This window comes from Quercus lobata, chromosome 12 (genome assembly GCF_001633185.2).
Source record: "Quercus lobata isolate SW786 chromosome 12, ValleyOak3.0 Primary Assembly, whole genome shotgun sequence".
Lineage (NCBI taxonomy): Eukaryota > Viridiplantae > Streptophyta > Magnoliopsida > Fagales > Fagaceae > Quercus > Quercus lobata.
In genome coordinates, this window is record NC_044915.1 from 6,092,231 (window position 1) to 6,154,180 (window position 61,950).

At 33.3% G+C, this 61,950-nt stretch overlaps 2 protein-coding genes across 2 annotated transcripts; both read right to left on the reverse strand.

Annotated features, from left to right (window-relative positions):
- Window positions 1-11,511: 11,511 nt before the first annotated feature.
- LOC115970055 (eyes absent homolog) lies at window positions 11,512-36,652 on the reverse strand. Its single transcript, XM_031089722.1, has 6 exons — window positions 36,497-36,652; window positions 35,741-35,978; window positions 35,399-35,566; window positions 32,146-32,239; window positions 13,924-14,115; window positions 11,512-12,157 (listed from the first exon to the last, which is right to left on the reverse strand). Exons 2-6 carry the CDS (start codon window positions 35,972-35,974, stop codon window positions 11,898-11,900), a joined length of 948 nt encoding a protein of 315 aa, XP_030945582.1. The 5' UTR covers window positions 35,975-35,978; window positions 36,497-36,652; the 3' UTR covers window positions 11,512-11,897.
- A 16,979-nt stretch (window positions 36,653-53,631) lies between these two features.
- LOC115970765 (plant intracellular Ras-group-related LRR protein 5-like) lies at window positions 53,632-56,143 on the reverse strand. The gene is made up of 3 exons (XM_031090368.1): window positions 55,524-56,143; window positions 54,085-55,001; window positions 53,632-53,985 (listed from the first exon to the last, which is right to left on the reverse strand). Exons 1-3 carry the CDS (start codon window positions 56,065-56,067, stop codon window positions 53,848-53,850), a joined length of 1,599 nt encoding a protein of 532 aa, XP_030946228.1. The 5' UTR covers window positions 56,068-56,143; the 3' UTR covers window positions 53,632-53,847.
- Between the last annotated feature and the right edge of the window lie 5,807 nt (window positions 56,144-61,950).

Sequence of the window (61,950 nt, forward strand, 5' to 3'; positions counted from 1 at the left end):
CAACTTTTTCTGAAACTCTGGGCCCCCCACCCTCTCTCTACTTTGCTATTGGTGGTAATCTAATAGTTGCACGTGATTGATGCAACGCAACCAGCCTTACACTCCTCTTTCTCCAGGGAATTGGATATCTCACAATTAGCCACGTTGAAGAACAGATGAATCGGGACCGTCTGTCAAATTTCACTTTCACTCTGCTTGGCATACTTTTGGATAGAGCTGAAACTGAATTTTCAGCTGCTTATTACGTTTTTAGTGGGTCTTGTACACTGTTTACGGACCTACAAGTACTTTATTCATTAAAAAAAACTTTCAATTTTCAATTTTCAGTAATAAGTCGTATCTAAACAAACCACTCTAAAATATGAATTGAAAGCCCATTGACTCTAGTCTTTAGCTGGTGTTGCTGTGTGTGCTTGGCATTATTGCAAGACACACTCCCATGGTTTGATTGACTATGTTTGTTGGTTCCTTACCCTAATATTTAGTTAGTATCCAATCGGATGTACATGAGAATACAAATCTCGCCAAAAAAAAACCAAAAAATTTAAGAAACTAATTTTGTTAATGACATCAAAGCTCTATCCCAGTTTCAATTTTCAGTAATAAACGATATTCAAACAGGCCACACTAAATATGGATTGAAAGCCCATTGACTCTTTAGTCTTTAGCTGGTGTTGCTATGTGTGCTTGGCATTATTGCAAGACACACTGCCATGGTTTGATTGACTATGTTTGCTGGTTCCTTATCCTAATATTTAGTTAGTATCCAATCGGATGTACATGAGAATACAAATCTCGCCTAAAAAAAAAAAAAAAATTAAGAAATTAATTTTGTTAATGATATCAAAGCTCAACCCCAGTTAAGATCTAAGTTTGTAACATAAGTCTAGTCCAAATTTATTATATCTAATTGCACTTAGATTGTAGTTGAAGTAATCATAATCTTACGGATAATTCAAGTACTATATCATTAGTTTAGTTTTTGTTAATTAGCTTTTTATCATCGGACCAAGATATTAATTAATTTTTGGTGTAGGTGAGGATTGAATCTCAGATTTCTTATACAATTATTAAAAATTGTACGAGTTGAACTAACTAAAATCCATGTTAGTCAAAGACTTTAACTTGCTAAAAATACCCTTCAAATGGTTTCTTGTAGTACGCAAAGCTTAATAATAAATACATAACTAACGAGGACTTTTGCTATAAATAAATAAGTATCAAAGACTATTTTTTTTGTCTCTCTCACCCCTAAGCCGAACATTTTTTTCTAACATAGTAATATAGTTGAGTTTTATCTTCTTTTTTTAAGTCGGTATCAAAGTCAAATATTTTTTATCTTCATTAATCCATATCTTTAGTTACTAGATCCAAGTTCTTTCTCTTACCGCCATTGCCAGCCACTCTATAGGGCTCATCATGATCTATCACTTATCATGGACAATGTCTAGATCTAGTAATTTTTTGAAAGACAATCTGGTGATTTCAACTACATTCAATAGGCACATGTATCTTTCTTTTATACCTGATTCCCAGTTTTCCTTCTTATCAAATGTTCTCAACCATATAATTAACCGAGTATTATCACTTAACAGGTATCCTCATCTATTGGCTTTCTCTCTGGTTATGCGTCTTTATCATCTTCAGGCCATGTTACTAAGACCACGCCTTTGATCAACGGCATTTTGGCTTTCTTTATGGTCATGCATCTCTATCGTTTTTAATTAGAGTTTTTCAAACCATCCTTTGATCAATAGAATACGCATATATGATCTGCATTGTGCGCATATTTGAGTCTCAATCATTGCATACATTTGGCCTTTGTTCCACATTAAACACCCTAGTCTAGCTACTCCGCAACCAATCCAGTTACATTTTCCGACAAGGTTTTACCGTCTTTCCAAACTTGAGTTGTCTTTAGGCATCCATCTTGAGTTTGAGTGAGATGCCAAAGATATCAAGGCACAATCCTAATGGATACTCAAGTTTGTTATATGATCACTCTAGTCCAAGTTCATTACATCTAATCCTACCCAATGGCAGAGCTAGAAAATTTTCTAAATGGGGGTCATGTTAAATGTATCATTGTATTCTTAACTTTCTCAATATAAATGCGTAGGACTTTATTTTTGAAAAAAAAAAACTTTTACTAAAGAGATTTACTTATAATTTTTTATAAACCTATGCTTTAAATGCTCCTAAAATTAATGACTTATATATGACAAAAAGTCAACATTGAAAGGAAAATAAATGAGACAACAATAAATTAAAGAGCATTAATACTTTTTTTAAAAAAAATGAAGAGGGACACTACCTAAAATTTACTCAATATTTTGAATTTTTAACATTAAAATGAAGGAGGGGGCATTTTTGAAAAATCTAGGGGGTCTTGGCGCCCCCCCTCCCATCCTCCACCCTGATCCTACCTAAAGTGCAAACAAAGTAATCTTAATCCTCCTTGTGGTTTAAGTATGGTAATCATAGTTTGTTTTTATTAAATTGTTTGCTAGAATTAATCTTATTAAAAAGTACATTCAATGGGTTCATTGTAATATACAGAACTTAATAATAAAGATGAAGCCTCTTCAATATATATATCAAGGTCTTTTTGCCGTGAATGTAAACCTCTTAGACCAAATCACGTCAATTCTGCTTTTGGCTTTTATTTCATTCTTTTCCGTCTCTCACTCACGATCCCAACAACTTTTCTAACAAAATATTTTTATTTTATTTTATTTTTTCTAATAAATATAACATAATTGAAGTCAAATCGTAAGCATAGAAAAATGATCTTTTTCATTGGCTTTGAATAGAGAGAGTTCGTTCTATGATTAATAGAATTTGAACAAAGTTTAGCTATAAAATTGATTATAACATAAGGCTATAACCTTACTCAATAAAATAAATATTATTAAATACTTTAAAAATCTAACCGTTAAATTGCATGTTCTTTACACTCTTAATACACATACCAAATTTTATGTTAATCGGATATTATTTACTATATGATCTATAAACTTATATTTTATGCATAATTTTTGCGTTTTTAGACCCCTTAAAACACAAGTTGTTTAACCTAATTAATTAATCAAGTGAATACTTAGATTTATTATTTAGATCTAGATTAAAACAATAAAGTCATATCATGTAAAATGGCAAAAAAAAAAAAACACAATGATATGATCACCCAAGAAAACCAAACCGGTAAAAAATCTGGAAATGATTTAACCTAACTATCCTTAAGGTAAAAAAGCAAATCCACTATAAAGAATCAAAGTTTACAATAAGATTTAGACTACTAACATCCTATTGCTACCACATGTAGAATTTACTGACACGACCACATGCAAGCTCCGAATCTGTGGACTCCTTCTCTATTAAGCCTTTGCAACACAAGCACCCACACTTGTGATAAAAAACACAAACTCTCCTGTTTGTGACTCCAAGACCACCCTTGAAGGTTTAGATCATCAACCCCTTTGATGACTAGTGAAGGCAGCAATTTACACAATACCGGATCTTGAGATTCTTCAAAAAATAACACCAGTAGAAGATATGAGAAAGCTTTCAAGGTACAAAACCCTAGATACAAAGGAGACACACTCTTCTCTCTCTGAAAAGCCTTATAAAAACGTGTTTTGGGTTTCCTTTTTATACTAGGAGAAATATATTTGAAACTCTAATCCTTTTTGGACTTGAACTGTTGTTGGGCTGAACTTAAAATTCTGCAGACCCGTATTTCGATCGATCGAGCCTGTTTCTCGATCAGTCGAACCAGGAAAATTCTAAAATCTCCTTTCTACAACTTACTTATTCTTGAATCTTGACTTGAATTACCTTGAGTATTGTCTAATAATACCTATAAACTCTAAGATCTATATAGACAAGTTTGTGCTCACAGTTTGTCAATTGTTTTAAATTTTTAGAACCTAAAAAAACTTGCAATTTCAAAAATTTATTGAAGACATAGCTATTAGTCTTTAATTTTCTAGAAATTTTGCAAGCATAAAGGATATAAGAAGAAGATGTAAACCAATTTTGTAGCTAAATTTTGTCCATAGAATTTTGAATGATGTGGCATTATATACACCCTTAAATTTATAAAATTAAACTCAAGACAAATATTGAGAATTAAATATTAGATATGATATATTCCATATTGAATATGCTTGAATAGATGCGAAAGAGGAAAGCATAAAATAGGAATACAAGAACACTAGGTTACGTAGTTCAACCTTACGGCCTATGTCTACGAAGGAAACCCTTAATGACTACATCTTTATGATATAAGAGTATAGTACAAAACATATATTATAATGAACCATAACATGGGTATATATAGTAGACTAAACCCTAGACTAATAGATTTCTAGTATAAATAAAAGACTTGGCTTGCACATAAAGTAAATCAGACTTGGGCCTACACTAATGGGCAAATATATCTTTAACACCCCCTCTCAAACTCAAGATGGAAATTTGATGAAACCTTGAGATTTGATAAGGTTAAGAAGATCCCTTAAATGAAACTTGGCTTTGTGATGGTGGTTTGAGGAATGTAATGGTCTTGTAGTGTTAATGCAACCTTCTAACGATGGCATGACTATACTGGAGAGTTTTGACAGCAGTAGTGGGAAGCCAAAGAAGATGAACGCAACGAAGAAATACTGAGAAAAACAAAGATTTCTCTTAAACACACCATAAAAACATAAAACCATGGCCCTAGTAAGGTGGCTCTGATACTAAGTTAAATATTAACTATGATATATTCCAAGTTGAATATGCTTGAATAAATGCGAAAAAGGAAAGAATAAAATAGAAACACAAGAACACTAGGTTACATAGTTCAACCTTACGGCCTATGTCCAAGGAGAAAACCCTTAAAGACTACAATTTTATTATATAAGAGTGTAGTACAAAACCTGTGTTACAATAAACTATAGCATAGGTATATATAGTAGACTAAACCCTAAACTAATAGACTTCTAGTACAAGTAAGAGACTTGACATGCACATAAGGGTGCGTTTGTTTTGGGGGAAAATGATTTCAGAAAATCATTTTCCCCCAAGCCCACATGTTTGGCAGCGACGGTAAATGTTATTTTCCGGAAAATAACTTCCTGTTGACTGAAATTTTCCCCTTTAACCCGGAAATGATTTTACACTCCTATTTTCACTTCAAATAATTTCCGAGGTCATGCAAAACACACAGAGAGCGAGAGAGAAAAGGCAAAACACATCACAGAGAGAGCGAGAGCTAAAGAGCCCAGATCGGAGAGAGAGAGAGAGAGAGAGAGAAAGAGAGAGAGAGAGAAAAGAGAGCCCAGATCGAAGAGCACCGATCGTCGATCGCGCCGCTCGTCGGACGATCACACCGCGCCGACGAGCGATCGATGAGATCGCGCGGTGCGATTGTCCGACGAGTGGCGCGATCGACGATCGAGATCGACGAGCACGCTCGTCGGACGATCACACCGCTTGTCAATCGACGAGCGGTGCGCGTCCGACGAGCGCGCTCGTCGATCAACGAGCGGCGCGATCGCGATCGTCAATCGCGCCGCTCGTCGGACGATCGTACCGATCTCGCCTCCGCTCGATGTCGCTTCACCGCGCGATCTCATCTTCTCCTCCGCCGCGCAATCTCAATTTGACCGGATTTGATGAATTTTTTTGCTGGGTTTTGTTTCTTTTGTGGATGAGTGTGGAATTGATTCATTTTCTTTTACTGGGTTTTGTTTCTTTTGCCGGATTTGATGCATTTTCTGTAAAAATGTTTGAATGAACCAAACACCGGAATTAATTTTCCGTAAAACGAATTTTGTGATGGCCAAACACATGAAAACGTTTTCCTTTCCGGAAAATAGTATTTCCGGAAAATGGAATATTTTCCGGAAATACTTTTACGCGAACCAAACACAGCCTAAAATAGAATCAAGTTTGGACCTACATTAATGGGCTAATATATCTTTGACATCGAAAATTCTAATCTATAGTAAGTTATATTAAGACCTCGAATAGAGTGTATCTTTTCACAAAATACCCACCAAAACAAATATATATATATATATATATTATTAGTAGTATATGCATTTATGTAGTGCAGCAATAACAACCTCCAGCCTCTTATCACGTTGAGCATAGAACATCAACACTCATGTTTTTGCTTAGATTACAATAACTCTAAGGTTATAATACTTGTAAAATATTTCACACAACTGTCTGACAAGTTGTTAACAGTAAATAATAAAATGTTGTCAATACTAACTGATTAAAAAAAAAAAAAAAAAAGTCTATTTAACTGCTACGAAAAATGTGAAAATCGTCATACCAATAACTTTTTTTTTTTTTTTTTGAAACTGTCATACCAATAACATTATTCCTTAGACCAACCATGTGCCAAATACGAGTTCACTAATGAGTGCTTTTCCAGGTATACAGGCTTAGACTATACACGAATTTTTTAGTTGCTTTCATGAATAGTCAGACTACATCTTCATTTCAGTCATCTTGATCTCACAATAATCTACAGTAAAAGTGGCATCTACTGGGATTTTCTGGTCTGGTAGTACGCTCATCATTTAGGATTGTCAGGTACGACATGCCATGCAAATTTCGGACAGGATTGACATGTTCTGCAGAAGTGTATTATAAATGTTAAAACAGCATATGCTCTATTTAAATTTGCGGTTCAACTTTTATCTTGCGTATTAACATGCGCGAAAATAAATAGTTATTTTATAATTATGAAATAATGTATAATTTATTATCCGAAAGTTAGAAAGGCAAAATCAAAAATTTTTAAAGCAAATTTCAAATGCATACTATGTCACACGTTTAACATAAAAGTTATATTTTTCTCTAAATTATACCACATTTTATATTTTGCTCTCAAAACTATTTTTTTTTTTTTTGCAATTGACTCTTCAAAATTATAATTTTGTAACACTTAACTTCTGTCTTTTATTTTGGAGTTAAGTCTAACGAAATTTAGTATTGACAAGACTGACTATCAAAGTATGCAATTGACTCTTCAAAATTATAATTTTGTAACACTTAACTTCTATCTTTTATTTTGGAGTTAAGTCTAACGAAATTTAGTATTGAAAGACTGACTTATCCCTACCTCCAAAACAAAAGGTAGAGGGTAAATTTATCTTTTAATGCTACATTTCGTTAGACTTAATTGAGAACATATAGGGAAGAGTAAAGTATTACATGAGTTTTAGTTTAGAGAGTTGATAGCACATTCTTGTAGTCTAGAGAAGGTAATTGTAAAACATGATATAATTTATGGTTAAAAAGTGTAATTTTTCTTTCTTTTTTTATAATAAAAATAAAAGTTGTCAAAAATTATATATTTTTTTTTATGAACTCTATACTAATAAACTACCACAAATAAGTCATTCACAAACTCACTCTTAATATATTTTACAATTTTTTTCCCTAAATATTACTTTTTGGTTTTTAAAAAATTAAGATGAAGTTAGTGAGTACAAAGAAAGCTTGAGCGCTATAGTATTGATGCACGGATTCTAAATGCTCATTTCTTTGATATTGCAAAGAGTTCAACAGTTTATGTAAATGCAACTTTAGAAAAACTATCATTTATCGCAAAAGCTTACACAGTTTAAAAGTATTAATAAACTTAACTATTTAATCATCATTTTAACACACCTAATAAGACAGGAAAAAACAATATTAATCAGAAAATAGCACAAGGGTACAAAAGTCACAAAACAACTAAATGGCAATATTCGTAAACAAAAAAGGAAGAAAAAATAAAACCAAAAACATTTATGAGGCTAAAAGGACAGGACAAAATAAAAAGGGGGAAAGGAAAGTTGAGATAAAGAGCAAATGAGAGAGAAAGAGAAGCAAGCAAGTAGTATTAATAGTAGGGTTGTGTTAACGAGCATCACAAGGTTTATGTCTTTTTTTTTTTTTTTTCAATTTTATAAGTATTTTTATGTCTTTTTCTTTCATTTATCTCATTTTTTATTATATAAGACCCACATTAGAGAAACTTTAACAAGCATCACACGTACTTTAGTATTCCATTCCACAAACGTGAAGTTAAGCCATAGCCAAACCAAATACTACTTTTTGGATTGAAGCCTTGAAATCCCTTTACCACTTATAAGCTTTAGATCATTCCCATCCGGAAATTCTATTCTATTCTATTTACCATCTCAAAAAATTACTTTATCAATTATACCATACCATTTTACAATACATCCAAGACCCCGCATTTTATTTTTTTTCATACAACATATTAAAATAATATAAATTACACAATAAAATAAAATAAATCTCTCTCTCTTCTCTCTTCATCTATGTTCTCTGTCTCTCTGTTTTTTCCTCTTTCTCATCCACCCACCACCAACCCAAACCCAGAACAACCACCCACCAATACACGCCTGCAACTTGAAAAAAGCCTTGATTTTTTTTTTTTTTTTCTCTTCAATGCCAATTTAGGCATGCTCACAAAGAAAGAAAGAGCAGAGATAAAATTCAGCCACCATCCATATCAAACCCATACCCAATTTAGCCATACCCACCTCTTCCTTTAGGCATCGGTCACAACAGGAAAAAAAATATATATATATATATATATATATTCCAGAACCCAGAAGAACCCAACGAAACCCATAACCACGAACCCAATGACTGTACAGAACACCACCTTGGTGAACTCTACAGTAACAGTAACAGTAACCCATCAAATCAAATATTAGGAATCAGAAAAGTTCAATATTTAAAGATCCAACATCAGATCTAAAAAAAGAAGAGGTGAGTTTTGAATATGATTAGTGATTAGATAGAGATACCTTTGCAATCGGGTTTGTGGCAGCATTTGACGAGGCAGAGGCTGTCCTTGGCAAATTCTCTGAGTGGATCGAACACTGAGTCTATGGCCTCCATCTCTCCCTTCTTTTTCTCTTTTGATATCACAATCACAAACCAATTTTATTAATTTTGAGGATTTATTAGGAATTCTCTTTTTCGCCTTCTCTTTGCTCTAGACAGGAGTGCTAGTGGACACGGGAGTGCCACGCTCAATAGAGCAGAAGAAGGAGAGCCACGGCAACGAGGACCACGTTTCCATGATCCAGGACTACAGATCCAAGATCGAATCAGAGCTCTCCAACATCTACGATGAAATCCTCAAGCTCCTTGACACCAGACTCATCCCCTCCACAGCCACCGGCGACTCCAAGGTCTTCTACCTCCAGCACTAGCACAAAGAGAGAGAGTGAGAGACAAGAGAAGTCATAGAGAGAGAGGGAGACAAAATACTAAGAATCTGAGATGAGGAAAGAGAGAGTTGAGAAAGAAAGAGTAAAATGGATTAAAATATTATTATTTTGTCTTGGCATAGTGCTACAGTACCACCATACATTTACGATGGTAATGTAGCACTATGTCAAAAAAAATTACACTTTTCCATGTTTAGCCTTCCGACTGTTGAGAGTTATTGGGCCTAAATACTAAATTTTGGTTACATTTGGCATATCGCTGGCCCATTGTGAATGCTCACAAGGTCCATTTGATAAACAAGGCGAAGGGAGAGAGGGACCTCCACATTGTACTTTTCTTGGCTTTTCTCCGCATCTCTAACTTGATCCCAACTGGATATTCCGCCCATTATGTTCTAGAAATGTCCTCCAGTCATTCTCACTATGTATGCATATATTTAAAAAATTTGTCCTCCAATAATTCAGTTGTACTTGTCCCCTTTTTTTTCTATCTTAATTTAAAAACCAAGAAAAAGGTAAAATAGTTCCTAATTTCATGCCATGCTATAGCATAATTCTGCAAAGAATCAAAGTTTAAAAAATGAAAAGAAAAATCCATGTCATGAATTTATTTATTTTTAATATAATTCAGTAGTTATAATAGGAGGAAAATATTTGAACCTTTAATGTTTATTTTGAAAACCTACAAAAGTAACAGAACTCTTTGATTCATTTATAAATAAATAAATAAATAAAATATATATATATATATTGGCATACAAGATTATCTTTAGGCCTACAAACACGGTCGTATGGGCAGGCTGTTCATGATCCAAAATATTCTCTTGCCACTGAATGAAAAAAAAAATCTGAGATCAATCTTTTTAGTGTCATGATTCTGCAGATAGTAAGTAATAGAGAAAAAGTGTGTTTATATGAAAAAGAAAAATAATCAAACACAATTTACCATATGAAATAATTGTGAATTATGCGTGCTAAAAGGTGTTGTAGAATTACTTTTTTATTTATTTTTAAACATGACAAGTTGGGTGAGTTTTGACTGTACCTCTAACTGCAAGAAGTCAGCCCGGATCTATGAAAAGATTTTTACTCGTGCTAGTTGGCCAGCATTTAGCTTTGTTTTAGTCTGGACCATATCTGATTTTGACCTCACTTCTATTGTGAAATTTTAATTTTAACTCTTTGTTAACTCATTTTTAATGTATATTTGTAAATAGATTTTTTTTTTTATATGGTAAATAAAGATACTAGGATTTGTGTATTATTCAACTTTTATTTTTGAGTATTTTCTTTGTTATTTGTATTGAAGGAAATAAGAAAAAAAAAAATTGTTTTTAAGAAATACTTTTAAGTATTTTGGGGGGTCAGGTTACATGAAAATATATGGGTCATTTCTGGTTGAGAGAACCCATCAAAACCAAGTAAAGGTCCGACGAATAAAAATCTATTTTTGTTCAACCCCTTTAAAATCTGTACCCAAATCCAACCCTTTGTTTGGTATAGCCAAAACATTTCAGACCTATTTGTAACAACATAATTCACTAGTTGAAGATAGTTAAAGACATGCCTTCAAGTTTTCAACATCATCCACTTGGGGAGTATTATCTAAAGTAATCTACTTGATTTGCCAGTATGCCAGATTTGAGATTTCATCCTAATATATAAGATAAGGCATGCACTTTAGCTGCCGAAAAGTTGGACTTGAACCATTTTAGGTCTTTTCACTCCACTAAATTGAGTTTCCTAATGACAAACTTGAATTAAAAAGTACCACATGATTTGGTAGGAAAAATACTTTCATGGCAACAGATAAATATCAATAAAGAATTCTATCCACATTTACATCCCCTATCACATCAGATGTTTACAGCCCAGTCTATGGGCTGCCCCATAGATATAAAATTTCAGCTATACATTCTCAACCACATTCCAATCAGCAAGGAGAGGAGGATTGGTGGGATTCTACTAAATATGTTGACAAAGAGAGAAGAGACTTGGAGCTATCAAAGTCTGAGTCATTAGGATTGGTCCACAAGACATTGCCACTTCTATAGAGGCCACAAAGCCAGGCATCTAAAATATTTCCAGGGATTCAAAAGTGGACCATGCATAGCATTTGCTATTCTAATACTAAGAAGCATGATCAATTTCATTAATTTTGATCTGCATGTTCTGGAGAAATAACATGTAGGTCTGTTATGCTTCAAATATATGCATAAAACGTGTACTACTTCAGGAAAAAGCTCATGGTAAGCATAAAAGAAAGTCATCACTTTCCTTTGTTTTTTCTCACATAAAATATACGTGTACAAGAAAGATAAGAGCACTTGCAGTTAATGCAAAATAAAAGGATTAGAAATTTAACAAAAATTATTTGATGTTACATATACAAAAATAATGGAATCTACCAAAAAAAAAAAAAAAAAAAAAAAAAAAAAAAAAAATCTTGTCGGATGACATAGATATCTTCAGGGAAAACACTTGGTTTATGTGGACCATGATTAATGTAGTAACGGTCATCAAAATTGGTTGACTCATACTTTTGTTTAAAAACATCGACATCCACCAATGTTTCTTTGTTTCTATGTACAGATAAAAATTCCAGGGAAGCAAAAAATATAAAGTGCAGATGGTGAGAGAGACTTAATCTTTGTCATTTTCAGCACCTGGACTACCATATACAACAGAGAAATAATAACCTACTGTTCTCAATGTGAGGCCTGGAAACCTGTGAGAGCTGCCTGGTCGCAGATCAATCTTAACAAATGGCCATCTCATGGTTTTTGCAGCTTCACATTCTTCCCATCCATCCCCAATTACACAAAAACGAACATTTGAACTGCTGAAACGCTCCTTGATCCATTGAAAACATTGGATTTTCCCTTCTTCCCATGAGCTGTAAACTGAAGGAATTACAGAACTATCACTAACCATTACAACTTAAGCTTATATAAAAGCTAGAGATCCATATATTTTAAAGGTCATACCCAATGCACAAAACTCCCACTTTTGCAGGGCTTGAGAGAGGTTATGGTAGGTAGCCTTACCAAAGATCCATATTAAAAAAAATAAAAGGGGAAAATTATAAATGCATAATCAAGTTCCTTTTGCTTTTTTTTTTTTTTTTTGGGGGTGGGGAGCAGGATAAGTGCATAATCAAGTTTTATAAATTGCGATATTAACATAGGCCAAGAGAAACAACTGGAAATAATGCATCAACTGGCAGGAAACAACTGAACCATGTAAACACTTCAAATGGCAGGAAACATGAGTTCATGCTCTTGCAACTCATGTTTCAGCAGGTTTCTAGAAAAATCCCACTACCAAAAAAGGTCTTCTGCATTAGACAACACTAATGTTTATGATTAAGTCAAAGGTCATTTTCTAATGCCATCCACACCAAGGAAATGGTCTAAACCTGCAAACCACATATTATGCTCTTGGATAAGTAGAAATATTGTCATGCTTTTGTGTTTGGCTGACAAACTTCCTAGAAATGCATAATGAAAGCTGGCCAAGAAGAGAGGTCCGGCCATGGATAGGCGTAACCTTTGGCATGAGATTTATCGACTAAGCCTGGCTATTTGCACCCATTGGCTTAGAGTGGCGGTACGCTTACCTACTGGGTTGTCTTAGCATAAATAAGTATTGATTTAATTCCATACGGGAATTAGAACGACTCTCATAGAAAAATGGAGTATATATATGAGTTAGGTTCGAGTCACGCCTGGTGTACCTCTTCCTAATATTACACCACTTAGTAAATTTGTATTAAATAAGTTCTTTATAAATCCGCCATTAGATTACATTATCACCTTATACCCTCCATACTTAAAAATATCAAGATGATTAAAGACTAATAGCTATCTCATCTATAAAATGTTTATATTTTAAATTTTCAGTAGTTTAAAATTATATCAATGAATAGGATAGTAAACAATATCCAAGTGACATGAAATTCGCAATACGCATCAAGAACAAATATAGCATGTAATCTATTAATGGGATTTCCAAAATATTAATCCAATTTAAAGTTATAAAGTGGTGTAACATTACCAAAACGTTACACCAAGTACAACTTGATTCTAAACATGTGTGTGTGAGGAAACAAATAGGCCAAAACTTGGTGCATTGGCAAGTGCCCTCTACCCAAGCAATATGTCACAGATTCAAGTCCATCCCAAGAATTAGCCTCACCAAAATTGAGAGTAAGGCTACCTACCAACCACCTCTCTCAAATCCAACAAAAGTTAGAACCTTGTACACTAGGTACGACCTTTTTATGTAACAAAAACAGGAATAAACTAGAATTCATCAACAACATGAGCTCACTCAAACTGTAAAATTGATTGTCAATATCACCACCTTTGTTATTTTGACAAGAAATGACCTCAAAAATGATCTGGAAACACTATGCCATCTATCAAGGAAACTTCAACTGAAGCTTTTTTTTTTTTTTGGATAAATTGTAAATTCAACTGAAGCTTACACTTTAAACAGGCAACAGAGCATAACATTGTACAGGAAGAGGCAATACAATGATAAGCCATTTAAGCAAAAACAGATAATGGCAGTTCAGATACCTATGAGTCAGAAAACAAAGCTTAAGTCGAACAATGGTATTATAAATATTTAAGTTAAACATGAAATGAAGAAAAGAATGGTTTACCATTTTCATGTGTTATCAGATTGTCAAGTCGAAAGAGCAAACATTTCACAAGGCTGGGTATCAGTGATCCAGAAGTCACCAGAACATTAACATGCTGATACGATGAATCAGAAGAGTCAACCATCCCCTCAGCAGAGGCAGTTGAAGTTGTGTCTGTCTTCCCACTTGAACACTGCTCCAAGAAAGCTCGTGCTACATCAATATGAGGATGAGCAACATAAGTAAAACCAATCATGCAATAGTAGCTAGACTTGTGAGAGAAGCACAAATACAATATATTTCAGACACCACAACAAGACAAGTTATTACTTAGGATTATCAGGCAGGATAGAACACAAAATCAAAAATCAATCAACACAAAGGCAAAGGGAAGCCAAGTAATGTACTCATTCCAATGAATAATGACCATTTGCATAACTGCAGGGATGAAATGTCTTGCCAAAGTACAAGATTGAGATGCATGCTTCTTTTTTTGTAATCTTTGGTCTGCCTTATGCTTTTTTAACATGAGGTAGCTTTTTGAATATACATCTTTCTTACTTATCAAAAAAGAAAAAAGATTGAGATGCATGCCTGTTTTGATTGTCAAGCAGATTGGCATGATATGATGGTATAAACAACACTAAAAGAATACAAGCTCCATCTTCCTTGCCCTCAATCCCAATATTAGGGAACTTCTTCCCATGGACCTGTTAGTTTAATTAGCAAACACTGCAAGGTTACTGCCAAAAGTGCTCTCAGGCTCATAAATTAATGGTTCTTGAAACCACTATTTCCCCTTTTTTTATAAGTTAAAAGGAGACGAGTTGAAACCACTATTTCCCATCATAGACACTTTTAACAAGAACATTGTTAGGATTTTAGTGTTGGCATATTCTGTGCCAATTTCGATGTATTTTCATTCAAATTAAACTTCTATGTAATTGTACATTTGTGGGCAATATTGTATCTGAGATGAGAGGCCAAATGCTGGAAATGGAGTTTCTGCATCAACAATCTTGGTCAAGCAATTCCTTCTCACGTAAGGTGAGTTTTCTTCTCTTCATGGGAGTCTCATTCTCACGCTTTTGGTGAGACGGTGTATTGTGATTTGCTCTTTCTTTACTAGTTTTAGTTGTATTATACTTTTATTAGTCTTTACGTGCTTCAATTATGGATTCAAATTTTGTTCAACAACTACAAAACATTAAGTTAACAGAGGATGAAGGGGTGGTTATTAGGGTTGGAACAGTGCATAGGGACAGAATGTTGGAAGAATGCTCTCTAAGTCTGTTGGGAAAATTTCTCACAAACAAGTCCTATAATCAACGTGCTGCCAAGGCTCTACTACATTCTGTGTGGAAGATGGGTTCTGATGTTCGTATTGTCGACGTTGGTGATGGTGTATTTCAATTTAAATTTTCCATGGAGAGTCAGTTGAAGTGGGTGTTTGCAAATGGTCCATGGAGTTTTGAGGATCATCCATTGGTTTTGTGTAGATGGGAGCGGGGTATTACTGCTTCTTCTGTTCGTTTCATTTCAATACCAATGTGGGTCTAGGTTTGGGGCCTTCCTTTTGATCTATTATCTGAGGAAGTTGGCAGAGATATTGGGAGTGGACTGGGTAAGGTTGTGGAGGTCAATTTGCATGCCTTTTCATCAGATCAAGCACGCTTTCTACGTGTAAAGGTTGAATTGCCGTTGGAGAAACCGCTACGTAGGGGTGGTGTTGTTGCAAGTCCTGAAGGAGATAAAGTCTATATTGGCTTTAAATATGAACGTTTAGTGGGGCTCTGTTTCAAGTGTGGTCGAATTGGTCATGAAACACGTGATTGTTCTTTTCACGTTGAACAGCACCATGAACTTCCTTATGGCAAATGGTTAAAGGCTGGTTTTCGTAAAACCAATGTTTCTGCAAACTCTGATTGTAGTTTTGTGAGAAGGGAGGTTGATTCGCACCGAGGTGGTTTACTGATGCCCACTGTTAGGGAGACTACAAACTTGGAAGTTGATAATGGCAGAATAGTTTTAGGGCAGATGCACCGTGAAGTAGTCAATGAAGGTTCGGTTGGTGGGCTGTCTAAGGGTGGTGCGGTGGTTGAGACGGTTGCGAAGGATGGAAAAGTTACCAATGTTGCTGGGAAACTTCATCCGGATTTTGAGGCGACAATTGCTTACTTGGATCAAGCTATCCAATCAGAACTGGTTATTTTGAATCCAAACTCAATCCGTGTGGAGCAGCTGATGGATGATAGCGCCTTTCTCTTGGGGTTGGTTGATGTACAAGTTATGGATGAAGACTTAACTACATGCAAGCGTGTTTCATTAGGAAAGCATGTTGTGGGGACTGAGGTCTCGTGTCTGTTGGACAATAGCAAAGGAGATAGGGCTGAATGCAGTGACCCGGTTAAAAGCAGGCCCAAGTGGAGTGAAATTAAAATGAAAAAAGGTTTGGCCACTTTACAAGGCCCACCCGTTCTCAATTCAGGTTGTGCTACAATTACAAAGCCCACTTCAAAGGCTACTGTTTCTTGTGTTGCTGAAGAGAAAGGCAAAGGAAATATCCATCAGTTGGATGGGCTCAAGAAAGGTTGTGTTGCTGAAGAGAAAGGCAAAGGCAATTGTTCTATATCGGATGGGCTCAAGAAAGGTACATGGAAGAGAGCTTATAATAAGTCACGGCCTGGTGTGTTTTTACCTCTTAGAAATGCACTAGGTCCAAAGAGGAGCAAGGAGCTTTTAAGTGATTCAGAGAAGACAGAATGTGCTAAAAAGAAAAGTAAGGTCAATAACAATGAAAGTTTACAGTTTCTTTCTGGGGAGGAACAGATTATATCGGCGGAGGTTGCTATGCAACCCCGCCGGGCATTATGAATCTATTAAGTTGGAACTGCCGAGGGCTTGGGAACCGTCAGACAGTTTGTGCCTTAGTCAAGGTAATCAATAAACAAGATCCCAATATTGTCTTTTTAATGGAGACAAAATCTGGTTTGGATAGGATGTTAAAGGTCCGTGATTGGTGTAAATATAAAAATGGTCCTATTGTTCCTAGTAGGGGAAGTAGTGGTGGTTTAGCTTTATTTTGGAAAAAAGAGATTAGGCTTGATATTCAGACTTATTCTCATTCACATATTGATGCATGGATTGATGGGGAGGATGGTATTGGTTGGTAGCATCTTACAAGTTTTTATGGTGAACCTGATACTTCTAGGAGATGGGAGTCATGGCAAAAACTCAAGCATTTACATGGAACATCCTCTTTACCGTGGTTAGCAATTGGGGATTTTAATGAAATTACTAGCATGGCTGAAAAGGAGGGGGGAAGTACTAGAACAAGGCAGCAAATGAAATATTTTGTTGATACTATTAACTGTTGTGGTCTTAAGGAAGTGCCTTTTACGGGGCCATTGTTTACTTGGTTGTATTTAAAAGAGGATGGGACTCAAATTAGAGAGAGGTTGGATAAAGCTTTGGCTACGGTGGAGTGGTTTCATTTATTTCCTATGGCTAAGCTTACCCATCTTTCATCATCGGCTTCAGATCACTCCCCTCTTGTTCTTCACTTGGTTGCAAAGCCAAGAAAAAAGAGGATGGGTCGGGTTTTCCGTTTTGAATCAATGCAATTAAAAGATCCAAGGTGTGGGGCTATTGTGGAGGAAGCTTGGGATGATGGCTTGGTTGGAGGGTTGGGTGATGTTCTTGATAGATGCTTGGAGAGTTGTTGTGCTAGACTTGAGGTGTGGAATGGTGTAGAATTTGGTAATGTGGGGAAAACAGTGGCTGAATTACAAAAAAGCTAGAATGGTTAGAGCTGCAACCTTCAACTCCGGATATAATTAGATATTTAAGGAACACTAGAATTGAGTTGAATTGTTGGATGGATAAGGAGGATGATATGTGGAGGCAAAGATCAAGAATTAGCTGGATGCAATCTGGTGATAGAAATACCAGGTTTTTTCATGAGAAAGCTTCAGCAAGATATAAAAAGAATCTCATAAAGGGTTTAATGGATGAGAATAGTAATTGGTTGGAGGGTGATGAGCATGTGGAGAGGATGATGTTGCAATACTATTAGAGGCTTTTTACTAATAGTTGTCCTTCGGAGTTTGAAGAAATTCTAGATGCAGTTCAACATAAAGTCACCCCCAGGATGAATCAAGCTCTTGTAAGGGAGTTTTCAGAAGTTGAAGTGAAAAATGCCCTTAAGCAAATGTATCCTCTGAAGTCCCCTGAACCGGATGGCATGCCTCCACTGTTTTATCAGCATTTTTGGCCCAAGATTGGTGGTGTGGTTACTTCTTCAGTTTTGGCTTTTCTCAACTCAGGTATCATTCCACCAAACTTCAATCATACTCATATTGTCCTTGTTCCTAAATGTAAAGAGCCAAAAACTATGACAGATTATAGATCCATTAGTCTTTGTAATGTGGTTTATAAAATTGCATCAAAAGCCATTACTAATATGTTGAAAAAAGTTCTTCCTTCTATTATTAGTGATACCCAAAGTACATTTGTGCATGGTAGGTTAATCACTGATAATGTTCTTGTAGCATATGAGATTATGCATCATATTAGTCAGAAGAAGAGTGGAAGAGTGGGTGATTTGGCTCTAAAGTTTTATATGAGTAAGGCATATGATAGGATAGAGTGGATATGGTTGGAAAAAATCATGCATAAGCTAGGTTTTGATGATAAATGGTGTGCTTTGGTTATGAAGTGTGTCACTACTGTTACTTATTCTGTGAAGATTAGTGGAAAGATTAAAGGGCATATTATTCCAAGTAGGGGAATTAGGAAGGGTGATCCATTATCTCTTTATCTATTCTTGTTATGTGCAGAAGGTCTTTCTACTCTTATTAAGAAAGAGGTGGAGAATGGAAGGTTGGGGGGGAGTTGCAGTTTGCCGTAGGGGTCCCAAAATATCACATCTTTTCTTTGCCGATGATAGTTTGATATTTTGTGGAGCTTCCATAGAGGAATGTGAAGCCCTTCAGAGGGTGTTGAGGGTTTATGAGGGTGCTTCGGGACAGAAGTTAAATCGTGATAAAACTTCTCTGTTTTTTAGTGCCAATACTTCTATTGATATTCAAGAAGCCATTAAAGAGAGGTTTGGGGCCCAGGTAATTAAGTACCATGAAAAATATCTTGGTTTGCCATCATTGGTGGGTAGGAATAAGAAGAACACTTTTAACTCTAATAAAGACAAATTAAGAAAAAAGCTTGCTAGTTGGAAAGAGAAGTTATTGTCTAAGGCAGGGAAAGAAGTATTGATAAAAGCTGTGGCTCAAGCAATTCTGACGTATACTATGAGTGTGTTCAAATTGCCTGACTCTCTTTGTGAGGATTTGACTAGTATGATTCGGAATTTTTGGTGGGGCCAAAGAAATGAAGAGAGGAGAATAGCTTGGGTGAGTTGGGAGAAATTATGTACTCTGAAGAGCTGTGGTGAGATGGGCTTTAAAAAACTCAAGGAGTTCAACATGGCCTTATTGGCGAACCAAGGATGGAGACTTCAACAAGGTCATGACTTACTGGTGTACAAGGTTTTGAAGGCTAAATACCTTCCCACATCTGATTTCTCACAGGTTGTTTTGGGTAATAGTCCTTCTTTTACTTGGCGAAGTATTATGTCTGCTCAATCTCTTGTTAATTATGGGTTACGGTGGAGACTTGGTAATGGTGAGAGTATCCGGATTTGGGGTGATAAATGGCTGCCTAAGCCTTCAACTTTTATGGTCTCATCTCCTAGGTTGTTCATGCCACAAGATATGAAGGTTGGTGAGTTGATAGATAAGGAAGAAGCTTCATGGAAGATCGGAGTTGTTGATGCCTTGTTCTTGCCGCATGAAGCAGAGGCCATAAAAGCCATCCCTATAAGTTCTAATCTGCCTGAGGACAAACAGATTTGGGCTTGGAGTTCTAATGGAGCTTTTTCTGTCAAAAACGCCTACTGGGTTGTGTCACAAATGTCTCTAAATGATTCCATGGGTTCATCCTCTGATGGCAGCCAAGAACGGAGCTTTTGGAAACAGATATGGAAGTTCAATGTGCCTCATAAAATAAGGCACTTCACTTGGAGAGCTTGCCGAGACATCCAACCATTCAAAACTAACTTGGTTAAAAGGAATGTTTTGCAGGTTGATACATGTGAGGGATGCAATGTTGGAGCTGAAGATTCAATTCATTTCTTCTGGAAATGCAGCTGTGCCAAAGAAGTCTGGTCTGCATTGAAGCTGGTTTTTCCCGCCATGTTGGACCAACTGTGTTCTTTCAAGGACTTACTCTGGTGCTTAATGATGGATGCAAAAATCTCACCGAAAAATATTGAGCCTCTGGTGACCTGTGCGTGGGCGATGTGGGGTAACAAGAACTCTGTTTGTTACAGTGGAACGCGCAAAGAAGGAAGTGAGCTCCTACAATGGGCGGTGCATTACCTGGATGAATATCAGACTGCTGTGGATTCACTGCCAACTGCTACGGAACCTGTTCAACACGTTACGAGATGGAATCCACCATACGCACCGTGTTTCAAGTTCAACGTAGATGGCGCAATATTTCCAGAGTTGCATTCTGTGGGTGTTGGTGTTCTAGCACGTGACTAGAGTGGCCAATTTGTGGCAGCAATGTGTAAGCTAATTCACGCACCACTGGGACCACTTGAAGCGGAAGCAAAGGCTGTTGAAGTTGGTTTACAATTCGCAAAGCTGCTTGGTGTTTCAGACTTCATTGTTGAAGGTGATTCCCTCATTGTCTCAAGGGTGTTGAGTCACTCTCTCTGCTCCGGCATCGATTGATGCAGTGATAATGGGTATTAGATCAGCTGCCTTCGAGTTCCATAACGTGGATTTCTCTCATGTAAAGCGTAATGCAAATTCCCCAGCTCATTTGTTAGCAAAGTATGCCAAGGGCATAGTTAATCAGTGTATGTGGATGGAGAATTGTCCTACTTTCTTAGAATTAGCAATTCTGCATGATGTAAACTCTGTTGTTATTTGATTAATATTCAAAGTGTGTGTTTCCTATCAAAAAAAAAAAATCTTGGTCGAGCAAGTTGGAGATTTCAGTTGAGATCTCAGTTGAGTTGCAGTTTTTGAAATCAGTTGGCAGTGTGTCTCACTCGACACTCAACTGACTTTTGGTCAAGCGCGATTGCCAGAACTTGAGAATTCAATTACACACTTTCCTGTTGTACCCATCCAAGTAACCCTCTCATATATCTTTCTAAAACCCATGATTTTACACACCCAATTCTCAGATTGAAGAGTAAGAAAGCTACCCATTTTCCTTAGAAGAGAACTCTTTGTAGTCTCTACCTTCACCCTCTCAAATTGTTGAATCCTAAGAGAGGAGACCCAAGCCTTATACACATAGATACCTTGAGTGATCTTGGTCAAAGCTTGGTGCTGGGAATCATTGGAGCAATCCCTAAATTTTCAAGAGGCCTTGGAGTGGCCAAGGAGACTTGGTCTTGCCTCCCAATTATGTATGGTAATAGAATGGGGTGGCTTGCTTTGACCAAGACTCCACTTTTTGCTTCGTCCATGGAGCATATGAATTTCCTGGAGGCTCAACTTGCGGAACCAGTAGCTAGTGAGGAGAAAGGATTAGAGCAATCAGGTGCGAGTAGGAGTGGGGAGCTCGAATACATTTTCATTTGGATAGCTTGAAGTGTTTGTAAGTGTGATGTACTGCAACTATTCTTACAAGTGATATTGGTTGGTGCTATAGGCACCGGAGAGTTTTTAACCGGTTCACGATGTTTTGGATACAGTTGCGATTGTTTTGGGATTTGCTATTGTATTTGTGTATCCATGCATATATCAATTGGCTAATTAAATTAACAATTGCGCTAAACTTAGTATTTAGCTTAAAATTTATATAAGCCGTAATTTGGGGTCTAAACCATGTTTTCTCAAACATTTATTTGCCAATTTAGACAAATTATTGATTTCCTTCTCCTCTTCAACAAGTTCTATCAAGAGGGGGTAGCAGTCAGAATAAATTTTTAGTTTATATTTCAGCTAACTGGGCCTTTCTTGAATAAATTACAGAGAGGAGACCTCTTGATGCAGGGAGTGCAGCCAAAATTATTTCAGCATATCCCTTCTGCATCATCTCTCTTCCTAAATGTAGGACGAATTTGATGGTCCAAATTTTTGGAGAGTTATGGAAAAAATAATGCAAGGATAGGTGATGGCTGAATGCATCTAAAGGTACTAATGAAGAAGTCCTCTCTCTCTCTCTCTCTCTCTCTCTCTCTCTCTCTCTCTCTCTCTCTCTTATATATATATATATATATATATTTGCTTCAGTTGCAGAAAGGGACTCTTCGTTAAACCAAGCAGGTTGATTTCTCCATAGTTTATTGAATTTGAAGGGCATGAAAAGGAACCCTGTTTTCCATTTAGAGGTTGGAATTTGTTATGATACAACCCTTTTCTCTTGCAGTATGGAAAATGATCTTATTTCCCTACGCATAGAAAAATGTTGTATAATTCCTGGAAAAACCCCTATGAGATCAATTTCAGAAGATTCTAAATCTTTCCTATCAGTATTACATGCAAAAACAGTGATGGGTTCCAAGTACCCTAGTTAATGAGAACAGGGAACAGGTGGTGAAGTTAGAAATTAGTTTCCATCTATGAAATATAACTATACTCTCTAGGAGGTATGATCATGCTCATAAAAATCAGCCCTCCACTTAGAAGTAAGATCTTGCTTATAAAAATCAGCCCTCCACTTAGAAGTTGGAAGTTGTTATGTACAACCCTTTTCTCTTGCAGTATGGCGGAGGATATCTTATTTATGAATGGAAAAATTTTGCATAATTCTGGAGATCAATTTCAGAAGATTCTAAATATTGCCTATCAGCGTTACGACTAAAAACGGTAAACGGGTTCTCAAGTACCCTAGTAATGAGAACAGGGAATAGGTGGTGAAGTTAGAAATTAGTTTCCATCTAGGAAATATAACTATACTCTCTAGGAGGTAGGATCATGCTCATAAAAATCAGCCCTCTCAACAATTAAAAACCATTGCAAGAAAATCTCCTAGACCCCACAAAAAGTGGAAGTTTTGTGCACTGGGTACGATTACAAGAAAATTTCCGGAAAAAATATGTTAAGAAAATTTTCTGCTGAGTGGAATGCAGCCTGCTGTTGTAAAATTTGTAACAAGGGTCTGGATCAGAAATGTAATTTAACAGAATAAAGCTTTTCAGCTGAAGAAATCCGTAGCTTACTTTATACCACACTATAGCCACCAGGACAGGGTAGTTTGGGGGTAAGTCAAACAGGGAAATATTCTATTCAATTTTTGTTGGTTAAAGGTGAGATGGCACCCCTTTTTTCCATTTAATTCCCTCGTCAGTTAGTTAAACTCTTTTTTTTTTTTTTTTTAATAAGTTTTATTGATATCAAAAAAGGGACACCCTAGTACACAGGGAGTGTACAGAAGTCAACAATCAAGAACAAAATTTCAAAAATTAAGAAAATCAAGAAAAGAGGAGAATGATTGGTTTCTCAAAGCAGACAACCAATCCAATAAAGTTCTAAAGAAAAATAACTTGAGGTTTGGTATGGATCTCTCATTATCTTCAAAACACCTACTATTTCTTTCCCTCCAAAGACACCACATTAAACAATGGGGAACAATTAACCATACATGACCATTTCAATGACGACTAAGCCTACCTTGCCAGCAAGCTAGGAGGCCCACAACAAACTCTGGCATAACCCAACTTACTCCAAATAAACCCAAAACCATAGACCACAATTCCATAGCAACCTATAACACCAATCCAATATCCAAACCTTCCTTTTTCATCCTACAATATTTGATATTATAGTTTTGATAATAGAGCTTCACTCTGACAATCAGCTCCAACAAAGAAAGCAAAATATGGGACTTCATGAAGCCTTATCGTTGCAACAACACCAAATGAATTGGAAGCAAACAAGGCCTCTAACATCATCCAATAGAAATGATGTCTAGTTGTCAACATTTAGATATCATTCCCAGTGGAAGATTCTTTAACTCCAAAAGGTTCTGAATCCTAAATTTATAAAATCCTTTACCCGTATATTATCACCCTAACATAGGACAACCAAAATGGATGAAACACAAAAATTGAAGGACAGAAAAATAAAAATAACCTAAGAATCAGCCCCTAGACTTGTTCATAATCAGCACCAAGCAAGAGGAAACAACACCAAGCTACTTAGGGAAAAACTCCAAAATAATTCTATTACTTGAGTAAACTATAAACTATCTCCATTGGAATACAATAGTGTGCTTATATAGACTACTATGACTTAAACGGTTAAACCTAATTCTTAGAAAAGCCCAATTATTGAATTACAAAAATAACCTTGAATCTAGGGAATTAAGTAAAATACTCATAACCTAATTAACTAAATAGACCTCAAATAAAATCCAATTGACTCCTCAAATTAAATAAAACAAAATTGACTTTGCGCTTCCCACATCACCACCCTATTGAGCAAACTAAGCTTTAACCAGTACAAGAGTCAGATTTCCAATTTGCTTCTAAAGTTGAGGCTCCTACCAAGGCTGTAGCACCCTAAAATCACCACTAGTGGCATACTACAAAAGGGAGGAAAGTACAGGGTCCCATCCCCTAATATTAGTCCAACGTACAGAACACCAAAATGAAGTGCAGATTCATCTCTTCCTCATTTTTTTGTCCAGATTATCATCTTTCAGAATTTATCTTCCCTAGTTTTGGTAGGTCTAGGAAGAATCTGTTATGAAGAACTCCAATCCTCAATGCCTTTGAAGCATCTGGGAAGCAAGGAACAGAGCCTTTACAGACATTCATTCTCTAGGGTGACACACTACAACAGTGTCCTAATGTCTCAAAAGTTTGAGCTTGTTATTAACATTTGGGTATAGGCCTTGGTGATATTGAGAAATTGAACATCCGGCACAGCCTTCTTGGCTCTATCCTTCAGCATTTCAGTTCTTGTGAAATCTCCCACCTTTGACCTTCAAAGTTACTCTTGATACGAGCCCTTGAGAAATTATGGATTGCATGGAGTACAGGTGCATGCAGGAACCACATGTATAGAGTCCACTTTAATTTCTTCGGCTGAGCTGCTTGCCATATATGGGAAATGAAGTAGGTGTTTTTAATATTATTATAGGGGTATTGTCTCTCTTCTAGAGGAAACTAACTTATCCAGGTTATTCGTAGGATTGGTCATCATCTTCATCTTCATTAGAGGTACTATTTATATCTAGAAACTAGAGAATCTCCATGTATTGGTTTCCACAGTCAGCCAATTTGAAGGCCCTTTTTTTTTTTGTTGATAAGTAAAAAAGATGTATATTCAATAAAACTGCCTTATGCAGAAAAACATAAGGCAGAGAAAAATTACAAGGAAAGGAGAAAAAAAAAAGAAAAAGAAAAGAAAGAAAGAAAAGATACTAATTACAAAGGAGAGAGCTAAGAAACATAGAGAGAGAATCACTAGTGGTGAGTCCTAGAGCCCTAGACCTAGACCAGTCATAAAGGGAGCCACTGAAAGAAGCCAATAGCTAGTCATCAAAACTTTCCATGTCCTCAAACGTCCTCCAATTACATTCCCTCCAAAGACACCACATTAGACACAACAAAGCTAAATTCCAAATGCTAGACGAATGCTTTCCAAGCCAATTCCACCAACCAAAGAGAGTGTCTGCAACCAATCTTGACAAGACCCATAAAATCCCAAACAATCTAAAAACCAAACTCCACAACCGATAAGCCTTACCACAATGAAGTAGCAAATGGTCCACCGTCTCCCCATTACAACAACACATAATGCACCAATCAACAAAATCCCTTCCTCTATCCCTCAAATTGTCACCTGTAAGGATCTTATCCCATACAGCAATCCATACAAAAAAAGAAACACGCCGAGGAGCCTTCACCTTCCAAACACCTTTCCAAGGAAAGATAATGGGTAAGGGACTTCTTAACTTATTATAAAACGATCAGATATCAAAATCCCTATTCTTCGTCAACTTCCATCGTATACGATCTTCATTCTCAATATGAGGTAAATTAGAACCCAAAGTACTGAAAAATTTATCCACACCCCCTATCTCCCAATCATTTGGTCTCCGAATGAAGTGAACATCCCAACTTCTCCAATCCTCTGTTCCCAACCGTTCAAGAGAGGAAGCCACTGATGCCTCTTTATTGGACGCAATCCCATACACACCCAAATAGGTCAATTGAAGTGGAGAATCCCCAACACCATTGATCTGTCCAAAGCTTCACTCTATCCCCCACCCCTACCTCAAACCGAATATTTTTGCTAAAAGCCACCCAACCCATTCGAATACTTCTCCACAACCCACACCCATGTACCCCTCTATCTAGCTTGGAAGTCCATCCCCACATTCCTCCCCAAACTTTAGAGCTACAACCCTTCTCCAAAGCCTTGACTCCTCAACCCCAAACTGCCATAACCATTTTCCTAGTAGGGCTTTATTAAAAGTAGTTAATTTCCTTACTCCTAATCCACCATTTTCCAGAGGTGCACACACCTTGTCCCATCCCACCAAATGTGTCTTGGAATCCCCCCCACAAGAAATCTCTTTGCAACCTCTCAATTTTATTAGCCACATGCGTAGGGATAGTAAAAAGGGATAAAAAGTAAGTAGGAAGACTAGATAATGTACTCTTAAGCAACGTCAGTCTTCCACATTTTGATAAATACATCTTCTTCCACCCAGCCAACTTACGCTCAATTTTCTCCAAAATAGGATTCCAAATAGTAGGAAACTTGTGGGGCATAGGCAAAGATCCAATTCGGCAACCCAAAATCTCTGCCAAGACATGGACATTAGGAATCTCCCTTATAGGAACCATCTCACTCTTCAAAGCATTAACCCTTAAACCTGTCACAGCCTGGAAACAAAGAAGAAGCATCCAAATATGTAGAATTTGTTCCTCATTTGCATCGCAAAATAGAATCATATTATCTGCAAACAAAATATGCGAGACACATACCCCCCCACCCTGTCTACCATCAGCCCTAAAACCTCGAAGTAAACCAGCCCCTTCAACTCTTTTCATCATCCTACTGAAGACCTCCATTATAACCAGAAACAACATAGGCGAAAGTAGGTCTCCTTGTCTCAATCCCCTCGAACTCCCAAAAAAGTCAGCCAGGTACCATTAAACAAGACAGAGAATTGGACTGTAGATATGCATGTACAGATCCACCAACACCACCTCACCCCAAATCTCATTCTCTTCAACAAATCTAGAAGAGCCTCCCAATTCACATGATCATAAGCTTTCTCCATGTCCAGCTTACAAATAACCCTCGGAATCTTACTCTTCACCCTACTATTAACACACTCATTAGCAATAAAAACTGAATCAAGTATCTGTCTACCACCCATAAAACGATTTTGAGACTCAGATATCAACTGATCCAAAACCTTTTTCAGGCAGTTTCCCAAAACCTTAGCCAAGAACTTGTATACACTCCCCACCAAGCTAATAGGTCTGAAATCTCGAATATAGGAAGCATCATTCTTCTTAGAGATTAAGGCTATGAAAGTTGCATTAAGAGATTTTTCAAACTTACTATGTTGATAAAACTCTTCAAACACAGCTAAGACATCTCTTTCCACAACTCTCCAACCATGGTGATAGAAGGCCATAGTGAAACCATCAGAACCTGGAGCTTTATCTCCTTCCAACTCTTTGACAACTCGAAGAATCTCCTCCTTTTCAAACCTTCATTCAAGCCAGTCCCTCTCTAGCACCTCTATCTAATCAAACTCCAAACCTTCCACAAAAGGCCTTCATTCCTCTGTCTCCTTGTACAAATTTTATAAAACTGTACAACTTTGTCTACCATTTCTAATTCGTTCTCATAAGTAACCCCATCCACCTCCACCATACTAATATGATTATACCTTCTCCTAGAATTCGCCACCTTGTGGAAGAATTTGGTATTGTATTGTTGTCTCCTTTCTTAATGCATAGCATCCTCGATTTCTATCTCCACGAGACTTCTTCCAAAGAGAGAAGGTTCTGTATCTGAGATCTCACCACAGCCCTCTCACCTATCTCCACTTCAGAAAAGCCATACTCCCCTTCCTTAGCATCCAATAATTTCAAGGCCTCCAACAATTCTTTCTTCTAACAACCTACATTCCCAAACTCACTACAGTTCCACTGAATAATATCTTCTTTCAGAGCCTTCGGCTTATTGGCAAGCACAAAACTAGGAGTACCTGAGAAAGAATATCGATTCCACCAAGAATGAACCCTATCTATGAACCCATCCATCTTCAACCGCATGTTCTCAAACCTAAAGGGGCTCTTTCCCCCTAATATCCCTCCTGCCTCCACTAATATGGGGAAGTGGTATGAACATTATATGAATGGATAGCTGCTACTAATTGCTTTACTTCTTCTATGCTGGATTTTGTCGTGAAACTTTTGATGTTAGTATTCTTTCATTATTTTCACTTATGCCCCCAATGTACTAAGGTGGTGCACCCTTTTGAACCCGTTTAATACAAGTTATTACCTACAAAAAAAATTTATATTTATATATATGGGCAAGGCAAGGTTGCAGTAGTTGCTGCATACAGGAGCAGATGTCAAAAAAATAAGAGAAACACATGTGCAACGCACATGACCCGTTTTAAGAGAGAACTGATGTTAAACTAACGTTAATTTCTCTCTCACACATACACGGCAGCCTTCTCTCTCTCTCTCTCTCTCCAAAACACATCAAAGCCTCTCTCCTCTCTCCTCTCTCTTTTTCTCTCTCATCCTCCTCCTTCTGCTTCTCCTTCGTTCTTTTCTAGATCCTCAAACCAGCAAAAACAATCTCTCTCTCTCTCTCTCTCTCTCTCTCTCTCTCTCTCTCTCTTCAAAACCCCTTCAAAAGTGATTTCAGCCTTTACCTGATGGGCTTCTTATACTCTGCAGGACAGATGCTTAAGCACGCAAAAGGAGGTTGACTACGTGAGCAGTATTTTTCCAGTGTAAAGTTTGTCATATGCTAAAATACTTTAGTTTGATTTAGGCCCATCACATTACCTTGCTGGATGGCCTATATTCTGTAAATTAGTGTTCATTTTGTAATGTAATTCATTTCACAGTTTTCTTTTAGTTGATTGCCGTATGCTTTTTGTGTATAAGTAAGAAATCAATGCCATTATAGTTTCACAGATGCATCAATTTTTGTTTTGTTCATTTGAGGACACCACTGTAATCTGGATTTTGTTTTTTAATTCCTCAAATTTTGTCAGGACATAAGAATCATTTAATGCAGTTCTTCACAATTGGAAGTTCCCAGTCACTAATGCCAAAGAGTAAGCTGTTGAAAACTGAAATTAGCAGAAAGGGAAACAAGCAAAATGGAGAAAAACAGAGGAGGAGGACGAGAGGGAGAGAGGCGTTTAAGGGGTTTTGAAGAGAGACAGTGATTTGTTGCTGTCTACTTGAGAGAGAGAGAGAAATCGATTTTGCTAGTGTGAGGATCCAGAGAAGAACGAAGGAGGAGGAGGAGGATAAGAGAGAGAGAGAGAGGAGAGAGGTGTTGATGGGTTTTGAAAAGAGAAAGAGAGGGGGTGCCGTGTATCAGTCTCACAGTGTGTATGTGAGAGAGAAATCGTGAACGTTAGGTTAACGGCAGTTCTTTCTTTAAACTGGTCCTGTGCTTGCACGTGTCTCTTATTTTTTGACACCTGTCCCTGCAGCCTTGTGTGCAGGAAATCCTTGCCCTATATATATATATAAATTTCAATAATGGCTCCTTGCCTAACATAGGACTGCAGCATGGGAGGGCCGGTCTGGATTGAGGTTAACTCATGCTAAACTTAAGCTTTTCAACCTAGAGCCTCAACACAGCCCAACCAGACCTTTAACTTGTACAACTCAGCCTGAACCCACTTGTCTAAAGATTTTTGGGCTTAAGTTGGGTCAAGTTGATCTTCAAGCTAGGTTGGATTTAGGCTAATTACATAAATGATACTTAGCTCCAAGTTAGAAAAATAACCTATAACATGATATGTTATAAATTCTTTATCCTATACTTATAATTAAAAAAATGAAATTAACAAATACCAAAGGACTATAAAGATAAATAATTAAGATTGATATACTTCAAACAAAAAACTTACTATAAGAATATTATAAACATGAAGACATATAAAACTAATATATGACAGAAGAAGAAAGTTAAATTACCAAAAGACATTAACTTTATGGATGAAACAAAGTCAAAACTATATACATTTACTAACTAATGACAGCCAATGAGAAATCAACATCTAATTAACTGCTATTATAAATAACAATTATTTGAGTTTATCCTTGTATTTTGGGTTAAGACAAGTTCCCAAAGTTGCACCTGTGCATACCATTGTATTGTGCTTTCTCATTCTAAAAAGTTAATATCTTCCCCTTGGTATCCTTGTCTTTTAAATTTTCCTTCTCTTAGTGCGCGCGCGCGAGAGAGAGAGAGAGAGAGGAAAACATTTTTTGAGTTCTTTTTTATAATTCGATGGTTATAATGGCGAGGGGGCATCTGTAATCTAAATGTTTCCATAGGAAACACTAGGAGATGCCAGTTAAGCTATAAGGCCTTTGGCACATTTACTCAATTCTAGTATTACAATAAGAAAAGCCCACTTCCCATGAACAGTATTTGAGGTTGTACTGAATTCCATACGCTGTTTTATTTTAGTTAATAGAAAACCGTGGCTAAAATTGAGTAAGTATAGAAAGTCCTTATATTTAAATAAAATAAAAGCAGTATAAGAAGAAAATATTTAAATAGTTAATTATTAGTACTTTTCAATCACAAAATTGTTAGTGAAATTTTTTCTAAATTGTAACATCTTATCACAGTTCATCTACTTTTTTTTTTTTATATATATTGGTAATTACACACGGCTAGTGGGGTTTGTACCCATAACCTTACCCTCCAACCAATTATTGAGGGAATAGGAAGTACCATTTGAGCTAGTTGGCACAATTTTGTTTACTATTCAAGTAGTTCCCTTTTCTTTTCCCCTTTTTTTCCCCCTTGCCACCATCTTTTGCTATTTTCTTGTAAATATAGAGGCAAACTAGATAGTTCTCACACACACCAAAGACACTAATTGCAAAGGGTTTTCAGTTCCATTTTGGGCATGATCTATGGTGCAGAAGGCTGCTCTAAAAAAATGTTTCCTTATTCCCAATTTTCATGGATAAGGGTGTCTCTATAGTTTCCTATACAAACTTATTGGGATTTCAATAATGGAATCAATGTTGATTCTGTTGATTGTCAATTTGATTTTTGTATTCATATGAGTTTATTAGAGTAGAAGAAGACAAAATGTGTTGGACTTTACAAGAAGTGATAACCGCTAAGTTTGATATTCATTCTAATTAAGAGCTCTAATACTCCCATGGAAGAATAATTGGCATATGAAGGCCCTTCCAAAAGTTGCCTTCTTTATTTGCACAATTGCTCTAAGAAAGATCTTGGCCTTGTAGTGCAAAAATAGTTGTAAGAACAGTTGATCATCTTCTATAAGTTCTATTGCACAATTCAGTTGCAAGAGATATATGGCTGCTTGTACTCCCTCGTAATGCTCAGAAGTTGTGACATTGTTAGAAAGCGTTGTTTACTGTTTAGTTAGCATAAAGCTAGTATGATTTGAACTTTTGTCCCTTTTGGTCTATGAGGGAACACACATTAAGATGTCTCAGAATATGCTCTTTTTTTGTGTGTGGGGGTGAGTATTTTTGGGGAGAAGGAGAAAGGGGGGAGAGAAGGGGGGGGGGGGGGGGGCACTGTTTGACTGGTATGCTTTAGGCAGCGTCTCCTTATTCTTTTTCTAGGACTTTTGGTTTTTTAAACTTCAGATTATGAAGTCCCATGCACTTAAGTTATTCCCCTCTTTTCTTTTAATAAAAGGGTTACTAATCAGTGAATAGAAAAACTTCTAGTAGATACAAGCCCCCGGTTTACATTATGTGAAGGTTATATAGCAATGATATATTACTATGTATGCAGATTGCTACCCCTTGTGATCAAATCAAATCAAACCAATTTTTCCTAGTTGTGTAAAAAGAAGGATGAAACAAAAGGCCAAATATTTGATAGATATCAACAACAAGAAGGAAGCAATGAAGCACTAAACCAAACAGTGGAACCATCAACAGAATTGATTAAATTCTCTGCAGCTGCACGCTGACTAGTAGCATACCTGATGAGAGCCATCCATCTGTATATTTATCAGTGATATCATACAATTCATTCCAGAGTTTCATTGTCTCTTGATCAAAAAGGTTATGCAAACCCTGAAATAAGAGAGAGAGAGCGAGAGAGAGATTTGAGTTTCTCTACAAGGTCATACCGTGGCTAAGATTACTTGTAGAATGTAAATTAGCTCTTCAAGAAAAATTAGTAACAACAACTGAATCAATATTATAAAAGCTTATCTATTCCATGAAGTACTGTATGTCAGTTCCAACCTTTTATGCTTAATAAAATTTGACTTAGAGTAAAGTTCAAAGCAATCCTAGTTAATAATTTGAGTTAAAATTCAATGAACTTCAACAACAAATTATCAGTGTCTCAGAGGAATTGATATAGACAATGGGGATAATAATCAATTTAAGCAATATCTCTTTTTTATATAAGTAATCAATTTAAGCAATATCACAAGATGAGGAAAGTAAAAAACTCTATCTTATTCACCAAGGTGAGGCAATGTTTATTTAGGCTGAATTCTGACTATTTTTGTAATATATAGAGAACATGAAATAGGTGAATGCTCAATATGTATATCATTCCTAGTGACCAAACTATTGAGCATCAAATCAATAGGACAGTAGTAGGGAGCTTAAGACTAGGAAATGCCTCAGCATTCTTAGCAGTATTAATGCAGGAGCATAACCAAAAGTTATTTCAATCTTTCATTTTAGATTTTCCATGGATAATTTCAGATTGTAACGTAGTTATTTGTTTAGTTTGGATTGATATTTGAGTTTGGTTAGGATTAGTTGTTCATCATTTAGGATTATCGGATTAGTATTTGAAATTGTTTAGGATTATCAAATTAGTATTTGAAATTGTTTAGGATTTGTTTAGGAGAGTTTATCCTTATCTTTGTGATTCCTGGAAGCTGCATATAAAGCTCCGAATGATTTCTTTTGTATACACAGACTATGATTATTATTATTCAGATTATTTGCAAATATTGCATTGTGTTTGTTTGGTGGTGAATCCAAACACCTAAGGTGGGAAACCTAAGGTCTACGGTGAGACTAATCTAGGTGGGAAGCCTAGGTTGTCCTGCATCAAGTATGCATTAACATATGTACTGAAACATTACACTAAAAAGATGGCTTATCATCAATAATGCTTATATGAATCTTAGCATAACTTCCTGTTAGGAAGTCTAACAAACCACAAAGAAAAAATTATCGAGCTCTATTATCGGCAATGCCTGTGTTTGTGCCTAGTGTCAAATATTTGTTCACAGTCAACCCCAAGCTCATAAAAAAGAGGACGGTTGCCATAGGTTGACAAACAGAGTGAACCTTAGTCTCTTTATTATGAATGGATCCATTGCAATAGCCAACACCAAAACTTTGGGACTAAGACTTGGTTGTTAATGTTGTATTATTAGCAATGCTTAATATAAACTTATTGATAATATCTAAAATGTGGAAGAGCATGAAAGTGAATATTTTCAATTAAAATTAAGAAAATGATTTTTTCTAGCTTTTATCTTAAATTTTAGATACCATGAATTACACAAAAGTGGGATGGACCTAAATAACATTGGTGATAATGTGCTTATAATACCAAGTATGAATGTGAAGATGTATCTTTACAAAGAAACTGCTCCAATTTGTGATTCCATATTGTCTATTTTTCAAACCTTAGGAATATATCTGATGCATCTTTATTTGACATCCTCTCAATCTAGTAGAGCCTCCAACGTGAATCAAATTTAGACTTTCCAGGTGGAGTCAATGGTTTTGTTGCATAACCAAAGCATCCTACACAACGGTTTCTTACCAATCTGCTGCCAAATATTGTTTGCCAGTTATTTGTGGATTTGTATTTATTACTTCCTATTACCACTCATTTATCAAAACATCTGACAATATGTTAGATTCATCTCATCCCCAAACTACTTAATAGTCTAATATTTAATTTTATGCTGGCCTTATGTTTAAATAACCTTTTTTTTTTTTTTTGATAAGTAAGAATGATATACATACGAAAGGCTACTCTATGCATGAAAAGCATAGAGCAAATTATGTTTAAATAACCTTTCCAACTAGGAGGTATTGTAATCTTACAAAATCCATGAACTAATTCCCCATTCATTCATAGAATCCACTTCAAAACTCTCCCTTCATATATATCATCAATTTCACTATCCCTCCTTTCTACTCCTACTTTACTAAGTTCAAAAACAATTCAATGCCACTCATCTTAAAACTTTATTATTATTAATCCCTCCTTAAAAGTTCTAACTAATAATTATGCAACCTTAGTTTTATCTAGGAAATTCATATCTTCAATCTATAACTAAGCAGAAATAGGCACACAAATGCACTCAAAACACTTTTGGATTCTCTAAAGCCTTGCGCAAATGTTCTAACTAATCACTATCTTAGTTTTATCTATTAAATTTATATCATCAGCAAAACACATGCACAAAGAAAACTTTTCCCAAATGTTTCCTCCAAATATTTCCTAGGTATGCCAGCTATGTTAATCCATAACTGTAACAAAATACACGCGGCACAAATACAATTCAATGGGTTTTACTACTAATTAATCTATCTTTGGTTCACCTATGAAGCTCATTTCTTCAACAAAACATATACAACATGAAAATCCTTCCTAAATTTATCTACTAAACCTTTTTATATAGTATATATGCTGGCTAGCTTAGCCTATAACTATAGTGAAACACATAAATGAACTCTTAGAAACATAAAAGACACAGACAGGCAAAAGACGCCATTGAAGTTCAAAGGCCTTGGGTTCAGAAGAAACAAACCTTGATGAATCATGTGAAAGGAATATATTTGTAAGCATTAATACTTATAAAAAATTATAAATAAATTAAATAAATAAAAAAGTGCAGAGATAAACAATAACAACAACAACAACAATATATCAGCATCATCATCTTAAGCTTAAACCTCATAATTATTTTTGCTTAATCAATTACTTAACAGTCACAACCAAGACTTAGTCCAATAATTTTAGGATTGGTTATGGATCCTCAACATACTAGTCAAAGTCGGTCAAATGTATGCTTACATGAGCACAATTTACACGAAATGATAAAGAGGGAAGAGGCCTTATAATGAATAAATAATTAAAAAAGCAAGTAATCTCAACTTTCTTTCTTATTTTATTTTAGCAGTATCACGTCGGTTAAAATGATCACCACCAATTATGCAGCAGACAGTCTGATGTTATTATACCTTTTCATACTTTTGGGCTATGACCCTGTGCATGTATGCTAGCTTTCTTTTGTTGTCATCATCAGATGGAAGACCAAGCCCATCTTGGCCAAAATCATAATCAGAAAGGTCCTTCCCATCATCATATTCGCTCAAGGCACCAAGAAAAGGCTTATTGTAGTTTTCAATCTGCATCATCAAACCGAACTCAACAAACCTAACTCTTTTCTTAATCAGGGAACTCAACAATATAACTTTGGAGCCACAAAACAACTCACATAAGATTTGTACCATAAATAAAAAAGAACAAAATCAACAAATCTCAATGCAGGGAATAGATATACAAGAGAAAGGAAAACATACTTGTTCATAGAAGAAACAACCATCACACAAATCAAGAATGTGCTTCTCCCACATCTTCCCGATTTCAACACCCTTCTGCACATCCTTCAAACCATTGAAAGCCTCGGCGTATGTCCCATTCAACAAAGACTTGAGCAGTATAAGGGTCTCATCCATATCCCATATATATACATCCACTCTCCTATCCATGGTGCTTTTTATTTCTTCATCAGGAATACGCTGATTTTCGCCCATTTTGCTGTCCATTTGGATATCAATTTCAAAATTCCAAAACTGATAGTCAGCCTCAAAATATAAAAGAACCAATTTTTAGGAGAGTCTGTCAATCATATTATACATTTACAACACAAAAACCACACAAGTTCTTCACCATTGACTTGTAAAGCATATTTTCAAACTGGGATTTTAAGCAATAAAAAAAATTAAAAAATAATAATAAAAAAGTGGTACATCAATCTGAAATATTGAGAAAATAAAACGGTTACAAGAAAACAACATCAGAATACAACTAACGAGGTACATCAAATTCATGGGACACATACTTTGTCAAAGACATTATATCTAATCTAATACTGATAATGATAATGATAAGTTTTTGTTTTGGAATTTGTAAGCTATATTAACCTAACAACAATCAAAAACAGCTTTAATTATATCAATGTTTACATAATAGGTATGTGTCATAAAAAAAAAAAATATATATATATATATATATTATGTAATAATATATACAAAGACCAAAAAAAAAGAACTTACGTGGAGCAGAGCAGAGAAATGGAGTGAGATCAACCTAGCAATGAAGCAAAACTCTGATTTCTGGGAACTGGGAACTGGGAAGAAGAGCACCAGGGAAGAGTTAAAAAAGAAAAAGTGCAACGACGTCGTCTCTCTCTCTCGTTTCGAATTTAAATTGTCCTTCACTTTTCTTTTTTTTTCCTTTTCCTTTTTTTTTTTTTTTTAAGAAACTTTTGATAGTTTAAGCTAGCAATTAATAGTTGATGGTGTTTGACCAATTTTGACTCCAAGATTTAATTTAATTTGTTCTCCTTCAAAAAAAAATAAAAAATTGTTCCCTTTCAAAACTATATAAGATTTAAAGTGAGAGTTTCAACTTATGACGTTCGCTCCTGATTATATAACTATTTATCATCAAACCAAAATATCAATTATTTTTCGGTATAAGTTGAAATTGAAACTTAGATCTCTTATCTAAAAATGTGCCAATTGAAAGAACGAAATACAAATTTTTAAAATTCAAAAAATAACTTACAAATCATATATTCCCACTTCCTCTACATCTCCTACTTGTTAATTCGGCTTTTTCAATAGTTTCTAAGGGATATGTTTAATGTTTAAATCCATCTTTCCTTATGACGTATCTATAAAAAAAAAATTATAAAAAAAAATGTATTAATCATATAAATCTTTTTATGGGATAAATATATTGTACATATTACTTTCATATAAAGTATATCTAGAATATAATCTAACATATGTTATTTTTGTCAATTATATTACTTTCTCATATATATAACAAAAACATTTACATCAAGTTAGTTTTCACATTTCTTCTCAAAAAGAAAAGAAAAAAATTGAGTTTTCACATAACTCAAAATAATTTTTGTCAGCTAATCAATTTGTAATCTGTGAACCATCTTTTAAATCATATTAATAACAACTAATATTTTTTTAGAACATTTTAGATCAAGATTTTGTTATATAAATTAAATATTACGTGGTTAGAATAAAGAAATAGTTTTAGAAATTATGAAACATATAAAATTTAATCAATTTTAAATCTTTTAATAATAAATTTCACTTTACATGCCTGGACATTTACAAATTAATTTAATAAAAAAGTAAATATTTAAATATTTTATAATTAAAAAAAAAAACCTTATTTTTCACAAATGACACATGTTAAATAGAAGGCCCATGAAATAAAATTATTTAACTCCGGAGTTATATCTGCAATTGTCATTTCTTCTAAACAAATAAATAAACATAGAGGGCATTTGGGCTCCGCGTCTTGCGTCCGCGTTTTCTGGAGTTCACATTTTCTCTCTTTTTTTTTTTTTTTTTTTTTTTGGCCTGCATTTGTTGACTTTGGGGGGACAAATTTTACTGTTATGAACAATAAATATACTGTTTACGTACTGTGCTGACACTGTTTACATATTAAAAATGGGTCACACGATACTATTTACACATTTAAAAATTATTTTGTTACAGTGTTTTCAGTTTTCAGTTTCAGCAATAATAAGCTCAATCCAAACGGACCCATAGTGTTATATCTCTAACTCCAAATGCAAAACAATAAAAAAAAAAGTTAAAAAAAAAATTATTTTTTGAAATATAAAGAAGGTTTCTATTGAAGATATATTTGTCAAGAACATATATCTCAAAAAGTCTGGTGATGGCCTCATTGGCACCAGTGGCGGCGCCACTCAGAGTTCAGGGTGTTCCCAGGAACACTCTGACTTGAAAAAAAAAATTATATATAATAATTTAAATTTTTTTATTTGTTTATCCTTAAAAAAAAATAAATAAATAAATAAATAAATAAATAGGAACACCCTCAAGCTCTATCAGGGACACCCTCAAAATTTTTATGCCAAACAAATTTTGAACTAAAATCTTAAAAAAAAAAAAAATTATAACAAAGAATCTGAAAAAAAAAAAAAAAAAAAAAAATGTAATAGAACAAGCCCAGAAAAAAACCCAGCTTCGTTGAGTTGCCATAAGGCGTTGGTACTCCAATAGAGGTAGAGACATGGTGGAAAGAGAGTGAGGTAGAGACATGGTGATGACAGGGGCAGCTGGAGAAAAGTCTTGAGAAAGAGCTTGAAAAGTGAAAAGTGGAAACTAAAGACAGGAAGAGAACTGTGAACTATCTGCTTCAACAAGGACTGCTCACTCTCTGCTTTTGGGTTCCTAATGTAGTTTTAGCCCGTGTTTTAGACTTAACCTTTATTTTACTATTTGTTTCCCTGTTCATCATTGTAGGATACTAGGATTATCCCCAACCCCCCCTCTGACTTGTGAGATATTTTGGACTGTATTGGGCTATTTGAACTTTCTTGTAGGCCCCTTTCTTTCTTTAATGCATGTTTATTTGGAATCAAAATAATAAAAAAATTATTAAAAAAAAAAAAGACAAGAAGAGAGAGATCCGGATTTTTTTAATTTTTAGTTTGAGTTGATGTTTTTATTTTGCGTGTAAGTCTCATACTAGAGTGCAAGCAAGCAAGCTGTATACAACCTGCCTAGGGTCTAATGAGATGAAAAAAAAAAAAAAATTTGAAGATAGGTGGTAGATTTTCTACCAATGAGAGAGACATGCTAGGCTAAAAAATTAATGAGAGTGACATGAGAAAAAATTAATGAAACAACCATACACCAATAATTAATAATTTAATTAATTAATACATTATAAAAGATAAATAAATTAAATTATGTTAGGTTAAACAATAATTAATAATTTAATAATTAATGAAACAACAATACAACAAATTATAATTTATAAAAGACAAACAAATTTATAAAACAACTAAACAATAATAATTAATAATTTTATTAATATTTCAAATGAACTTCTAGTTTATTGTAAAGGTACTTTTGTTTATTTCTTTTCTTTTTATTTTTTTTTTTCCTTTTGAGGTTTTTCAGTGTACATAATGCAAATTTGTTTTGGTTTTAAGAATTTTTTTTTTTTAAGGCCAAATCTTGAATTTCAGCCAGTATTTACCGAAACGTCCCGAAATAGATCAAAATGATCCGAAATTTTTTCAAAGTAGAATAGGAACACCCTGAACAAAATTTCTGGAGTCGCCACTGATTGGCACCCTCCTTTGTCCCTGTTTTTGTCATTCTATTCTTAAGGCAGAAGTTGTTGGCTTTCTGTTTCTTTTTCTTTTTTCATCTTTCTAATTGTAGAGGAGAGGGTGGGGAAAGGAAAAATAAAGGAAGAAGGAATGACGATGCATTTTTTTCAATAAGTTAACGAAAGAGCAAAGAAGAAGGAAAAGGAGCATAATTCCTCTTTTAATATTGAGTCTGAATTTAAAATCCCAGCTTTGTTGAGCTTCAAATTCAATTTGAATTTCTCTTCTTCAGTGTCACGAAGAAATTTACTATTTTGTCTATTCAACTATGATTTGACAACACCAATCAAATCTTTTGAGCCCACAAACTCCCTAACTCATTGGGAGTGTCAAATCGTTATAATTAAGACCGGTTTAAAATTTATTTATTTTATTGAAATTGAAAACTTCTTACTAAAATTAATGTAAATAAAAGTAAATAAAAGTGAAAGATAAATGAATTAGTATAGTAAAACTCATGAATAGTATTAAAAGATGTAATAAAATTCATAAATAGTACAAAAAATAAGATAAATAGTAAAATGAATTGACAAAAATAATATTGCCAAATAGACACTTAGTAAGGATGGAGTGTAAAATTCATGTATTACATTATCCAATAAGAGATTGTCATATCAGTTTTTTACTTAAAATTCAATACATCCTACCAAACTTAATAACATCTCAATAAACTTCCATTTTGGTTGGATTTATATATGGATATTAGAATTGATTATGTGTGGTTGTGCTTATTCTTAAATATGTAATAAAATGATGTGACATGTTAGGATTAGATGGGTAAAACATGGGTTTTACACTGCATCTTTACAAAATTTAATCTCATTTAAGAATAAGCACGACCACACCTAATTAATTCTAATACCCATATATAAATCCAACCAAATTTTGAGTTTATTGAGATGTTATTAAATATGGTAGGATGTATTGAATTTTAAGTAAAATGCTAAAGTGGCAATCTCTTATTGGATAATATAATGCATGAGTTTTACACTCCATCCTTACCAAATTTGGACTATAGGTAGACATGTCAAAACTTACTTTTTTTGCAAAGATATAATTTTATAAAGACTTATTTAATGTAAATATTTTTGTTTGCATAAGAAAATATCATATGTTAAATCAAAATTACAAACATTTCATGTATAAGCAATAAATAAATAATGGGTTCTAGTTAACCCAATTGATGAAATCTATTTTCATCAAATAAGAGATCTAAAGTTCAATTTTACCTACACCAAAAATCAATTAGTATTTTGATCTAATGATAAATAACAATCACTAGGAGCGGATTTTTGGTTGAAACTCTCTAAAAATATTATATATATATATATATATGTGTGTGTGTGTGTGTGTGTGTGTGTTTTTGCATGCGTGTGTTATTCTTTGGGTTTAATATATATATATATATATATATAAATGGACAAGATGGAACAAGTATGCACTTTTGGGTGAAGAAAGCATATGGGGATAGAAACTCTCAGGACTAAATTTTACGGGCATGTTTGGTTGTATTGTTTAAACAATACAACACTATTTTCATAACACTTTTACACTCACATATATTCCTACAACATTTAAACAACGTTAGAACATTCCCATCAAGAGTTTTAAAAATTTTAGTATTTAACAACTAAAAAAACCACTTTATAACATTTAACACATCACTTTACAATACATCCAACATCAAAACTTCTATTTTTTTACCACTTCATTTAAATATTCTTTTTTATTGTCATTTTAACTGAAGGAAAGAGAAAGAGTATAAGAGAGAAATTCTTATTTTAATTGAAGTGATAATAAAATATTTTTATTTTTTTAAGATTTCAGCTATAGTAGGATGTCAAAGATGACATTCTACTGTAACTAAGATGTTAAAACTTTTAAATATAGCACCCTTAATGTAGTGTGCTTTTTTAGAATCAGATGTTAAAAATAGCATATTTAGCATTTGAAACCTTTGATGAGAATGCTCTTACTAAAACAACATTACCAAACGGATTATAGGAACTTGTTAGTTTTTATTTTACATTAATTTCATTTTTTTATGTATTTCTCTTCCATTTTCATTTGTGTTATCCATTCAATCAGGTGACACTCATTGAATTCCATGTAAGCAAATCCACGCACAAGTTGTATTTATAATGGATTTTTAGTTGCCACTTGGAGAACATACAGGAAGTTTAACTTTTTAAGACTGCAATTTACCTCTACTATTCTGTTTGTTTAGGTAAAAATATTTTCTAAAAAATGAGTCATTTTCTAAAAAGTATTTTCTGTAAAATTATCTCATTTTTCTATATTTGGTAATTACCTTAAATGAGTTGAAAAATAATCTCTTAACTTCCCTTATTTAGTTTGCTGTAACTGAGAGATAGAGTTGTTTCTCAAAAAAAATTGAATGAAAAAAAATCTCTAAAAATAAGCCATACATTTTTAGTTGACCAAAGATAATTTTCCTTTGACTTATTTTTTTTATACTACTGAATACTAGAAAACACAAAAAACTATCTTTTTAAAAGATTTTCCATTGAAACAAACCGAGCGTAAGTCTTTTTTAATAAGGCTCAATTGATAGAGATAACACTTTTCATAGATTTTACCAAAACTTTAACTATGATTTTAAAAATTACTTCAAAATGCACATTTAAAAATCACTATTTTTTATTTATTTAAAAAACATACTTTCTGAAAACAACTAACCTAAACGGACACAACATTACAAGAACATTGGTCACAAAATTTGAATTCCTTTTTGACCATACAAAAGAACAATTTGAATAATATGTATTCCTTAAGTTCTAAAATAGTCTGTGTACATGCCAAAAATGAGTTGACGTAATCCGATGAATTTGTAGAGGCGGGAACTTGAATCAAATAACCTAGCACAGTTAAAGAAGAAGAAAAGATAAGGAATAATGAAGAATACTAGTCCTCGGCTAAGGTCCGAGAACAGATATTTATATTAGCTTGATCTCAAGAACGGTTTACTATAGTATTTTTCTCTCTGGGATCCTCCATAAACCTCTTTTCTTCAGGAGGATCTCTTACATTATATAGTCTCTTTCAGCTGATCTTAGCTCTTCATTTGTTAATTATTTAGGCCACTACTCAAGTATTTGTCCCATCATATGCCTTCCCAAAGCTTCTGAGTTGTGGCAATTAAGACAGCACTGTTCAAGAGTCTTCTCCACATAAATGCGGCCAAAAGGTTTGGTGGGGAGTATTAAATGTGGTGGCAACTACCATCTTTTCAGACACGTCAGGGCTAACTCCCTCTCTCAAACTTTTCCTCTATAGTGTGACCTCCTCTGGTAATGTGCCATTGACGTAGCCAAGGCTTGCTTCCCTGGCCTTGCCATCGGAGAGTATCGACTCCTCGAAAATGCATCGGCCCCCTCGGCCTCGGATATGACCTGTGGCACTATTACTTTATTAAATTTCTGCATCCTACAGTCTGTATAATATTTTTAATAGTTAGTGAGCCACTCTTTTTGGATCATTAATGGCTTCAATGCAAGTTTGAGTCTCCTAATTCTATGATAACATGTCATTGAATTCTTCTAAAACGGCTAGAGTTGCAAATCCCATAAAATCACATCTGCTTCAGCCATCAGAGGATCACAAATTAAAGTTGTTGCCTTCGGCCTTAGTCCAGGCTTTTACTATATTTTTGTCAAAGAGTGACGTCCAACCTTATAAGGCACACTGTCAACGAAGTTTTTGTTTATATTTAATTAATGTATGTATATATGTATATTGCTTTTCGATACTAATTAATGTATACTCTCTAGTGGGTGACTACCCCAATGGTCACGCCCATGGGATTTGCCGTAATAGTTGTCTCCACTCATTCATTTTAGTTCATCAAAATAAAATTAATGTATGTTTATGCTGACAAAGACTCTGGTGCCAATATTGGACCAATTCTTCTTTCTTGGACCATGTTGTTGTGGTCATGAGTATTGGTGGATGGAAAAATGATTTAGATATATTAAATAAGTTTTTTTGTTTACTCCTTTTGGCTATATATTTTTGGAACACCTTTCTACTGACTATTTTTTCTTTATTCTTTTTGGTTTTGTTTTCCAAATGTAAATAGACATATATTATTACTAATTACCGCAAGTGAATTCTATAGTTAACTATTCTTTAAGCTATACAATTAACACTCTCCTCACTCCCCACCCTCACTAGAAAACACAAGCACAGACATTTGGTATTAACCTTGACTTTCTAACCAAACCAAATTGTTAAATACATAAAATACATGGGATCAATTATGATAGCACAGCATTTTATTAATTAATGTTGATGGGTTACACTTATCTTCGCATGCATTGGTGAGATTAATTATAGCTTAAAATCTTCCAAGTGAATCTACAAGCAGTAAAGATGATGTGCATCTTTTAAATTAAGTTTAGGGCAAATTCCCATAAAAATAAAAAGTTTAGGGCAAATTACAACTTTTTTACATGTGGTTTGGCTGAAATTTAAGTTGCCTACTATAATTTGAAATTTGACACTTTACCCCCTAAGGTTTGACCAAAATTTAAGTTGCCTACCTATGATTTGAAATCACATGATGCAAGTATTCCGTTGGATTCTTTTTTATCTTATTTGATCTTGTATTTTTATGTTTTTTGTGTTTTTGGAGGAGAGAGAGACATGAAAGTAAAACAAAATTACATATTTTGCCTTGTTTTTAATAGAGGTGGGTTACAAAAATCTAACTGAGCTAATCTCAAGTGAGTAAAATGTCAAATTTCAAACCACAAACAGGAAACTTAAATTTCAACCAAATTACATGCAGGTAAATTGTAATTTTCCCTTAAGTTTTAATCAATAAAGCCAATTTTTATTTTTTATTTTTTATTTTTAGCTTGAATTTGAATAATGGATAGTGGTGCATACGCGGGCACAAACAGAATTGCTTTGTATATGAAAAACACATTTAATCTATTCATGTATTTTATTTGATTATAAACTCATATTTTTTTATATAATTTTAAAGTTATAAAAACTCAAATTTAAATAACAGATGAGAAAATCATGTTGATATTTTTTTTTATGCATATAGGGGCATAAAGAGATCATGCATGTCATCGGTAAATTTGTTAAGAAACATATCTAATAGAAAGTTATTAAGTAGCACAATATTGCCAAAAGTTATACTATATATAATTTGAATCAGCTCATATATATAGTATACTTCTTTGTCAATGTTATACTCTTTATTAACATTTTAGTGAATTAATATTTTGAAGTAGACAAATTTTAAAAACTTTTTTAGTTGAAATATTCATTGATTGTTGATTATCTTAACTTTTTTTTGGTAAATTGAAAATAGGGGTTAGCTAAGTTATGGAACCTTCAGGTAGGGCACTTGGGTTAAAGCCCATTCTTTTTAGATGTAGCCAATCCTTATGGATGCCCACTAACGAAGGACTGCTGGTAACAAGACTCAGATCGAGGTGGATTAGACAAAGTGCCCAAGCCTTACCAACTAAACCATCTCCGTTGGCAATTATCTTAACATTTTATTAATATAAACATACTAGTCGCTAACCCCGTATTATGCGCGGAAACTTACCTATTTGTGAGGTAGACTAAAATAATTTTATAAAATCTTAAATTGATTAAGAAACTACACCATTGCATGATTTTCTCTTGTATAATTTCAAATTGTGTTACAAACTGATGAAGAAGTCATTGCTTAAACGTGCAATGACTTACAAAAAAATTTGTCTGAAATTTTCAGATACTACAAAAAAATAACTCAAAAATTCAAATATTAAAACTTTTGAAAGATAAAAAAATATTGAAGAAAAATTATCAACATTTGAGTTTGAGTTTAAGTTTGACTTGTTAGAAAGATAGAGTTTCATTGCTTGTTAAGTTTGGATTAAACAAAAATAATTTTGTTTAAAAAAATAATGAGTTTGAGTTCAAGTTGGACTTGTCAGAGACATAGAGTTTCACTTATTGTTAAGTTTTGACTAAACAAAAATAATCTTGTTTAAAAAAAAAAATGATGAATTGAAATTTAAGTTGGACTTGTTAGAGAGATAGAGTTTCACTCCTTATTAAGTTTGAACTAAACAAAAATAATTTTATTTAAAAAAATGATGAATTTGAGTTTAAGTTGGACTTATTAGAGAAATAGAATTTCACTTCTTATTAAGTTTTGATTAAATAAAATAATAATTTTATTTAAATATTGTGCTAACGTAAAAAATTGTAAGAATTTCAGAGATTTCAATTTTATATATATATATATATATATATATATATAAAAGGAAGCAATATAATCCAACATTTGATTGATAGTTTATCAGCTTTATCTGAAGTAGTTTTAAGCTGATCAAAATTATGTAGAGTTTATTATAGGGTCTATACCTATTATTATTATTATTAATTTATTACTAGCAATTTGGAATTTTGAATAAACAGAACTCACAGAAGTTCTTATTGGCAGCCAACGGATTCAGCCCACCGTTTATTTTTTTAAAATAAAAATTAAAAAAAAAAAAAGTAGAAAAGAGATGTATTTGGAAGCAGTTCAGTTAAAAAAAGTCAACTTTTGTCACCTCCAATGTTAAACGTTATCCTTGAGCAGCAGATGCCACGTTAGCAACCAATATATTTGGAAAAGACCGTTATCTCAATTTCCCAAAGTAGACTTTCGGGTAATAACGGCAATCATCAATAAAGATAATAAATAGTAAGTACATACAAATTAAGTTTATAAGCAAAATCCTCTAGATTTCACTTACCAAGACTATTCTTAAAGAAAGTCTACCATTTGAGGCCAGTTAGCTTTATTAAAGATATCATTTAATGTATAAAATAATTTACAAAATTATTATATGATGCAGTTGGTTAATATTATCGAATTCTTTGATGAGATGTAAAAAAAGTAAATAAATGAATATAGTATTAGGAAATTGCCTCTAACTCCAATTGTGAATTGGGAAAACTAATTGAATTTCCTTGTTGAAAAAAAAAAGGTTAATTTTTGGTTTTCTTAATGTGGAAAAAAAGATAGTTCCTTGAAATGGAGGGAAATTCATTTCTTGTTAAAGAATTACTAAAATATTATTTTGATCCCTAAATTTTACCAAACATTTTGTTTTTCGTCCATAATCTATTGAATTTTTTTTTTTTTTTTTTTTTTTTTTTTTTTTTTTTTTTTTTTTTATTTTTTTTTTTTTTTTTTTTTTTTTTTTTTTTTTTTTGTTGCTAAAAAAGAACTACTTAAAGTTTATGGACTGGAAACAAACTTTTGGTAAATTTTATGAACCAAAATAAAATTTTAACCTTAAAAAATTAATCTATTCTTTATCCACAAGGAATAGGAATTGGAGTCTTAGAAATAGACAATGTTACAAAAAATTTGATGGTTTTGGCTCATGGGTCCTCCCCTATGAGGAGAGGAGAAAAATAACATAATTGGGCATGAAACCAAGAGAAAGAGAGAGAAATTTTTTTTTTTTTTTTTCGTTTGGGAAGTATTGCAAGAAGAGAGATAACAAGGTTTGAGATTTTTTTACAATGTTTTTTGTAGAGCATACAAACTTGTAAGTGCAATGAGTATATGTTAGTACCAACATTCGAGTGGTTTAGTTGGTAAGATACTGGGTCAACAAGTCTCAGGATTTGGATTCGAACCTCAACAACTAGTTGTGTATTGGTGCTTCTTATATTTTATATTCATCTCAAACGGTCCAAAGAATAATAAGTGAGTTTCTCGCAGACCAGGAGTATGGAAACTCGCCTGGGAGTGGATAGGGTGCTATTATGGTCACGTCCAAATAGGGAAGCCACACTAGTAGCCCCCTTTACCCATTTTTTTTTTTTTTAACTAAAAAAAAAGAGAGTATATTTTAGTATATGTGAAAAGAAGAAGACAATGTGAGCGTAATGAGTGTGTATGCAACCGAAAATAACTTTTTCTTTAACTTTGAAACATACATAAATGAGATAAATTTGGTATTTCTTAAGAAGAAATATTGCAGTTTAGGAGAGAAGACTTGAACCCTAAGTATCATGGACATATATCAAAAATGTGTCAATTAGTTACACTACAAGGCTTGTCGCAATAGTTGATTTTATTAATTCACACAAAAGTAAACTAATTAACTAAGGTAAGTGGATGGGAAAGAGAATATTAAATATTTTTTGCTTCATAAAATACTTTTAGAATTCAATTCAGAATCAGGTGATAAGCTTGACGGCTGTCATTTCTAAAATAAAGAAAAAAAAAGTTTAAATTTCAAACGACAAGTAGGTAAATTGTGATTTGCCCTTAGTTTTAATCAATAAAGCCATTTTTATTTTTTATTTTTAGCTTGATTATATATATATTAATAGGCAAAACTTAGAGAAAATATAATTAGATTCTACAATTGAAGTCCAAATTTGTGCCATGTATTCTAAATTATTTATTTTTAGAGAGAGTTTTGTTTCTTAATTTTGGAGTCAAATGTGGGACCACATTATAAATATACATCCAAATAAGTTATTGCGTACAAAAACCAAATAGTCTAAAATTAATGAACATAAATAAAATTTAATTTTTTTTAAATGGATAATTTACATTTTCTACATAATAATATTATTACAAGACTTTTTAAAGAGTTAAATATATATATATATATATATATATATATATATGTGGGGCCCAATAATCCGTAGGCCAGGCCCATTTACTTGTTGGGGTCCAAAAGCCCAAGCCGAGGAAGGTGATGGCCCAGGCTCGGCAATACAAATACGAAATAGTCTTGGGACATAGCCGAGGACGACTCAGTCCTCGGCATAACCGAGATCTCACAAAAGGAAATGGCAAAAATGGTATAGAAATAACTGTGGAAAAAATCTAAAATATCTGTGACATTTAGAAAAGGGTACGCTGGGAAATATAACAATCCGGGAAAGCTACTCTTACTGCCATTCAATACTCTGCACCTGATAGGGCTGTACACTCCAGCTTTTTCAACCCCCCCAACCACTCCAGGTATGGGCTGATGGGACAAATATCAGTCTTGGAATGTCGATCCTACACGTAGACGAAACAATATCATATGCGAAGACGACTTAACCATGTATGGGTATCACGTAAAACCCACCGTTTGACGACCAAAGCCTAGCCTTTCAAACCCACGCTCTACAAATGATATTGTTTGGGCCCTTTTACGTGCGAACCCAACACTGTTACGGTCCGTCACGAATCGTGTCCTTACAATATATATATATATATATATATAAGAATGACTATCAATAATATTTAAATAATATATGTAAGAATCATACTATACATCTTAATGTATATTTTTTAAGTATATTCATGCATATGTATGAGATTATAAGTTAGTATATATTAATAGGCAAATCTAAGATAAAAATCCAATTAGGTTCTACATTGGATTCCAATTGTTGTCTAATTTTGCACCACGTGTCCTATTTAAGGTTTTTTTTTTTTTTTTTTTTTTTTTTTTTTTTTTTTTTGTTCTAGGTGAGTTAATGAGGTGCAAAAGACAAAAAGTCTAATATAAATAAATAATCAAGAATTTTTTTTTTTTTTTTGGTTGACACTAAGTATTTTCATACACATACACACACAGGGAGAAGGGAGAAGGTCTTAAAGAAATTTACAGTGATGTATATCCAAAATGACCTAATTCTTATGTACACAAAAAGAGTAAACTCGTATGTATATTCAAAGGAAATTTATAAATAAAAAAAATTAAAAAAAAGAAGAAGAAAAAGATAGAGAGAGTATAACTTGAATCCATATATGCCTGTAATTATAATTTTTTTAATTGTATCATGCATATGCACAAGTTATATACTACTTTGAATAATGGATAGTGGTGCATACATGGGCACAAACAAAATTGCTTTGTATATGAAAAACACATTTAATCTATTCATGTATTTTATTTTATTATAAACTCATATATTTTTTTTATATAATTTTAAAGTCATAAAAACTCAAATTTAAATAGTAGATGAGAAAATCATGTTGATATTTTTTTTATTGATATAGAGGCATAAAGAGATCATGCAAATCATTGGTTAATTCATTAAGAAGCATATCTAATAGAAAGTCATTAAGTAGTACAATATTGCCAAAAGTTATACCGTATATAATTTGAATCAACTCATATATATATATATATATATATATAGTATACTTCTTTGTCAATGTTTTACTCTTTATTAACATTTTAGTGAATTAATATTTTGAAGTAGACAAATTTTAAAAACTTTTTTAGTTGAAATATTCATTGATTGTTGAATATCTTAACATTTTTTTTTTTTTGGTAAACTGAAAATAGGGGGTCGCTAAGCTATGTCAACTTTTGGGTAGGGCGCTTGGGTTAAAACCCATTCTTTTTGGATGAAGCCAATCTTTATAGATGCCTACCAATGAAGAACTGCTGGTCACGAGACTTGAATCTAGGTGGATTAGACAAAGTGTTCGACCCTTACCAACTGAACCATCCCCGTTAGCAATTATCTTAACATTTTCTTATAATATATAAAAAGCAGCTATGCCGCAACAGTGCTTTGGCACTGTGCACCTAACGTATTTCACTGTGCAGCACTGTAGTTGCAACAGTGCTTCGGTTTCGTGAGTCATTTTTTTTTTTTACCCTTTTGTTTAAGTTTTGCACAGTATCTACAGTGCCAAGTAGCACTATAGCTACAGTAGTTGCATTTTTTTAGTTTTCTGTATGATACTTTGACCAACCATAATTAAAAATAAATGTTTATAATAAAAGTGCGAATATGCACATAGTGTTTTGGCACTGTACATCCAGTGTTTTTGCATTGTGCAGCACTATAGCTACAACAATACTTTGGTTTAGTTAGTTTTTTTTTTTTTTAAATATTGATATAAGCTGACATTTATATTGTTATACTGACACAACAAATTTCACAATATTTTCACAATTATTGATGTGTCAATTTCTTACAAGTCGAAATAAAATATGAAACTGTAGCCAACTACAACTGAAAATAAATATTTTAAAAAAATGTTACAACACTTATTGTTATCACAATATTTTCACAATTGTTGAAATCTCAGTTTCTTATATATCAAATAAAAAAAATGCTAAATCCACAACATTTTAACATTAATTTCACAACAAATCATAGGTAAGCTATTAGTGATGGATAGCACTGGAGCTATAGTGCTTTTGGTTTATTCAACTGGCACTGTAACTACAATGCCTAAAGTTTTCAGTGACCAACCACAACTGAAAATAAATGTTTTGAGAATAACAATAACAATGTTATTAGTTTAAAACCAATAATAATTTGTCATTTAGAATTTGTTCTAAAAATGTTATGAATGTAGTATATTTCTCTAAAAAAAAAAAATCTATTCAAATCCTAAAAATGAAGATATTGTGAAAATATTGTGATATTTTGTTGTATTCTTAAACTTTTTTTTTAATATAATCAAATTAAGTGAGCCAAAATTCACAACTTCACACACAAAATTTATATTAATTTTCTCACTACTAGAGCAGCATGTGCCTTGCACGTGCAGTCAACACTAGTAATAATATAAACATATAAGGAAGCAATATAATCCACGATAGGATTGACAAATAAGACATAAAACTACTTCAATAAAACTGATCAATCAAAATTATGTAGAGTTTATAAATTATAATAGGGTCTATACTTATTATTATTATTATTATTATTATAAATTAATTTATTACTAGCAATTTGGAATTTTGAATAAACAGAACAGAACTCACAGAAGTCCTTATTGGCAGCCAACAGATTAAGGCCACCGTTTAACTTTTTAAAATAAAATAAAAAAAGTAAAAAAGAGATGTTTTTGGAAGCAGTACAGTTAAAAAAAGTCAACTTTTGTCACCCTCCAATATTAAACGTTATCCTTAAGCAGCAAATGCCACGTTAGCAACCAATATATTTGGAAAAGACCGTTATCTCATTCAAGTCCATATTAATATGGGCAATTCCCAAAGTAGGCTTTCTGGTAATAACGGCAATCATTAATAAAGATAATAAATAGTAAGTACGTACAAATTAAGTTTATAAGCAAAATCCTCTAGATTTCAATTACCAAAGCTATTCTTAAAGAAAGTCTACCATTTGAGGCCAGTTAGCTTTATTAAAGATATCATTTAATCTTATCAAAAAAAAAAAAAAAAAAGATATCATTTAATGTATAAAATAATTTACAAAATTATCATATGATGCAGTTGGTTAATATTATCAAATTCTTTGATGAGATGTAAAAAAAGTAAATAAATGAATATAGTATTGGGAATTTGCAACTCCAATTGTGAACTGGGAAAACTAATTGAATTTCCTTGTTGAAAAAAAAAAGGTTAATTTTTGGTTTTCTTAATGTGGAAGAAAAAACAGGTCATTAAATTGGAAGGAAAATCAATTTCTTGTTAAAGAATGACTAAAATATCATTTTAATCCCTAAATGTTACCAAACACTTTGTTTTTCATCCATAATCTATTGAAAGAGTTTTTTTTTTTGGTTCCTAAATTATTGAAAATATTCCTTATTGAAAAAAATGTGTGCTTATTTTTTTTCTCTAAACTACTGAAAAAAATAATTTTGCAAAGATAGGGGCAAAAAGAACTTTTTAAAGTTTATGGACCAGAAACAAACTTTTTGTAAATTTTAGGAACCAATAAAAGTTTAACCTTAAAAAACTAATGTATTCTTTATCCACAAGGAATAAGAATTGGAGTCATGTAAATAGATAATGCTACAAAAAATTTGATGGTTTTGACTCATAGGTCCTCCCTATTAGGAGAGGAGAAAAATAACATAATTGGGCATGAAACTAAGAGAGAGAGAGAAAATTTTTTTTCTCTTGGGAAGTAGTGCAAAAAAGAGAGATAACAAGGTTTGAGTTTTAATGACAACGTTTTTGTAAAGCGTAGTGCAATGAGTATATGTTAGTATATATGAAAAGAAGAAGACACTGTGAGCGTATGAGTGTGTAGGCAAATGAAATTACAGAACCTTTTCTTTAACTTTGAGACTTTTTTTTTGAGAAAAACTTTGAGACATATAATTGAAATAAATTTGATATTTCTTAAGAAAAAATATTGCAATTTGAGAGAGGAGACTGGAACACTAAATATCATGTACATATATCAAAATGTGTCAACCCAATTATGCTACCAAGTATGCTACAGAGTTCTGGCGGTAGTTAATTTTCTTAATTCACACGAAACTAAACTAACTAAGGTAAGTGGATGGGAAAGAGAATATTAAATATTTTCTGCTTCATAAAATGCTTTTAGAATTCAATTCAGAATCTTTTAGCAAAAAAAAAACAAAAGAATTCAATTCAGAATCATGTGATAAGCTTGACGGCTGTCCTTTCTCAAATAAAGAAACAAAAAAAACAAAAACAAAAAAAGTTTAACGGCTGCCAGGAAACATCTTACAAAAGGTTATATCTGCGGCAGCATTGATGGAAAATATTAAATATTAGTAGTAGATTAGAAGTGTAGTTTTAGTCCTTAAAGTTTAGGGTTATATTTATTTTGGTCCTATGAGTTTTACAGTTTTCATTTCCCCCCTTCAGGTTTCATTTTGTTTTCATATTGAAAATGTTGTTTTTGTTAGTAGTCAAACTATTCAATGACCTTCATGTTTTACTATTTCATGAAATACTAGTTTAAATTGCTGTGGAATGCAGAGATTTCATTGTTATTTATGGATGGTCAAATTATTAATGGGGATAGGTTGCAAGACCAATATAAAAATGAAATCAAACATAATGGGGCCAAATAAAAATTTTGAAATGTAAAAAATCAAAATGAAAACAATCCTATATTTTAGGGGTAAAACCTAAAAAGTATACTTCACTCAAAAAATTACATAACAAAAATTGCTACTTATCAATTAAAATCAAAATAGATATAGTCTAATAGACAAAACATGTAAGGTTCAAATAATTCATACACAGATCCATCTCAACAAAATGATAAAAGAAACTAGAGTAACGTTCTTTATAGTATAGGAGAAAACTTGCTATTACACTGTCTCCTGTTACACCCCCATCAAGCAAAACCAGAAGTTGAAAATTTTGTAATATCACTGAACAATTTGTAAAATATAAACTGCAAAATATTGAACACTTTGTTAAAATTCCAGATACATATGAGCATGATTCTCCAATGTAACAATTAAGCTTTTGACAATTACTTATTTTTGGTTGAATTACTCTGGTGGGGGCGAAACATTGAGCAAATCCAGGACCAAAATCCCTTCTTCTTCTTTGATGGTAGAGATTTAGCATCCCTCTTTGCAACAAAATCAGCCATGTACTGAACAACAGCCTAATGAATAAAGAAGTTGAATCAGTCAATGGGAAGTGACCAAAATGTAACAGAGCAAAAGACAAATCGCATTAAGCCAAAGTGGTGATCTAACATTACCTGAGCACCCAATTTGGTTACATGTCTTGGTGGCACTTCTAAAGGAGTCTCATTAGCATGGAAAACTCTCAATTTTGACAAAGACATGAAAGAATCTGGCAATATTCTTATTTGATTGTAACTTATATACAACTCTTCAAGCATCTCAAGATTTCCAATAGCTCTTGGCAAAGCCCTTAGGTCAGCAAAATTATTCCCCACATTCAATTTCTTGAGACTTACTGCAAAACATAGGTTTTCTGGTATGGACTCAAGTTCATTGAAGCTGACATCAAGTTCCTTCAAATTGGAAAAGTTGCCCATTGTTGTCGGGAACTTCTTAACTCTGTTATAGTGCAAAGTGAGGATCTCCAAGTATTCAAGATTTCCAATTACCTCAGGAAGAGCCCTGAGCTGATTAAAGTCTAATCTTAGCTCCACAAGTGATGAACAAGATCCAATTGTGTAAGGTAATTCTTCAAGCTGGTTTGTTTCTACATTCAATCTCATCAAGCGAGTCAAACTCCCAATTGTCTCTGGTAAATGAGTGAAGTCATTTGAGGCCAAATCAAGATTAATGAGGTTTATCAAGTTGCCAAAAGAAGCTGGCAGTGATTTCAACCTGTTAGCATGAAGGTCAAGATCAGTGAGATTGATTAGTTCTCCAAATGAGTCAGGAAGGTTTATAATTTGGTTTGAGTGGATGACAAGTTTTGTCAAGGCACTGAGGCCTCCAATAGTGGGTGGCAGAGCCATGATTTGGTTCTCTGATAAATCAAATTCAGTGACAGTCGATAATTTCCCAATTGATAAAGGAAGCCACTCCACCTTATCCATCAACTTTCCTTTAAGATCAAGAGCTACTGCTCCACTTTTAGCAGAGTTTTCTATAAGGGATGCCACCTTCATTAGACTCAATTTCTCAGACTCTACACCACCTATAAATACACCCAGAACAACATCAAGACCATTGAATTAATTTCAACTATCCTAATAATCCATATGGGCCTAGTTTCCAGAGGAAACAACTATTTGCAATTATAAAACAAATCATAAAGATGGATTACTAGATAACTATGAACTCGACTGACTGTAAGGTTAATAGAACAATTAAGCTTTCGACCAAAATTTAAGTCATTTAAATTTTCCTACCACATTTTTAGCTTCACAACAACATAAAACCAGGAAAAATAATTATTTTTCATAAAACAACACAGAATGCAGGAAAAGAACAAATTACCAAAAACAAAAAAAGAAGTCATCTATATAAACAATTTTGCCTTTTAAATCTAAAATAAAACCCAAAACAGTAACTTTTTTCGTGATGAAATTGACATCAAACAAATATGGGTTCTATATTAAGCCTTTCATTAATTGTTTCGATTACAGGATTCAACAGTACATGCATAATTTCATAAAACTAACTAAATTCACAAAATAAATGAGAAATATATACTAACCTGCTCCCGAAGAGAAAAGAGAAGCCTTTGACGAAGAACTCCTAGCCAAACCCTTCAAAGTTGTTCCCTTTGATTCTTCATGTTCCTTTTTCTTCAACAACGTCTCATCACAGATAACAATTTCTCCCCCAAATTTCTCAACTGGGTGACTCAGAACAACATGTTCCTGATTCTGGGTATCACCAGAAACCAACCCAGATGCTCTCTGAATGAGATCATCAAAGGTCTGAAACATCTTGTCATGCTCAACCAAGTGAAGAGCCTCTTTCCTCTGTTCATGGCTCTGGAACAAGACCATGGTTCTCCTCACTTGCTGCAGTATAGAGAAGAGTTCCTCAGGAACACCTTGGGGAGAAGACTCTTGCTTTGAGATTTCCTCAAGCTTCATCTCCTCCTCAGTGTTCACAGTTTTGAGCACAGACATTGCAGCCTCAACCTCTTCAATGGATGGTCTTGGTGGCAGTGATCTGTAGGTTCTCATGATTTCTTCTACAGATTCTACAAAGGCAGGTGATGGAGGGTCTTGCTTTGGTATTACAGCCATGGCGATGGTGGCTTGGAATTTTGGAAGAGAAGACTGAGAAAGAAGACAACCTTTGGTTTTGAAAACTGTCTGTGGGCTGTCTCTACCTTTGGTTCTTATAAATAAATAAATAAATAAATAAGGGAAGAAAAAAAAAAAATTTCCTCTTTTTTTTTATATCAATCTCGTATTCTTATTATTATTATTATTATTATTTTTTTGAGAGTCATCAATCTCGTATTCTTATGTTTAAATTAAATTGTATATGTATAGAAGGACTAATAAAATTTACTGTATTACCACCACCTCATGTAGGCGAGTTGGTACCCGGGTTGTATAGAGACTGATTACTTGGGTTCAAGCTCCCGCATTTACCTAGCAAAAAAAAAAAATACTGTATTTTTTTTATTAAACTCTTATATTTATTATTGAACATCATTTTTAAATATCTTCATTTTTGCTCTACAAAATAATAGAAGTTAGAAACTTTAATAAAAAAAATTAATAAAATAAATTTTCTTAGTCCTTCTATATTAAGCAGAAAACAAATTCAATCTTCTCATACTAAAAAATAAAATAAAATAAGTAATATTTTCAACACCCTTGTAATAAAATTTTAAAAATATAGTAAGTTTAAGTAACTTAACTTATAAAGTATTTTTTTATGGTCTAATGAAAATTTTAAATTTAAACCTCGTCTAGATAAAAAAAAAATGGTCTTATTTTCAAAATAAAGAAAATTTAATCTTTTCAAACCCAAAAGATTAAAAAAAAAAAAAAACAAATATTTTTAGGACAAAATTTAGCTACAAAATCGGTTATACTTTAAGATTACAACCTTACTCAATAAAATAAATATTACTACATATTTTGAAAATCTAGTGTGAGCTTAAATAGCAAATGCGGCTAGTGTTTGCGTTTTTTTCTTGAATCTTGTGCATTATTCATGGGACCGGCAAGTACAGAAAAACGCAAATGTAACTTTAAAACTAGATCTCACGGGCACTTTCATAGTTTAAAAATTATTTTGCTACAATGTTTTTAGCAATAAGTTTTCAGTTTTCAGTAATAAATGGTATCCAAACAGACCCAAAACTTGCAATTTAAACAATTTATTGATGACATAATTATAAATTTTTACTTTTATAAAATTTTTGTATGTATGGAAGATATAAAAAGAAAATGTAATTCAATGGTGAATTTGTCAAATTTTACCATAATAAAAATATATTAAGTAAGATTGTAACCTTAAACTACAACCAATTTTATAATTAAATTTTGTCTATAATTTCAAGACTCTTGTACTTAACTCATAACCGCTTTTATTGTAAAAAAGGGACTTAAACTACCACTGCACACTTTTAACGCGACAGTATTTAAATTTGAAATCCAACTAGACTAAAAAGATAATAATGTCTTATTTTAACAATAAAAAAGTAATTATTATATAATACTAAGTCTTATCGAATTTATAAATAAAAAAGGTTTTAAAACATTAGGACATGGAATGAGAAACAAGGTAGGATAAAAGATTCTCACAAAAATATGATTAAAGAAATTGGGGGGAGAAGTAATCAATAAAAGTTGAATGTTTCTCTTTGACGTAATTAAAGAGGTTGGTAGTTTTTAATTTGCGATAGATTCTTATCTATCTCAAAAAATTTAAATAATAAAAATAATGAATTTTGATTATATTATTCTAAGAATGTCTGTGATAAACATTAAAAATTTAGAATATGTAGACATGCAATGAACAACAAAGCATGATGACTTTAATAAGAGATTCTCAGGTAAATTTAAAGGGGAAAAAAAAAGAGAGAAAGAGAGATAATTAATTAAAAATGGATATTTTCTTTGACGTCGAATGTGACGGTTTTTTAATTTCTATGATGGCATTGACAAAGCAAATTCTTTTTGCATGGAATTAGAGCTTTTTAGTTTTTAGAGGAGACAAAGCAACCAATTTTAAAATGGTATTTGTGGGTTTTATTTATTTTTAATAATTTAATAGTTGGGGAGAGTGGTGACTGTAAATATTTTCTGTATAAATATTAGAGAGTACAATTATGTACGAGTTGGTCGTTTTTTAAAACTCATCCATTTCCTTGTTTAAAAAGTCTTCTTTCTTTTTTTTTCTTTTTTTTTTTGGGATCAGAAAAGTCTTCTTTCTTGCAAGGCAAGAAGAAGAAATTGCTAAACAGAAAATCTATAGTGGTTCTATTTTTCCTGAATTGGAAACAAACGATGGAGACAGAAAGTAGCACTTTGTTTTTTTTAACCCCCCAAAGAGGCTGTTTTCAAAAATCATTATACACAATCCGTGTTCTAAATTTATACCCAAACCATTTTATGTGTTTTGTTGCCTCAATGATGTTTCAAAGGTGTTTCGTAATTCATTTTTCCATCATATTCTTCTTCTTCTTTTCTTTTTTTTTTTTCTTTTTTTTTTTGCAAATTATAATTTACTCATATGTGGTTTGACTAAAATTTAAGTTGCCTATTTGTAGTTTAAAATTTGACACTTTACCCACTTGAGGTTTAATTGAAATTTTAGTTGCTTACTTGTGATTTAAAATCCCATGATGCAAATGTTCCACTAGATTCTTTTTTATCTTATTTGATCTTGTACTTTTATGTTTTTTGTGTTTTTAGAGGAGAGAAACATAAAAATAGAGCAAAATTACATATTTGGCATTTTTTTAATCGAGGTGACTTATAGAAATCTAACTAAGCTAATTTCAAGTGGATAAAGTGTCGGATTTCAAGTCACAGGTAGACAACTTAAATTTCGACCAAATTACAGATAAAGTAGATAAGTTGTAATTTGCCTTTTTTTTTTTTTTTTTTTTTTTTTTTTTTTTAAAAAAAAAAAAAAAAAAAAAAAAAAAAAAACCATTTTTAAGAATAGGTTCCAAACTGAAACTAATGTCCCATCCACCTCATGGACCTCATAAGATAACTGCCGTAGGCCCTAACGTTATATTATGTATATTTCATCTAGATCTCTCTCTCTCTCTCTAATGAACTCTTGTGAATCCATTATGTCATCAGTGATGTATAGTAGGTCAAAAGGTCCAAGTATTGAATAAGGTGATCTATTGGTACAAGTTATCGAATTGAATTGTATTGCTTACTGCTTAGCAGCCAAAATAAAATAAGTCAACCAATTAATATTTCCCTAAAAGAATAGTACTAATTATAAAAACTTAATAATTAAGCTTAAGCATTAATTAGTATTATATAGCATGCTAATATAATCATAGGACAATTACAGTATTGCAGATTCATTTAGCAAGACTGTTATAGTAAGGATAAGATTGATTCAACGACTTCATAATTTAATAATGTAGTATTTATCCTCTTTGCAAAAATAAAGATTTATGATTTTGTCATAATAGATACACAGTCTGTGGGATTTAAAAGGTTATTTTATTGGAGTAATCAGATTCAAGAGCTTAATGAGAACTATATAACCTGCCAACCAGAAATGCAAAGCAAAACGTCATTTGTAATTTGACATGACTGATTATTGTTAACTTTTTTTTTTTTGGGATAGGAATTTTTAACTTATTTTGATATTAATTAGGAATAGTTTTCCATTACCGTGTGTTTGAATTTAATAATTGGAGAACATAATGTATTATACCTAAAAAAATTTACATAAAACTTAGGGTATGTTTGGTAACTGTTTTTTTCCCTTATTTTCTGTTTTCAAAAATAATTTTCTATTTTTGAAACTAAAAAACTTGTTTGGCAATCCAAAATGAACAGAAACAAAAACTGTTCTCAAATCTCAATTTGTGAAGGAAACTGAAAACATGTAAAATGTTGTTTTCAATTTCTAATTTTCAAAAGTCAATGAAAATACACATTTAATTTAATGAATTTGTCTCTTTTAATGAGTTAGCATTAAAGTTCAAATCCTAGTAACAACATATTTTAGTATTTTCTATTTTTTTTCTTCAAAAAACTTTTTTTTTTTTTAATTTCAACTAACCAAACATGTTTTTTGTAAGGACTCAATTTGTAATGACCCCAAATTGGTGTATTGGGTTCGAACGTTAAGGGCCCAAACAATAAAATTTGTAGAGAGTGGGTTAAAAGGCTAGGCCTTGGTTATTGGACAGTGATCAGTCATGGCGTTCGAGATGATTGTACAGGGGTGAACTATGCTTGCCCAAGAAGATTTTTCTCCTCGGCACGGCCTGGGAGGCTCTAGTTCCTGGCCCTCCCTCCATGAGCTTAATGTTCTTCTTATTCCTTTCACTCTTTTTTTTGTGCCTCTTTCTTGGCGTATGAATTCTTACATCATATAGCCTTTCTCAGTTGATCTTGACCTTTCATCTGTTGATCAGGCAGGTAACTACTCGAGTGCCTGTCCCATCAGCCGCTTTCTCCCACTTTCTGTTAGTTGCAATAACCGAAGCCACACTGTTCAAGGGTCTTTTCCCATCAATGTGGTTAGGATGTTTGTTGGTGCATTCAATGTGGAGGCGACGTCTTTTCCTTGAACCCCTCCCTCACTGTACCCCCGTACGAGTCCCATTCTACTCGCCTTTCCTTCTGGGAGCGCTTTGGGGGCTGCCTTTGATAACGTGTCGTTCTTCCCTTTTAGGCCTTGGGGTGCCGAGGATGGGGTCATCCTCAGCTGCATCTCTAGGCCATTTGGACTTTCGCTGCATGTCCTCGGCAAAGGCTCTTCTCGATGCAGGCCTCGGGTCCTAATTGAAAGTGGGCCGGGACCACAAATTCTCTGGCCCCACATTTTTTATTTCAAAAATACAAGAAAATTGTTTTTTCTTTATATTCCTTAAAACAAGTTTTTGAAAATAGAAAACAAAAATTATTACCAAACATAACCTTAGTCTTTCCATCTATTACTCACATGATGCACCTATAAATATAGGTTTATATGTACACTTAGAATTACTTCCACTCTTTTTTAAAACTCCTTCTCAACATTGAAAATAGTATTGGAAGTAGTATATATATCAAGTTACATTTAACTTTAAGCAATGTTACCCAAACTTTTTATTGAATTAATATTTTGAAAATCTCATAATTGGATTATATGATTTCTATGTTCTTATCATACCAAATATCATGCCAATCAGAAATTTATTATTCGATCTTTAAACTCATCTTTTATAAATAATTTTAATACAAAAAAAATTGAAATATAAATATGTTACAGATGAGATAGTTTTGATTTATGATAATCTTGAAAATTTGCAAATATACCGGTTATAAGAAAAAAAAAAGTAATCTAACAATGAATTTTGTCAAAATTCACGTCCAAGAAAAATGAATGTTAAAATATTGCTTAGTAGACACTTTCTACCCACCACTAGGCCAAATGATTAAATTTTATTTTAAGACATGTGGCTAGATAAGGGAGGGCCAAGTAGGAAGACTTTACCAGCAGGATTGACAAATCAAAAATGGTTTAATTAAAGGTTAGAGCCAAAAAAAAAAAGTGGCATCAATCAATTGGAGGCAACGCGTGATCGCAAAGAGTGACAATTACTTCGAGCGTTACTTCAAGTGAGACACATGCCAAGCACATGAAATTATAAGGCAACAGTAACCTTGAAGTGATTAAAATTTAAAAGAGATTACCCAACCTTAATACTCGAAGGTTATTTACTTTAATTTAGGCGTTCATCTTGTTAAGTAGGCATTTACTTTTCTTACAATATATTTTAATTTGAGTAGGTTTAATAACTTAGGCTTGGTGAATTAGACTTTGTAATCTAGGCATTTCCTCATTCTCATTTTTAACATGTGCATCTCACAAAAAGTCCTATTAAGCCAAACCCTAGACCTAGACCTTTGAAATCATATATCCACTTAGAGTCAATCTGAACCACTTCGGCTGACATGAAATAAAAAAAAAGGGACCAA

Bases quoted from the DNA above. Each gene is read 5' to 3' on its own strand.
- LOC115970055 (XM_031089722.1), bottom strand. From the start codon at position 35,974: ATGGGCGAAAATCAGCGTATTCCTGATGAAGAAATAAAAAGCACCATG. The intron at 32,240-35,398 runs GTATAATAACAT...CTCTTATTTCAG, and splicing joins TAGCCCAAAAGTATGAAAAG to GGTTTGCATAACCTTTTTGA. The intron at 12,158-13,923 runs GTAAACCATTCT...TAATTCCTTCAG, and splicing joins TCTGATAACACATGAAAATG to TTTACAGCTCATGGGAAGAA.
- LOC115970765 (XM_031090368.1), bottom strand. From the start codon at position 56,067: ATGGCTGTAATACCAAAGCAAGACCCTCCATCACCTGCCTTTGTAGAA. The intron at 55,002-55,523 runs GTTAGTATATAT...GTGTATTTATAG, and splicing joins TCTTTTCTCTTCGGGAGCAG to GTGGTGTAGAGTCTGAGAAA. The intron at 53,986-54,084 runs GTAATGTTAGAT...TTTATTCATTAG, and splicing joins TAACCAAATTGGGTGCTCAG to GCTGTTGTTCAGTACATGGC.